Source organism: Tauraco erythrolophus, chromosome 3 (assembly GCF_009769465.1).
Source record: "Tauraco erythrolophus isolate bTauEry1 chromosome 3, bTauEry1.pri, whole genome shotgun sequence".
Taxonomy (NCBI): domain Eukaryota; kingdom Metazoa; phylum Chordata; class Aves; order Musophagiformes; family Musophagidae; genus Tauraco; species Tauraco erythrolophus.
The window spans coordinates 80,541,976-80,602,923 of record NC_141467.1 but is presented as its reverse complement, the minus strand read 5'-3'; the positions used below and the strand labels follow the sequence as shown (position 1 = coordinate 80,602,923).

At 42.5% G+C, this 60,948-nt stretch overlaps 1 protein-coding gene across 1 annotated transcript; it reads left to right on the top strand.

The window, feature by feature from the left end:
• Nucleotides 1-650: 650 nt before the first annotated feature.
• On the top strand, nucleotides 651-50,334 carry NIPAL2 (NIPA like domain containing 2). The gene is made up of 11 exons (XM_009978031.2): nucleotides 651-755; nucleotides 18,018-18,086; nucleotides 21,332-21,503; nucleotides 31,762-31,821; nucleotides 33,834-33,955; nucleotides 40,069-40,165; nucleotides 44,068-44,203; nucleotides 46,614-46,702; nucleotides 48,430-48,493; nucleotides 49,830-49,924; nucleotides 50,240-50,334. Exons 1-11 carry the CDS (start codon nucleotides 651-653, stop codon nucleotides 50,332-50,334), a joined length of 1,104 nt encoding a protein of 367 aa, XP_009976333.2.
• The last annotated feature ends 10,614 nt before the right edge of the window (nucleotides 50,335-60,948 follow it).

The following is a 60,948-nucleotide window of genomic DNA, read 5'->3' as shown; positions in this document are numbered from 1 at the left end:
TTTTAAGGAGTTCTTTTCGTTGTTGCTTTCCCCAGGAGAGCTTCAATGATTAAATCAAAACTAACAGAACGAATGGATAAAGCCACAGCCTGGGAACAAACCCATTGCCTGAAATCTCTGCAAAGAAACTATTCAGGAAATACTTACAAGTGAAGAATACATGGCAGGAGTAAGAATTTATGCAAGTGACTATATGCCTATGGGAACAACAACTCCCAACACCTGTAAGCTACCAGTAAGGAATTAATAATTGACCATTAGATTTAGGCAGTGATTTGAAGGAGTTAAATTCCCAGGCTGCCTTTTCAGAGCAGGGTGGGGCGTTGGGGAAGTCAGAGGGAAAGAAAAAAAAAAAAAAAAAAAAAAAAGGCACCTGAATGCCCTGGGAAGGAGCAGCAAAACCTTCTGTCAGGCTCCCCTTCCTCTCCTGTGCTACAAGTACTCCTCAGCTGCAGGTGTCCTGGTGCCCACCAGCAGCCGCAGCCGTTGGCGGCACACACCCGCACGTGGGGTGACCCATGCGAGCACCTTTCCCACACCAGGAAGCCAGTGCCACATCCCGGTCTCGCTCACCTCTCCTCACAGCCACCCGTCCCCACTGGTGTGACAGCGCATGGCATGGCCAGTGGCCCGGGCCTGAGGGAAGGGACATGGGCATCCTCCCTGTTTTGGAGTGGGGATCCTGGAATGTATCCTTTGGAGGGCCGGGTGCTGGGAATGGGCCCCTCTCTGGCCCCTGGTACAGCACACACAAGGTAAGTGCTCACCCTGCGGTGCCGTGTTGGGGACCCAGCAACGAGCGGGCTCAGGGAGAGCAGGTTAATGGTTTCGGCTTCTCCCCACTGTCCTCTGAACCTCCCCCTTCCAGCGCCCGTTTGCTGCTGACACCTGCTTCCTCTTTATTCTGCTGTTGAGCCTGTGCTGCTCTGGTTTCCTCCTCCAAGCAGTCCTTTCTGAGCAGGAACCGGGCAGAGTTGTGCCGTTCTGTGCTAGAGCATCACTGGTTTTTGTCATCGGTGTTTCTGTCACTGTCAGTGCTGACAATGTATTTGGGCAACTGCAAAAGAGAGACTGAAGCGGCCCCCGAGAACCAGCAAGTTGTAGCATCTGCTAACAATAAAAAATAATTGGAGGTTGATTAAACCCTTTACCTTTTCCCTGCTTTTTGCTTCACAAACTAGGAGGCATCGGACGACATTCTTGTTTTCCAGTGCGTAAGAAGCAAACCACTTTTTTACGATGCAAAGTATTGGTATAAATTGTGCATAAAATGGCTTGCAACTAACTGCTCTCCTTTCTCTACAAGCAGCTTGGTAGCAGGTCGTAACCCAGGGAAGGTCCCAAAAACTTTCCCCTCTGGAGTCTACATTTGCTACTGGGTGGATAACCAGATGGCAGGAGGCATTTCTCAGCCCATGTTCTCAGAGGGAAAGAAAACTGCAAATTCCTGTGCTTGGGTCCCCGGCACAGCAGGGCTGATGGCTGGTGGCAGTGCTTCCCAGCACCAGAGCTGGGGTTTCTTATGGGAGGCAAGAGCGTGGAACCAGGGCTTATTGTAGGTTTGGGAGGTAGGGCCCTGGGGTTTGGAGGGCTTGCAGAGCTGCCGGAGAAAGGCAGCGACAGGGAACTCCCTTGTCATGGGGACATCCACCCCACACGTCATGGTGAGGTTATTGGTTTGCTTGCTAAACATCCCAGCCCTGCTTCTGTACTCCTTTGGGTGGTTGTGCAAAGATTGCTGTGTTTTAAGCCTGGTAGTTTTCTGGGAAGACCTGAGGAATTTTTTAGTGTTGCTTGGGTATCAGCAAGCAAGACTGGGTTTCCGTGCTTCCATTTACTTGTAGAGTTGAGTGTTCGGAGCAGGTCATGGGTAACTATGGGCTGTGTGTTGCTGACAACCTTAATTTTCCCAAGATTTGAATTCTTCTGTGCACCTCCATTTTCACATTTTACATGTTTTTAAATATCAGAAACTCTTTCCTCACACCATTCCTGGCAAAGGGGCTGTCCTGGCTGTGATTCAGTGCATCAGCCCAGTTTCAGGACTTCATGTAGAGGCTCTTTCAATTCTCCTTTTCTTGTGGCCATTTCATCCTCTGTGTTAGGTTTGGAAGATGAGGTCTTTGTTTTCTACCTCTACAAGGGACTATAACTGCATCAGCTCTCATCTGCCTGGAAACATCCCAGGGAACTTGAGGTGAATTGCTTTTGGGGGAGCATTTTTCAGTCCCACGAACCATCAGGGGGTGAAAGAGTGAGATCCCCTTTCAAGAGCCCCTAAACATGAGGGGCTTGGCATGGCTGCTAGTCACAGCTGCCCAATGTCACGTGGCCATTGGAGAAATTCACATGAGACCAGCAGATCTGACACATGCATTAGGGAAACCCATGGCACTGGAGTAAGTCTTAAACGATGTCTGTAAACACACAGCTCCCTAGAAGTTAAAGTGCCTGTGTCCACGTGGCTGTGTAGTATGATGCCTCCTTGTGCTGGCATTATATTTCTTTGTTGTTTTTTTTTTTAAATTGGGGTTATTCTCCTGCCAGGTCCCTGATCAGGCTTATTGGTGCTAGCTATCAGCATGAGGGCAGCTGGGGGAATGAGTGGTTGTGGGAACAAAAGAGTGGAGGTAGGACTTCTCCTTGGCATCATCACGACTGTAGCATGGTTGATGCTGCTTAAGGAACTGCGCTTCTGAAATCAGCAACACAGGACCCGGTGCTCTGACAGCCTTGTCTGTCTCAGCCCTGGGTTGTGTATCATGGGACATGGGTGTAATTTATGATGCAGTAAAATCTTATGAAATTCACTTAGTTACCTGAAGTATCTCCTGACAAACTAATATTATTGTGGTATTTTTGACTGTTCTGGAGTAATGAACGTAAGAAGCCACCACATGTGAATTTGGTCTGCTTAATAGAAAGTGTGTGTAATTGCTTCAATTTAATCCTTTGTTATTTCCCTCAGCACTTCTCAAGGGTTGTTTATTTATTTCCAATATTGTTGTTTGCGGACAAAAACATTTTGCAAGATTAGTTGAGATTATTATCTACAGTATCGATCTTGGTTTGACTTTGTGTCAGAGAAGGAGAAAAGAGCTGGGTGGCAATACTCAGTGAAAGCTCAGATGTAATACTTCTTCCAGAACTTGGTAGTTCACAAGGCTGTTGTGTGTAGTCACTGTGTGCAGTTGTTCATGTGTAGAAGCTGAGCTGGAGATGGAAATTCATTTAACTTCTGCTTCTTTTTCTTCCTTTGCCTGTCTCTTAAAAACTCGGAGTTATTACTGGCTGCCCAAACACTCACCTCGAGAGATTGTTTTATTTCGTGGGTTGTGGTAATAAATCATCTCAGCTCTATATTTGAGGTTTAAAATGTTGACAGCTCCTTCAGACGGTTCTGCGGCCTCTTGTCCCGTGACAATATATCACAGCCTGTCACAGGCCATACATGCAGGTGGTGAGTATGTGCAGCCAGGAAACCTGATCCTTTGTCAGGTCTAATCAGTGGGCAGTGGTGGCTGCTATCAGGTGCAATGAAAAATCCCACGGATTAAACACATCGTTGTGAGGTCTTTCTACACTGCCTTCTATCATACACCTGAAATCTAGATTTCGTGGGAAGTGCCACAAACAAGGTTTTTAGCTCACTCTGTTCAAGGAGAAAGTCTTCAGTGCTTCAACTCACTGCAACTTGCTAAGGGCTCGATACAGCCACTTGATGACTAGTGCCATTGAACCTCAGCAAGGTGAGGGCGTGGTTTGGTCCTGGTTTCTTCTGGTTGCAGCACAGTCTCTGCTGGTACTCCTGCTGCCCCTGTGCTGCAAGGGACCCAGTGCAGGAAGGCAGGGAGGTGCCACCATGGAGAAGAAGATTATTTCTCCATTTCCCTTGGCTGATGAGGCATCCAAGAAACAGAGAGGGCCTCTTCAGCTAGCACTGCCACCAGAGAAAAGAGTTGTCACGGCACATCCTACAAACACTCACCAGGATATTTTAAGCATATTAAAAAATGAAATTTCCAACCATAGTTTTCAATCAGGGAAAGCTCTAGAGCAAGCCCAGGTGTCCATGGAAGTGCGAGTGGGAGCCAAAAGGGCAGCATGGCCACAGAACGCGGGGTTTCAGCCAGGGCAGCATTCCTCTCCAAAAGGCAACCACCAGATACTATCAGACTATTAAAGGTGAAGGCAAACCCTCTTGTTTTTTAACACTTCAAGTGTTTTGTAGTTTTTTTTAATGCCATTTTCTCAGTCTCTGTAGGGTACCTCACGCTGTGGTCTAATCCCTGATGGACTGCAGATGTTAACTGTGTCAGGTTAATCAGTAAACCTGTCCCCCAGCATGGGGAGAGTAGAGACAAAAATGTCCTTACTCAGCTCTCTGCTGCTGTATTCATCTTGAAGACTATGGTGACAAGTTTTTCCTCTTCCCTATCCAGGGCCTTATTCTGAAACTGTGCATTGCAAGCAAACAAGGATACCAAAACACTGACTCTATTTCATTGTGTTGTTCTTTACCTGTCAGATTTCAGAGTTCACACAGTTTCAGTTTCCTTTATCTTATGGGGGAATGTGTATGGGAGAAAATGCATGCTGTTCCCTTCGGTGGGAAATGTGTGTTATTTTCAGCTCTTCCAAATAAAAAGTTAGGAAGAGGACTTTGTTCATCCTTTCAAACATAACTTTTTTGAATCAGTCATGGGGAATCCAAAAGTAAAAGCTTATAATAAAGAAGCATTGCAAACAGTTGATGCCAGCATCCATGCACACTCTTCTGCTGTTGTTCTGCTGTCGGGAATTCAACAACATTTCCATGGCTTAGTCCCCGGTTAACTAAGCTCTGCTAGAAAAGAATGTGTGGCTTTGGATTATAAATGCAGGACTGTCAGCTGGGCCAGCTTTGCACGCAAGCTTTCAGGCTCTACCAGAGCTGTAGCTCTGATCTGCTGGGGGCTGTGCTCTGATTAGCGTTAGTGTGAGTGAGAAGCTGAAATGAGAAAGTGAAATAGAGCACTGGTTAGAAAGGATCACCCACATCTTTTTTACAACCTCATACATCCATTCTGCCTTGCCAAACATCAACTTTCCCTGCAGATGTAAAGATCGCAACATGTCTGGTGTGAAATGAGCACACAGCTTATCTAAGCTGCAGCCTCCAGATTAAAGAAGGATCAGCTGCTACATGGGAACTTATTCATTATTCAAAGATAAGAGATGTAAGTAAAGAAGAGCCTTTACCCCTTGCCTGTCCCCTTGCACGGTACCATAAGCATATTTGTATCGTCATGACTCTCAAATTCCTTAGGGAAACGCAGCTTTTTCCTTTGATCACTGCAAGCAGAGTGAGAGTAAGCCATGAAGCTGTTTATACCTCTGGATATAGAGAAGGCAGCGAATGGGGCAGCAGGTCTGGAACAGATGCCCTGGGTGGGAAAGTTGCCCAAAGACTGGAGGTACCATGTAGCTTTCTGAGCCAGCCTGAGGAGTGTCCTGCTTATCTGGTTTCCACCAGGCACTACTCTGGGTCCCAGAACAGCCAAATTTCCTAGTGCTGTGCTATTGATAGGCCTTTGTCACCCTGCTTGGGTGTCTCCTGCCAAGGCTGGAAGGAGTCAGGTGCCTGTGGCAGTTTCCCCTCAAAGCCCAGCATGATGCTAAGCAGCAGATACAGCAAACCAACTCAGCTCCATGTGTTGAGGTTGGGGCATACAGACCCGACGCAAATGCTATTGATGGAAGAGCTCATCCTCCATCTGTTCTGGACACTTCCGTCTCTTCAGCATTGATGGCAGAGCAGCTCAAATGAGTGTTTCCTAGCCTGACAGCCAACAGAAGCTGGTAAGCAAAGCCCTTTTATTTAGGCTGACAACCCACCATTCATTTTGACCAAAGCAGTCTCAGTGGCTCCTCCTGAACATCACAGCCAGGATGTTGGAAACAATTGCCCTCGCAGGGCTGGGGCCGTGCTGAACACCAGCTATAGCTCTGCTGATTGCCCATTCCCTGATCCTCACTGGTCTATTATTCCCAAAACTCAAACTGTTTTCAATGCCTCCTATCCCAGCATCTGCTATGGTAAAATGAGGTTTTTAGTCTTTCTGAGGACATTAAAGAACATGTGCATTTTTTTTTTTTAAATGATTAAGGTGACAGTGAGTTAAACAGGAGCTTTGTAATTATGCTGATCTGTTTTAAGAAGTTTGAGAATGTTCATTTGGAAATTTCTGAGCAATAAGGAACATTACAACGTTACATTCTTGTCTTTTGTCAGAAGACAAATGCAAGGAAACGTGAATCTCAAGTTGTAAATATCCTACCTAGTGCAGAAATTAATTTTTCTTTGGGCTTCTTCAAAACGGTATTTTACAAAAAGTTTAGGGGCATAGTGCAGACTCTCTCTGATATCCAGCGGAGCCACTGACTATAGGGCTTAAAACATAGGCACTGCTTTTCAGCACAGTGATGCAGAGCAGCAGAGTCAGATTTAGTCTGGAGCCAGGAGAGCAGAGTGAGTGCTCCTCTTCCCTTAGTCAGTCCTGAGTAGGAAATACTAGGCATGGGATGAGTCTGAATCCCTATCCTGCTTTGGAAGTGTCTAGCTCTTTGGCCTCCCTGTCCCCAACTTCTAGACTACTCTGCAAATAATGGTCTTTAAATTAAATTGACAATGGCTACTGTGTTGGTTTTGATGTCTCACAGCTTTGCCTGGGAGTTGCAAGGTGATGTGGGGTGAAGGTCTAGCTGCTCGGACCTGCCTGCTCCTGAGATTTCATGAGGTTGCTGTGTGGATCTAGGACATTGCTGTCATCCAAAGAGGTGATGTTGCTCCCATCCTGAATCTGTGCTTCTGCTGCTTCATTTGCCCTAGTGTTTATTTGACTCCTTGATGAGTCTGGCTAAGTCAACAGGAAAATACTTACTGATATATTTTTTAAGTACAAGTTGCTCTTATAAAATCTCATCTGTGACATTGTGGTCCCTTATTATTTTGTGACTCAAAGATGACTTTATTGCTCTTTGAAGCTGAAGCATGATCTTTTCCTATGCTCTTGAAGTCTGTTTTGAGCATCAAAAATAAAGATGTCTGAATCTTATCCTTGCTTGTCTTCAACAGTCTGCTGGATCTGATTAACTCCTGTTGAAGGAATCAAATGAATCCAAGTGACTCCAGTAGAAATTTGACCAAACTCAAACCCCAAGGCTTTAGAAAGATGAAGAAAAAGCAAACTGAGCACTTCAGTTATAAGGAAGGTGAGGATGTTTGGCTAACCTAGTCACTGGAGGCTGCAATTATTCCATTTGGAGTTTTGGTGACACGTATAAACTGTTGTGGTCATGTTTATAATGCCACCACTGATTGCCCTAGAAGAATGGCATTCGTTAATGTGAATAGTTAGGAGATAGGCTTTCCATTCTGTGACTAATCTGGACTTTGAAACGTACTACCAGCAGCTTCAAAAGACAGCCAGTTGGTGTGCGAATCAACGCCAGGCGTGGAGCAGAGATCTTAAGAAATGTGGCAGCGATATTTGCAGAGTGTGCTCAAAAGTAAATAGTCAATATCAAACTCAACAGATGTGTACTTTTAAAATTGAGGTTATACCAGTATAACTCCATTCTCCTCCATGATATCCATGGATGATTTACATCATCTAAGCTAGAAGCTTTGGCCTTGTTTGGTGATATGAACTGTTTTGTCCATAATGGGGAAATGAAGAGAGATTATGAAACTGTGATAGAGAGCAATCACGGGATCGTTGAAGTTTAACTCTTGGATGACGTACGCAGTGACTCTCTGGCTATATTCCCATTTGTATCCTGCTGTGTTCTGCAGAAACAACCCTGTGACGCAGAGGTCTATGGTGAATGCAAGGTCTGGAGGAAACCCCTCCAGGTGTGGAAGCAATGACTCACAGTAAAGCAAATGCTGGTTCCTTGTGCACAGTTTCTTCATGTTGGCTGAGGTGAAGTAGTCACATAGAAGCACATCTCCTCTTGTGAACAGGCCTAGTTCTTGCTGACATTTAATCCTCTAGAACCAAATCAGCTTCGTGGGATCTAAAGTCTCCATCAGAGTCTTAGCTAACATGTTCATTGACTTAACTGTCATCCTGCTCAAAACAAAGTCATTTTGCCAGCTGATGTGGATAGCACTTGAAGTCTTTTTCAACAGTCAAGGATATCTCAGAGGTTCCTGTGAAAAACAACCAAATAAGGGATTTGCGTACCTAACAGACTTGCACCCAGATAGTTAACTCCCAATTAAAACCTACTTGAATTTTTGGGGGCTCCAGTTTGGGAGTAAATGGATTGTGAGCTCATTTACTTGTTTTATGGCTCTAGCCTACTATTTCTTAATGTTTTGCTTCCAGTTTTGTGGAGGTTTTCGGTTTGTTTGTTGTTTGTTTGTTTGTTTGTTTTTCTACTTTGGAATTGTCACAAGGTTCTTGTATTTATCGACTTCAAATGACTTTAATCTCTTTGCTTTGTTTCTCTTTCTTTCAGTGACAATCTTTTGCTCCCTGCAGTGACTAAAGCACCACAAACATTATAATTCAGTGTCTGCGTTACCATGCAGCAATGACCCCGTCATCATGTCAAGATGACAGAGAGCAAAGCTTGTCACGTTTGCAGAAGCTTCAGTCAAACAATAGCGCCTTTCATCTGATCAAGACTCTAGCTCCATCTCTTGACTATTGCACTGGTTTTGACTGGAGTTAATTTTCTTCATTAATTTTCTTCATAGTGGCTTGTATGGTGCTGTGTTCTGGATTTGTGATGAAAACAGTGTTGATGACATGGGGATGTTTTAGTTATTTCTGAACAGTGCTTGCACAACATTGAGGCACTTCTTGTTTCTCTTGCTGCCCTGCCAGCGAGCAGGCTGGAGGTGCTCAAGAAGTTGAGAGGGGACACAGCTAGGACAGCTGACCCCAACTGACCAAAGAGATATTCCATACCATATGGCATTGTGCTCAGCACTAAAAGCTGGGGGAAGAAGGAGGAAGGGGGAGGACATTCAGAGTTATGGCATTTGTCTTCCCAAGTAACCATTATGTCTGATGGAGCCCTGCTTTCTCGGTAATGTCTGAACATGAACACCTGCCTGCCCATGGGAGGTAGTGAATGAATTCCTCATTTTACTCTGCTTGTGCATGCAGCTTTTGCTTTACCTATTAAACTGTCTTTATCTCAACTCACAAGTTTTCACGCTTTTACTCTTCTGAATCTCTCCCCCACTCCGCTGGAGGGGTGCAAGCAAGTGGCTGTGTGGGGCCGAGCTGCTGGCTGGAGTTAAACCACAATGACTACAGACCAGAGGCTACTAGGACAAACTAAAAAGCAATGAGTGGTTTACAAAAGCATAGAGATGATAGCATCTGACTCAAGTAAAAAGTGCTGAGCTCTCCTTCACTTTTTTAATTCTTGAAACAAAGTAGACAGAATTTAGCTTCATGCCCCCGTCTCTATAATAATCCCTATCAAGAAGAAACTTTCTAACTATTATATCCTGTACTAATGCTAAAATACTGGAAAAAAAGACACCAAGTTCTATCTGTGAGAATTCACATAAGGTACAGTTGCTGAAAGATTGGTAATACTCAAAACTGGGGAAGAAGACCCGCCACTTTGTCATCTTTTTAAGTGCAACAAAGAAGATAAAAAGGTGATGAAGGTACCTGGGAGGGATCATCCAGCTAAACTCATTTCTGTTTTCTGCAACAGAAGGCAACTATGTAGACGTTTTGGATTCTTGTGAAATAGACTCCTACTCCTTATGTCAACACCCATTATTGAACTAGAATGTGGTAACCAGTACTTCAAACCAGATTTATAGTAAAAGATCAAAATGTACAACTGCAACATGTCACAGGGAGACAGCTGGGAAAACATGAGCCCATTGCCTGTACCTCAGGCCTCAGCAAAAAACGTGCATATGAGAGAATTTCTTTAAAGAGTTTATTTTTTATCCCCAGATTTGCATCTTAAGTTTTGACCAGAAGCATTTGCAAATTAAACACATCCAGTTGTGTGTTTGTGTGTGTATATGTACCCATATAAATACATGTGAATATTTCTGAGAGTGCAAGACCTCCTGTTTTTAAGTCATCACTGATAATCTAGCAGTTGTTTATATTTAAATGAATAATGTTGCTAACAAGAAGGATCTGTCTTCTGGAATCCAGTCATTTTTCTTGCATTAGGAACTATCTGTAAATGATTAACACTCTCTGTGGAAATGAAATGAGGAGAGCCAAGTGCGTGAGGTGCAGGAAGGAAAGCAAGGAGCTAATGTACAGCACCCCCTCCTCTGCAGGAACAGCAGACTGGAAGGGCCTTTGGGCTGCCCATTCCCCTACCATAAAATCAAGTAATTCTTTTAACAGATGGATCAAACTTCATTCTAAATACAGTCAGATCTCCCCCCCCCCACCTTGTTACTGCTGTTAGAAGCTGTTCTGAAATGCCACTGGCTTGGAAGTGGCCTCATTTCCAGCCTACATTTACTCCTGGCTTGCACGTGTGATGCCAGGGTTCAAAAACTAAGCACGTTCACTCAGGTTGTGATGTGGAGAAGCATTTCGTGTGCACATCAAAGGAAGGATTAGTTATAGCTAACAGAGGATTAACTGAGACAGGATGGGAGATAAGCCTGCCTTTGTTGGAAAGTGATGCTGGAGAGGTGCATGCTGGAAGAGCCATGTAATTCCTCTCATGAGCTCCTCTCAGTTAGTGAAGGGAGATTTTTATATATAAAAGTTCTTTTTCAGATTTAGTAAATAATGTATTAAGCTGGCTACATTGCTGTCAGGGTTTTGTGTATCTGATTTAAGTGGAATTAGAAAAACGTCATTTGGACTCCAGCAAGACTTGTACTACAATAACAGAGAATGAGCTAGCTATGCTTTGTTTGGATGCACGTCTGCGTGTACACGCAGAGCGAGCCACCTCTCCAACAGTACTCCCTGTGCCTTGTCCCGCAACCTAATCTAACACGTAACAGCACTATTTACCCAGTTGTTCAGACACCTCCCTTCTGAGCTTGCCTGTCTTTCTGAGCACAGGCAGAGGTAGCTCCGTCTCATAGGGCATGAACTGGTACACTCTGGCTCCCCATGAGCCTGGAGTCCCCTCCTCGGCTCTCGATTTAGGTGTCCAGGGAGCCACTTGAAGCAGGGAGAGGAGCAGCACAACCTCTCAATGTGAGCCAGGCTGTAGCTTCTGGGAATTAATATACCTAGGCTTTGAGTGGTCTGGCTTGAACCTTACCTTGTGCACCAGGAATTAGACAGGTTCAAACAGGAATATACAGAAAGCCCACTCCTGGGCAGCAGTAGAACTGTATTCCTGAGCCAACCGACTGTTTTGTGGGAGAAGCTGGTCAGGCAATGCTGGCTTGCTTCCTGAGGGACCTGGAAACTGGCAAAAATTTATAATCTCATTCTTACTTTTCTAGGGTATGTCATTTCTATAGTTGCCATAGAGATGTTATGTGATGATCCTTGAGAAAATGTTTCTATTAAAGTGTTATCAGCTATGATTGAAATTTTTAGAGCCTCTGTTATACAGTCATCAGAGAGGTTTTTATTTGCAATCTAACAGGCAATATTAAAAATACGAAATGGTCTTTGATTATGCGTCAAAGTATCCCAGGCTATTCACCTGAGGAACAGTGTAAAAACTCATTCTGCCCTTTCCCCATTGTCCCATTTACTTCTAATTTGGAGAGTTGTTTCCTGAGAATAAGCAATTGAAATTTAGGAATTGGGAGATTTGTTTGTAACTCTTCAAAAAAAATACTGCTCATAATGCTTGTTAACATTACAGTGGATGGATATATGTCTATAGCCTTAGTGAGTATAGCGAAAGTTACTTTAGTATATTTCACAATTCATATTCTTTATTCTCAGTTTGTTATCCATTATGGACATTAATTAATCAGACTGATGAATATAAATAAGTTCTCATGAAAATGATTAAAGCATGGAGATGAATAGAAGGATCTCACTGCTGTAGTTGCTTTATTCTCTCAAGTTCCCACACCTTTTGATAACTTACCAGGCTCTCCTTTCAGCCTTCACAGTTTGTTTCTTTTCTGGAAAAAGATATATTTTAAATTTGTGAGGTAGTGAAAGGTAAAACATAGTAAAGGCAAGGCTACTGTAATATTAATGAGATAGGAACTTTATCATCTACTATGATCTGGAATCCAGCCTGGCAACCTGTGTAAAACCTATAAACTGTCTTGTCTCCACTCAGTGTTATCCTGGCTTAATTACCAAGTTCTCTTCTCTCCTTCTGTTCCTAAAAAAGATGGTGCCAAATGTTTTCATTCTCTTCTTCTTCTATATTGAACAACGTCCTTTTGGTTTTTTTATGTCACAACAAACGAATCAAATGTGTTTTCATTACATGTTCCAACCCTGGTCATTGCCCTTTTACTCTTATTTCTGGTCTCCTTCAGTACCTCATATGGGCCTGAACCCATATATGACTATATGAATTGCACTATGAAAACCATTGAAACAAGGACTTTCTTTTCTTTTTACATCTGTAAAGCACTGAGTACAGCCAGAGCTCTGTGAATAATAATAGCTAAATGATAAGGCTTCCCTAATACCACGTGGTGGCTCTTTGAAAAACGTGTTTTTTGTTAAGGACTCTGAATTCCCCTTGCTTCAGACTTAACTTGGAATTGGAAGTTTAGGAGGCATTTTTCCTCCTTTTTTTTTTTTTTTATAAAATCCATTGAGACCTGACAAAATCCTAGTTACTGAAAATGATGTATAGTTTTTGAAGTGATATACATCATTATATTTCTTGGGAATGTCTTTAGATCACAAATAAATGCAGAAATAAAGTAAAATAAGAGAAACAGTTTAACTAGCCCTGATGAGTGAGCCAACAACATACATTTGAAGTGGGTTTTTTCTGTTCATCAGTTTAATTTATAGGCATAGAAAGTTTCCATATATAGGGGCCATATACCTCTTAGTCAATGCAAATTAAGTTAATCTTTCTAAGTTTTCATTTCACAGACGTGGCAACTGCAGTTTAATGTGCATTAGGAAAACATACATGTAATATGGGTACGTTGCATCTCACTGTATAACAGTCTCCAATGCAAATTTTAGTCTGCAAGGGATAAATTCATTAAAATTAGTACCAAAGATTGATAATTCAGCCTGGCTTTCATTTGGTACAAACCCCTTACTTTACTTTCACAATAAAAAGAGACTTTGCATGTAAAATGCCCTTTTAAACCACTGCCAGAATGATGAGAAAAGTTGCTATGGTAAATAAGCATCAGGTCCTGCATGAGTGCTCGAAGCAGGACCGCATGCAGCAATACGTCCTCCTGCCGCTCATTTACTTTGAATAGCACTGTGTTGCCACTTTGTTTGGCAAATGGATGCCAACCGACCCATCGTCCAAACCTCCCTTCCCCACGCCTGGCCTTGTGCAAAAGCTTCATGCAACTGGGATGGAGGATGCCAGCTGAGTGCTGAGGGTGCTACGCTTGAGACAAATTTGCCACTTCTTGAACTCGTTCCCCCCAGCAGCCCCCTGTACAGGTCGCCGTCACCTCTGGCAAACCGTGAGGGGTCACCGTTTAAAAACCCTTACTGTGGCTTGTGAATTTTGAGCCACCTTTGGTGTTAAACGTTGGCAGGTGGCTTATAAAGAACACAATGCTAATGGGGTATATTTTGGGAGGGTTATTTCAAACTTGGAACAGTGCCTTGCCAGCCTCACAAATAGCTGTTTCAATGCAAATGAGGCAGAGAGGGAATGGGAGGCCAGAGGAAGGCGTTCCTCAAGCCGGCTTTGCCACCAAGGAAAACAGATACATGGCCTCAGTCCACGGTCTATGTGCTCAGAGACTGTCTAGAAAGGACTGCAAAGGTGGCAGGTGACTTTCATTACTTGTTCCAAACCATATTAAGGTGAAGGAAATCAAATTTCTGTGGTGTTTTTTTTTACTTTCTGGAAAACTTCAGGGCAGGATGTTTCTGTGACAAGCCTCATGCATTTGGAAGGACAGGAAGAATGCGTCAACAGTTTGAAATTTGGGGTCTGACAAAGTGGCCTGTATGTTCAGACAGATGTTTTGGTGATGAAGGGACTTGCATTTTATGCCAACAGTTTTGAATATTTAAGGCTTTTTCCGGTAGAAGTCCTTAGTTGACTGAAGTAGCACCATGGCTCTGAAGTTGTGTCTGCAACTGAATTCCCTCATGGAGTTTTGTCTCAAGACTTGTGTGTGGGAAGCCCTGCAGTGTTGTGGATGATATCACAACTGGATATCAGAACTGGAAAGTCTGTGTTCAGAGAATATCATGTTTATTACTTATAAAACTGGCTGTTCCACCAGTTCTCTAGCCTCTAAAGGATGTTGAATGGCAGACACAGCACAAATAATGAAGCCTTTTACATGATACGATGGGAGCAGAAGGGTTGTGGTGGCCTTCAGGGCAATACAGCAACCGTTTTGGTTTGATAGGGTGATTGATCTTCTGTCGCAGGTAATCTTTCATTCATGCATGGTTTTACTAGCCTGAGGTATGGTATCCGATATTTTTTCTCTCCTGCTTTAAGCAGTGCTGTCTGTTATAGCTCTTGTACATTGGAAATTGCCTGCTGATTTAATATGCACTCTGATTTGTGAAGTTTGCAATTCAATTTTCCTCTTTACTGCATTTTTGTTCCCTGTTGTTTTCTTTAATGTTGGCACCTCTGAGTATAAACCTGCACCAGACAGTTTTGCCATGCTATAGCTGCATGGCGTTACTGTACTTTCATCTCGTCTCCCTGAATGGATCCATGTGATATTTGACCTCCTTAGGGCATCGTACTCTGCTTTTAATCTTTGGGGGTCTGTCCAGTCCTGGGTTTGGAAGTATGGTGCTGTCACCGCATTAACCAGAGCTCATTAACACATGTCAGTCTGGAGCAGGCAGCGCCATATATATGCCAACAGCAACACTCAGGTGAAACGTGATCATTACCATAAAATAACCTGAGCAACGAGGGTGAGTTCTGAGCCCAAACTGCCACTGCGAGTTTGCCTTGATCATACACACGCGCTGTTCTTCCTTTCATGCAGACACAGGAGGTGGCCTGTGTCAGGCACACAGGAGTGTCACCTCGACAGCTTTGCTGAGGTAACTGTCACACGTCTCAGCACTTCCCAGAAAATGAGAAGACTGAGAAGACTCAAGATTTTGACCTGTTATCTGTTACTGGCAATTTCTGGAACCTGTAAGAAGAGGATGGACTTTTGGGAGGCGGTTACTGTTTGACAGAGGGTGGTTTTCATGTTAGAAATCTGATGTGTCCCACAAGGATATCTGAGCCAAGCTGGCAGGTACCTGATGAAGCAACTACTGTGGTACAAAAGCAGTCGCTGTTCTGGAGAGGACACTAGTGATGCAGGGCATGGTAAAACTTCCTGCTGGAGTCCCTGTCCGTGCAGTGTGTAAAGCCATCAAAGTGGCATTCGATGCGCAGTCTCCGGAGGCAGGTACTCAGGTCATCATCAGTATCCATATGTGGATCTGATTTTGCATGGTTTTTTAGATGACAGATGGGACACAGAGCCTCACCCTCTGCCCACCAGCTGCAGGAAAGTTTTACCTGCAGAGCTGGATGGAGACCCTCCTTGGCTGGCTTAAGACCAGCTGTGTTTCCTCCCTGGGGTACTGGTTGCTCCTGAGTCCTGCACGATGTCTTCGACCCCCAGCTGAAATCTGGGAGTAAGGAGCTGCAAGAGGTTATCCAGAGCTGCTGCCATAGGGGTAGGATCGGCTGCTGGAATGAAAAGTGCTGCAGAGAGACCGAGTTTTCTGCTGGGAGCAGTGTAGATATATCTCAGTTACTTAGGAGAAAGCAATAAAATAATGGGGTAAATGAGATGGCAGTTTCTGTTTTCTATTCCCTACTGTCTCCTTTTTCTTAAACTCTTCATGACGGGACTGACAAGGCCACTTCTCCACCCCCTCACAAGGGAGCGTGTTGTCATTTAAAAGAACAAGTCTTTGGGAGCAAGAAAACTTGATTTAACTGTGGTTTTATTGAAGCTGCTGCGTGTGCAGCATGATGAGGGGAATGCAATAATCTACATGTGAAGTTGTCAACCTTTGTGCAAGATGTAGCACCACCAGTGGCAATACCTCAGGAAGGAAAATCCATCCCCTCTGCTCCTGTGGAGCCCTGGGTTGAGGCCAGTTAACAACATTTCCCCAGGATTTCTCCCTGTCTGAGGAGGCTGTAAGGCTGCTCGTGTCCCTGTAACAGTTAGTGCCTCATCTCAGCAGAGGTGTCTGTGCCAAGGTGTGTCAAGACCTCTTGTCATACACTTCCCACTGCTCCCAGTGAGAGGTGTTCCAAGAGCATGGAAAATGCTCATGCTGTGCATGAGAGCCCAGCACACACTGCTGAAACATCCACTGGAGGATACTGGGGCATGGGGAGAGGATGCAAGATGGAAAGGACCTCCAGTGGCCAGGCACCAGAGGGTACGGGCAAAACTCCTGAGTAATGCTTCTCCTTGAATGCTTCTTGTACACAAGCTGTGGCACCGGTGCTGTAATACTTAGCGCAGAGGGTGTGTGAGCAAAGGGAGCCCTCTCACCTCCTGCATTCCCCTCTGCATGCCCTTGTACTCGTCAGTCCCGTCTTGATCACATGTGGCAGTTGGCCAAGCATCTCACCCAGAGCAATTCTTTTGTCTGCTTCTCTTTCTGAGTCTAAGCCACTACAGAAATGCGTGGGCTAGAGACGGATGGATTTAGCTATATCTCTTAAATAAGAATATTATCATCGATTTGTAATAAGGCTATTGTTTCTACACAGATTTGGGGTTGCTCTTTCCTATTCTGGGAATTATCTAGCCACAACAATAGTCCACCTCCGTTTGTCAGCTCCAAGGGCTTGCTGGACCACATATTGCTCTTTATAAATGTTGAGGGGCAACAGTCTCTGTGGCTGGTAAGCGCTGCCTATTCAGAGGTGCCCAGGAACCTCAGAATCATAGATTCATAGAATTATTTAGGTTGGAAAAGACCTTTAAGATCATCGAGTCCTTCTTGGAGAAGAGTCATGAAAGCCGAGGCTGTGAGCACTCAGTTGAACGCTGCTTTACAGCTTGCAAGCATTACTTGATGCTGGGTTATGTTACAATGACCCTGTTTATAAAAACTCACTGATAGTATGTTTGTCTTCTCTACAAGTTAATGGGGCTCCTCAGAGCACTACACCAGAGACCTTGAATGGGTCTTGAATACACTTATGACAACGTACAAAGTGTTACATCTTTTTAAAAGCAGAGAGGGAGCTCTACCATGTACCTGTTATTTGAGCTTGCTGAAATGGTGTCTCTAAATGGCTGCTTTCCAAAAGAATGAATCCTGCTTGAGTGTTTTTAATTTCTCAGCTTCACCGAAAGTTTGCAAGTCTTACTGAAAATTAGACAGGCTGATTAGAAAAAAGAATTTGATGAAATAATACAATACATTAAAGAAACTGTCAGGAGACCCATGTTCCTCTTCTGGCTGCCCTGTCAAATAGTGGGTATGTTAACGCACAAGATAATTGTGTTCCAATATGAACAGTTTGATTGCTGTCGATTTTTCTTCTGAATTATATAATAAAACAGATCTTTTTTTTAAAAAAAAATAAAAAAGAAAAATATATGTGTGTAGTGTTCACCTGAGACCTTTCTAGTTTTTTTCTTTCATGAGATTTAAGAAGGTGTTCTACTGAAGGGTGGCAAAACCACCTCCTGCACTGGGATGCCCTTTCTGTTCCCAGTTGTTTACTGCTTAAACCCTGGTCAACTGTGCAGAGATTTTTTTTTTTATCAGTTTACTCAGTGCAGCATGAACTCAATGACTGAAAAGTTCAATAAGTTGGTTTTGATTGGGTTACAATGTGCTATCAGTAAAACAATGTTATATTGTTGTTCTTAAACTAATAAAAAGGGTTTTTTTCTTTGTTTTATGACCTTGCAGACTCAACTCTTGGGAGTTTTACTTGCTGCTACGTCAAATTTTCTGATTAGCATCTCTTTGAATATACAGGTATGAAACTATTTTTCTTTATTTGGAGTTGTTTATATTTGCCAATTATGTTACAATTTTCTTTTATGATGAAGTTCAAAATAGGAATTTTGTTGCATTTAATAAACGTTCCCTCTCTTTAACTGTAGTTTAACAGTGTCCTGCTGTATTTGTTGATAGTATGATAGCTCTCAACCTGTTCTGTGCTGCAATTCTCATACGGGAACAGAATAAAAATTTGTAACAGCTCCTCCTCCTTGTAATGTGCCGTAAGGAAATACCAGCTGTGACCTGCCTGTGGTCCCTCTGGCTACCATGTGAGCCTGTCTCAGAGTGTCCAAATCTCAAACGAAATTGACCACAATGTCTTAGGGACTGTTTAATGGAGCGATTAATGTAATTAAATGCATTGAGGCATAAAGTTTTTTGCAATATTGGGCGTCAAAACAACTTTGACCCATTTAGTTTTCTTTCTGCAATTAGGATGAAATAATATGAGCAAATATTATTTTAAAACACAAAAGTATTGAGAGGTGCTGACCTTGTAACTACGGCAAAGGGTTGTAGGATGAGATTTATGAAATCTTTTCGGTATTAATAATTAAAAAACATACTCAGTAAAAAGTTAAATAATTCATTACAATCTATATCTTGCAGGCTTCATGGTATTTTTAGGTCTTCTAACAAAAATTCTTCAAGTGCACAGGATATGTTTGTGCAAGTTGTCCAGAAAAAGTTTTTTTTGCTGGTTTGTATTTTATGAGTTGTATATGTCTCATAGAAATCTACTTCCTGCCTTTTCCGTGAAATATGAAATAGAAAACTGTGGAATATAAAATCTTCTATTTGTAATAACCTCTTTTATTAATGCTAGAAGGTTCTTAATTATTCCCTTCTATTTCAAGTATCTCTAGTTGGAAAACCCCATGGAAAGAAATCCATTTAGCCAGAGATGGCAGGTTGAGGTGACTGCAGCCTCTACAATATTAGTTCCAACCTGTGGAAGGTGACAGTACTAGGAGAGGCTTCATTTCAATGGAAAAACTCTTGTTGGTGAAGTGGAAATTCAGTCTATCCCATAATAATGAGGTTGTTCAGAGTTCACATATTTTGTCTGCTGAGGGCACTGAGTGCCAAAATGGATGCTTTGCCAGGAGAGATACCAAGGCATGCAGATAGACTTCTATTGACTTGCAATCATTAACAGCATTTCCTGGATTTGAACTATCTTCCAGCTTTTTGAACGCTGTTTAGGAAAATCCAACAGCTCTGCATTGCCATTTAACAGACAGTTTCTAGTGAAATTTTTATTTATCCTCTAAAACAGATTTCTCTTTATTTAGTAATGGTACCTTATAAATAAGAATAATGACTTTCCTTAGATCTCAATGTTTATTTTCACACTCGTGTTAAATGTACATGCCAAATTTTGTTATTCTCTCTCCCTTTCCCACCATGCAGTCAGTCATCCTTCTTTTCTTCCCTCTAACTAGTTGTCAGCTAAAGAACAACTGTACCCTCAAGAGTTATTCCTACGAGAATGTAGGGAGAAACCAAAGCTCAGGATTCCTTTAAGAACTTGTCCTATTTGGTTTTCAGTAGAAACTTAGATTCTTGATTTCACAATATTATTTAATATCCATTTCTCTTTGGGGCTTTTTTCGTTTCTTTCTGTATGAAAATGAAACATGCAAAATCCTGGATGTAACTATGAACTGCTGGTCTGTGGCTCAGGAAAATTTGATTTTGTTATGCTCCCTTTCTCCTTGGAGGGCTAAACTTCTTCCTGGGATGTCTTCTCCTCAGCATGTTCCACAGCATGAAGCTGCAATAATGTGCTCAACCAGAGGAACGACTGAGACTAAGCTATATCACAGATGTTACTGTTCGGCCCATACTCTGTAGCGTAGCCTACAGAGTAGAATGGGAGTATGAGGAAAATTGTTTACAACTTCCCCGGGGCTCTGCAGGAGCACCTCCAAAATCAAATATCAAGTGCTGGAGGAAAAAACCTGTATTTTACCACCATTTATACCACAATAGTCATATCACTTGGTTTCCAACTTTTTAGACCCATTTCCCTGTGCAGAGAGGCTGGCGAGGAATCTGAGAAAGGAAGTGATATTCTGCAGAACTAATGTGGTAAACATTGCATCCTTCCCAATCATGACACCTTCATGATGGAGACTGCCTAGACTCTGTTTCAGAAGACCAATGTGATCAAAGTCAAATTATCTTGTTATATACACCGAGAAAACAATTACAACTTGTGTCAATGATAGCTTCTCCATGTAAGAAGAAGTGTTGATGAAGTGTTTCTTGAGTATATTGATATCATATATCTCGATATATATTTCTTGATATTTTACAAGGGATAGGACGAGGGGCAATGGCTTTAAATTGAAAGGGAGTAGATTTTGATTAGATATAAGGATGAAATTTTTTACAATGAGGGTAGTGAAACACTGGTGCAGGTTGCCTAGAGGAGTTATGGATGCCCCATCCCTGGAGGTGTTCAAGGCCAGGTTGGATGAGGCTTTGAGCAACCTGATCTAGTGGAAGATGTCCCTGCTCGTGGCAGTGCGGTTGGAACTAAATGATCTTTAAAGTCTCTTCCAACTCAAACCATACTATGATTCTATATATTACACCTGTTGACACAGGTATAGCTGGTTTTCCTTCTGAAAATAATGCTTTACCTGAGATCTTCTAAGGTCAAGCAGGAGATTGTTGCAAAATTCTAAATTTAGAGTCTTCCCTACACCAGATGTGGTTATGTGCTGCCTTTTTAATTTTTACATTGTATTTCTGGCTAGGATATGTATTAGAGAGCAGAAATACCATGTTGTCTGGTCCTCTGCTTCCAGTTTGTTACTGCAGTTCTGATTCTGCCCCGTCTCTTGCCTTTGGCTGCTGCCAGATTCACAGCACAACTGCGGAACTTTGCTTTAAGAGAAGAACAGGGGCGTGCAGTGGCAGCTAGGAAGCACTATCTAGTAGTTGCTTAATATTTTTCAGGTTTATTCAGAGGTCTAATTTTTCAGTCATTTCCACCACGGCTAAGAAAGAACACATCTAAAGCAGCACTGAGTTAACACAAAGCACTGTGTCTGCAACAACAAGCTGGAAGTCAAGTTTAAAAAGGAAACCTTGACGCACCTGGAATTTGAAGTTGACAGCCCCCTTAATTATTCTGCTTTTGTCAGACATAAGAACACAATGGAAGTCTTTCTTTTCATGCCTGTTCCTAACAATTAATTTTCTAGAAATGTGCTCATCTCCGACTGACTTGCCGAACGGACCCGAAGCCCTACTACATGAGCAAGCTATGGTGGTGTGGGATTACCCTCCTTGGGCTTGGAGAGGTGGGCAATTTCACAGCCTACGGATTTGTCCCCGTTGCCCTTGTTGCTCCACTGGGATGTGTGTCTGTCATAGGTGAGATGGTTTGCCATTTCTTGCTTGGGTACCTCCTTTAATCAGCTCTCGTTTGTGACTGGAGGAATAATAGTGCAGGAATTGCAGCAGGAACACAAGGGGAAAATGCTAATGTCGTGGTTTGAAAAGAAATTATTCATATAATTACATGAGCTGACAGTTTAACATAAACCCTTTACTTAACTCAGAGACTCTTCTAATATCTTTCCATAGTTTCGTCTTTTGTGTCACTCTGTGCTCTGCTAGTTCCTGCCAGTTTGTCACCCACTACTGTACCAGCATTGATGGTTCTGCAGGTCCCCAGAGTGGAGGTCTGGCATCCTGCTGACCCCACAGAGCCATGGTCTGATCCTGAGTACCTACAATGTGTTTTCTATGTTACCATCGCACCAAGCGGTTTCTGCTGCCTGTCCCCTGCCCATCACTGTGATTCATGTTGACATGGGCAAGCTTGCTTGACTCTGCAGTGTGTTACAAAAAAGGCCTAGAAATTTCCTGAAATCTTTAGTTTATTCATGGACATTATCGAAGTCATTCGTTTGTTCCTTCATGTGCAGATCAATTGGGCTTTAGCAAAAGTCCTATCCTTAGGACTCAGTTGATACAATCTTACTCTTTACTTCATGTGTTTTTTTGTAATTAAAGTATTGGCAGGTGTGAGATGTCTGTTTCTTTGATAAACGAACATACATTTTAAAATATGTTATTGTGTTGTGCTAATGCAAAGCAGAGTGGACAGGGCAATATTGTACAGAAGCTTTGAAAACAGAAATACAGGGTGCAGCTGTAATCGAGTCACTTCATGTCCTGAAACATCCAGGGCTGAGATATCAAACAGCTCTGCATACACTGGAGCCCACTCGCTTGCTATTGAGAAGCGATAACATTTCATGGTCTGTCTCTAGCTACCAGTTTCACGTTTGGAAGTGACATTGCAGTGAGTGATTCTGCATTCCCAGTATTCTGTGAAGGTAGAAAAGATGAATTATCTTCCTAGTGGACTGCCTGGCTGTAGTGAAGGAGGCAGCCAACCAGATGTGGGTGGAATTTTGGGAAGAGAGAATGAGGAAAGGAAACTGCAGGCAATTTACTGTAACCTTTAATGTTAAACTATTGCAGAATTTTGGAGAATGGGATATAAAGCCATGGTAGTTCACCATTGGAGGAAAGATTTCTCAAAGAAAGGGATGAGATATTACTTGAGATGAAAATGTAAATTAATATGACATGTCCCAGTGTGATTTTGGTGGCAGTAGTTATATCTTTAATAATTGTACACGTTTCCAGATGTCTTTGAACATAAAGGAACACCGACCAATCTAACTTGTTGCCTGAACTGAATAAAATGCAGATACAGAAAATGAGAAAGAAGTAAAACGCAGCAGGAAGGGAAACAATTCCATTGGTTATCAAGTTGTTACAAAGAAGAGGTCACATTTAAAGCTGATTTTTATCTGGGTAGATTACTTCTTCTTTACCTTTGCAATATGCAAATAAATGTTGCATCTTGTTACTCTGCTCTCTATTTTTGCTTACTTATAACAAATATCAAGAAACCGTTTTCCTAACTCTTATATATTATCAAAATTCTTATCCACTTTTTTTTTTTTTTTTAACTGACCCAAAATGTTTATCCTGGAAGAATCCAGAAAGCACTTTAATATCTTATATTCTATTCCCATGTATCAGCTGACGGTATCCGTTTCATAGCCCAAACAATAGAGATATCTGCAATTCTATTTAGTCTAGCAAACATTCCCTTAAGGAAGGGAAAGTAAAAATTATGTAGACAGCCAATTACAACAATAACTTCCCAGTAACACTTCCTACCACGAGATACTTTCCTGGCTTCTGAAATTAAAGCCAGAGAGAAAGAGCACATCCTTTTAATTTTAGAAGGATTCATCATTTAGGGCAATGGCAAACTGACCAAGACACACGCACATTATCTGCTAACAGCTGGGCAAAGGGTAGTTAAGATGGCAGGTCTTCTGATTTAAAAGATCAGGAAATGTTTTTCTCGTTAAGTTGTGACCTCTTTTAGGTGCTGGAGTGTGGACTTTGCACAGTTTAGTTGGCAGTTGTTTTGAGGTATTGTTGAATGTGTGTGTTTCATAAGTCAGTTTTTAAAATGAAGAAATTAAGCACTTGGTAACAAACTCCAAATGTTTAGCCGAACCCTAAGTCCACCCTTCTGATAGGCATTTTTTCCTAAATTTAGTATCAACACATCCCACAGGGTAAGAGCTGACTTTCACTGACATTGGGTATTCAATACCTGTGGTGTACTGAGGGAAAATGTGCTTTGTGGTATGCCCAGTCATCTACTGGACTCTGAAGATCCCCATCACTCTGGATCTGCATGGAAAGTTTCCTTTGCTTGAAAACCAGGGTTTTGGAGGAGGATAAGGCAGACTGGAGCCTCTGCCCAGGATGAGTTTGGAATGTACTCATCATATATCTCCAAACCTCTGAAAGAGGAAGCATCCTGGCTCTTAAAATAGATGGAGCCAACATCTATTATGCTCTGCTACCACATTTAACCACATTCAACTAAATTTTGCACTTAACCTGGTATCAATTAAATAGTGAAAAGTTTGTGCCTCATTCTATTGAGCTGGGTGCTTCTGAGGGCTGTTTTAGAAAGAATCCAACACCACAGACCATGAATTGGCATAACACCAGCAGATTTTTTTTCTTAGAATTAAGCTTCAGAGACTATATTTTTCTTCTTACACAGTGGAAGTATTTCTGTGTGTGGTTGCAATGATGCAAGCTCTACATCTGCTCAGGGTTTTAAATAGTTTGAGAAAACAGCAGTTGTTTTTTTCAAGAGGAGAAATTGGTAAATTTTTAATTTAATAATGGAGGAGTAATACATGTTTGATGTGATCAGTAAGAAGCTTTTTATACTCAAAAATCAGAAATCATATTTTACATGCTGCGGTTTTTAGCCCATTGTCTTGCTTTTGCCTTCATTAAGTGCAGAAATAACGTGGGGGGGTGTGTGTGAGGAGAGGCCAGTGGTATCAGAGATCGTTTCTTCTGCAGTTTTCATCATTCTGTAGAGCTGTTTACACTTAACTCACTTAGATTGACATTATTGAGACCTCTTTGCATTTTTATATGCTCCTTCTAAATCGCTGTGGGCCAAGAAATTGCTTTAGACTTTGAAAACTGATATCCATGATGGTGCTTTAGGAAAATGATTCTCATATTCTCATAGAAATGGATTTCTCCCACTCACTGTAATGTAACATCTTTGTGGCCCAAGAACTTGGGATTTTGAGAACTCTGTTACTAATGAGAACTGAACAACATTCACCAGGCTGTTCTTTAAAGCAGTTTAGAAAATGCAACAAAAGGATTTTCAGGGTTCTTCTTTCTCTCTACAGTGTGCATGTCCTATAAACTAGTTTCCAGAACTAAGCTCACCATAACGGTCTCTCTTTTGAGCAATTTCTCTGATATTTGGCTTGTTTGTTAATTAGGATATTGTCACTAAGGATGGGTAAAAATTTTCTTGTCTTGTCCACCGCTTTCCCAGTACTAATATTTAATCATGTTAGAAATGTAACATGTTCAGGGTGCAGAGTAACTATCAAGACGTCATGCACCAACTGATTAAATTCTGTAATATCTTCCTTTGCATTTAGTTCCCCATCAATATCTATTGCATGGACTAAGAATAGGTTTGGGTAGTTAACCAGCTGTGATGAATTTCTTCTCAGATGTCTTGGACAGAACTAGCTTTCTGTTTAACTCCGCTATGCATTCAGGTATTCTTTAATTTTCTCCAAATTTGTGTTAATCCTCCCTGACACAAAGCTCTGATCTTGAAGGAGACCCAGCTCCCACCAGATCTGAATGCATCCATCCTCCTCATACCTGAACTGTCTCCCCTGTCAGCTCCAAAATGACCCACAGTAGGTCAGCAGACTGGTTTTCCTTGAGCTCCTGCTCTCGTCATGAGCAAGACAGTACATTTGAGATGTAGGCAGGATAAGATGAAGGAGGTTTTAACCTAATAGTTTTGAGGCAGAGAGATTCTCAGTCATGAATGGTCTATATGCAGAATCCACCATGGAAATAGTGCTACAGGCACTGAAAGGCAGCTGTGATTTATCTGTCCCTGCCTGCAGAGTGCACATGGACTTGCTTTGCTTTGTGCATGGGCATTAGAGGCAGTCTGTGCTACCTGTCCTTCTGTCCAACCCCTCAGTGGCCCTTTGCATGGGAGAGAGATATTTTAGTCTGCTGCAAGGCTGTGAGCACAGCTTCTTTCTCAAAACCAACTCCTTTCCTTCTGAATGTGCTTAATAGAAATGTTTGGGCACTTTTTTTTGTATAATTTTTTCACACTATCCTTCAGCTAAACCACATTCCCCTCATGACCAGCAGCCTCACCAGTTCAACCTTTTTTCTTGTCTTACTCTTAGTGTGCAATTTCCAGATCCCCTGTGGAATTAGTGGCACTTTCTCAGGAAGAGCTGCTTCCCATTGTCTGCCCCCTTCAGCCTCCTGCTTATTTAAGGATTGGAACCAGATGATCTTTGAGGTCCCTTCCAACCCTAACCATTCTATGATTCGATGATTCTATGAAGCTGCAGTGATCAAATGTACTACCTGCCTCATCATCTCTCCAGATCTTTCTGACTACATGGCAGCTACAAGTGCTTGGGTTTGGGGATGGAATAAGTCATGTCCATCTGCTTCTCTACCTGGATGGTCCTGAATCACTTCAGCTTGAAAGGTAAACTGAGAGTCTGCCTGTATAAAGCATACTTTAAGGTCACATCTTAAAATGTGACCAACAACAGCTGCATCTTCACAGCACTGCTCAACTGTTTTAGTGCAAAATCAGCTGGGTGATCTTCAACTGCTTCATTAAGTGCAGGCAGACCCTTAAGTTGCGTAAAACAGCATAAATGCTTGGGCTCAAAGTGAAATGTTTTTCTTATTGCACAAGCTGGGAAAGAAGCAAATATTAAACAATAGTCTCCAAATCATGGCTAGTACTCCACCTTTGGTATTTCATCCAGACCATCAGTGAAATGGGTACAAAACTGTTCTGCAAAGTAGGTGTTTTTTTAATCTGACTGACATGGTCTTAGCTTTGCCACCAATCAGTTAAGCTTAATAGAACAAACATTCAAGACAAATACTCAATTTTGTGTCTTTATTGGAAAACTTTTGGACAAGAAAGAAGCAGAAAAAACAGTTTATGCATTTATGAGGAAGGTACTAATGTATTTAAAATAGTGCATAAAGCTAATCTAAGACTTGAAAAGAGGAAAAGGAAGGATATACTAATATGTAGTCATAAACAGTGCTGAAAAAATTATTTAGGGTAGGGCCCGAGAAGAAAAACAAAGGTAAAAAGATGAGCTTCATAAATAGCCTCAGTACTATGAAAACAACTTAATAATGAAAAATACTTATTTGTGAAATAGTTTTGGGTAGGAAAAATAAGTGATAGACACTTTTTCATTTGAGTCTTTAAAGGCTGGATTGGACAAAATGCAAAAATACACTCCTTGGATCAGTATGTATTTTCTACCTTCAACTTCTTTTGTATTCTATTCCTTTCCTAAAGAAACAATCTTAACTACAGCTTTCATGTCTAGGAGGCAGAGGAGTTGTTTTGTGAGCTGGGTTTTCACTATTCAGTGTCTGCTAGGGGCAGAACCCACATATCACCTACTCTATTTCTATTTGTGCTGGAGAAAACCTACATATGGAGATAATCGCACACTATCACTCTCCTGGGAGAATCAGTGTCTGACTAAGCTATGTGTAGCACCATTACAACCGTCCCTTAAGGCACTTAATTGCATATCATGCAGAAAATGGACATTTTCTACCATTTTTTTCAATTTGAATAGAAAATCACCCGCTTCAGTGAATACATATTCATTCAATATATACTGAATATCTATTCATTCAATAATGAATACTAACCAGCCTGTTTTATTCTGATGTATGAGAATTGAGCTCCTGAACAAACTCTTTTTTCCCCATTTTCTATCCTATGGTTTTTATTTATCATGATTTTGATGCACCACCAAGTCATAATATTTTTTCATTTGAAATACTAACTCCGTATTTCGAGATTGGAGAGTTTCATGAGCCTTCAGAAGGGCTCTGTCGTATAGATACAGATATTTTACAGCATCTATTTACTTCTCAATTTGTATATGTCAATATAAGCATGATGCAATCAAGGCACAAAAGGAACTCAAGTACTTCGTTAGGATGTTTTGGTTCTCTAATGTTCAATCCTTAACAGATCATCATCTAGATTTTCTGCCCTTCTCTTGATCTAGAAGGCTATCTGCCACCGCTCTCAGTGGGAGAAGGATCTGTGCCTAGTTTTGAAAATTTTACCTTAATAATCACTTAAAAAGCTAAAAATGTTCTGATACATCCCAAAGTATACAAGTCTTCTCAGATGACCAGGGGTGCGGTCTTTGCTGCAATGACTTACAGGCTGATAATTTGGGCTTAGAGTTGTGCATGTGTCATGTTGGGAAAACCAAAGGTTCAAAACCAATGAGGCTTTAGAACAATGATAAATTGCTTGGTTTGTTACCAAGCTGTTGCCAGCTTATACTTTGACACAATTTTTTGTCCGCGTTTCTGTATTGTTGTATTCTATTGCTGACCAATTAAAATAAAAAAGAGACTAGTCCTCACTCTGACACAGACCTCAATCTCTATAACTCTTTATAGCTTTAAAAAAAAAAACAACACAAACAGGCAAACAAATCAACAGTTGCAAAATACATTAATACTTTTCAGCACAGCAATCGCCTAAGTTCCTCGGTCTATTCATCCATAGAGTTGAACATAATGTTTAGTGATTTATTTCCCACATCAGTATAATGGTGGAGGAGGAGGAGGAGGCACACAGCTTCTGTGACAGAGGAGGAGCAAGAGGACCCTGACATGGGAAAGGGAAAATTGAGGCTGGATGGTAGGAAGTTAGACTCGTGCTGCAGTGAAGGGGTGAAATCATGATGAGGAGGAAGCTATCTGGGAGAAAAGAATGAGGGTGTTGAGGAGGAGAGGTGGGGAGACAGGCACATCTCACTTGCGGTGTGAGAGATGATACGGAAGGAGTGGAGCACAACGATTTCAGCAGGGCTGCATTTAGGAGCTGAATCTGGGACACAGTAAGGGCTTTAAAGCATGTATCTATCTGGTGGGCTTAGCTGTGGCCTCTATCTGCCTTCTTCTGCCAAGGATTCACAGGGTCCTAGGATAACTGAGGTTGGAAGGGACTCAGGAGCTCCCTAACCAAACCTCCTGCTCACAGCTATGTCAGCTTGGAGGCCGAGGCAGAGAGGAGATGGTGGGGAGAACGTGCTGGCCATCTAGCATATTGTCTTAAACCGCTTTTTCTGGAGGAGTTAATATCTTAAGTAGCTAAATGAATCTGAGACTGTGAGTTGGAGCCCAAAGGAATTAAGGAAGAAGGAACAGCTGTGAAGGCTGTGTCTTTCTCACCGGGCTCCTGGAGTGCACTTTGCTGCCTGCTGTATGTCTTGCCAGCCAGGGAAAGCTGCAAAGCCAGCAGAAGGTAAAGCAAGTAAGCGCCAGCCTGCACTCCTGAGGCTCACAGGCTCCCTTCATACCCCTCCTCCTCTGGCCCATCATTTCTAGTGAGCCACTGTCTGTGTCAAGACGATCTGCCCTTGGTTTCTTTGATTTAACCTGGCTCAAACCCATCCTGCAAATGGAAGAACATAAGAGATTATTTAAAAGTCAAGCTTATGGAGCTTAAACCCCAGAAAAATAACAAAATAAAAACAAAATTTAAATATTGTCTTGGGCAGTGTGTAATAACAAGGTGCTCCGTGCTCTCTTGGCTGTGCTACTGTAACTTGCTTAAAATTCTGACCTGAAAGTAATAGCTGGAGTTTGCCAGGCTGCTGCTGATCAGTCATGTATGTACTCTAGCATCTCATCAGTTTTGTGTGACTGTTCTCTGCTTCTTTGTTTAAATTTACCCCATTTGCTTTTATTTGCTCTTTCTTCAACTTTCTTTTGCAGATGAAGTTGTGGTGGTTATTCACAGAGACAGTTATCTTCTGTGTTTAGAGTCTCTCCTGGGTCTCACTCTTCTCACCTTCTTGGTGCACTTCCCCTCCTACTTCGTTTTTTGCCAATGCCTCCAATCCCAAATGGTCTAGTATACATTCTCAAAACCTCTTCTATTTTTAGATTCCTCTACACATTACACATCATAAAGAGCATTAATTATACATACATTCCGTTAAGCTCATGATCTCTTGCGCATTACCAGCTATCTCTGGAGAGTTTGCTGTATTTGGATGCATTATTAAAGCAGATGACAGGCTGAGTGACAAGTTTCATTATCTGGCTGCATTCCAGCGCTTCTGCCAGCCTTAGAGATTGTGATCCCCCAAGCTGCCATGTGTCATCTCCAGAGGAGTAGGCAGCACAATTTTGGGCATAATTCATCTCACCCCATATTGGATGCCAACATTGGAATTGAAGCCTACATTGCATTTACTAGATCTCTGCTGAATGCGGAGAGCCCAGACAATGGAGTACTCAAAAAAAAAAAAAAATCACTAAGGCATCAGTTTGTTAAGCAACAGGTCTTTGCTGTGACATGACTGCCTAGGTGGGTGGGCTAGGTGGGGTTTGGTAGAGCTATGACAGCAGGGAGACAGAGCAGTAATTAATTCTGGCACTATCTTGGGTTGACACTGCTTCTTTCGTGGTTTTTGTCCTCTCTCTTTTCTACACCTAGGTAGCTCTGCTATTACCAGTGTTGCCTGGATACCAGTGTCTTTTCTCTAGCAAAGTTGTCACTGAAACATTAAATAAAGAAAACTCTGTCAGGCAGCTTACTTTCAGTGAGGCATTTTCAGTTGAAGATTCTTTTATTGTGCTTATTCATTTGCATAAATCTCCATCACTCTTGGTACAGTTCAAATTTATGACTGCTGCTGTATCTGATTTTCTACTGTCTGGATAACTGAGACATGATTCTGAATTCCAGTTCTCTGTTTACCTCTTGGTAGAAACCTCTCTAGATTTATCCAGAGTACATCTACTAGCTAACCACAAATTAAATTTTCCATTAGAACGATAGAGATAATGAGGCAAAGACAGTTGCAAAAAGGTAGAACTGTTATTTGCAAGAATAAACCACAAATTCCACACTGTAGGCAGGATGCTCTTGTAACAGCATCCCATGATTTAGGTTCAACATGTCCCTTCACTGTCCCTCCTGGGAAGGGTCTTTCTTTGAGATTTCTAAATGAATCTAACACTACCAATGCACCTTTCCCAAATGCCTTTCCTCATCTCTTTCACACAGGAACTATTCAGCCTCTTTTCTTCTCATTAGAGGTAGATTCTCTAATGTTGTGTGCTGGAATAGAGCTATCTTTCCCAGGTGGCCAACAGTCTCATCCATCTTAAGTCCAACCCCTTCTGCCTCTCTAGCACATGGCCACACTGAGCTGCTTGCCGGAAATCCTGGCGTGACCACTACTGCTGCTCACTCCACCACTGCTGTGCATCGCAAAGAGGCAGGGCTAGGAGCTGGCAGGGTAGATGCAAGAGCTGAACAAGGGCAAGAGTTGCCCAGGGAACAGGAGGTCATTTCCAGTGCTCACTTCCATTTTTCTCCTTTCTCGTTACTAGTCACTCTAGAAGACTGTGGGCAGTGCTCCTGTATGGTACATATCTTGGTTCTTCCACCTGCATGTTTGCAGACTTCATGACCACTCTCTTAGTTCATACTAAATACTATGGCTTGCTTCCTCTCGATTGTACTGCTGCTACTCATAAGCTTCTAATAGACTGAAGTTTAATGCAGCCGGATTTTATTCCTCTGTGAGGCAGTTTGCCTCGAGCAAATCCATAGAGTGAGTTGATCGCAAAATTGGGAGTGCAACGGTAAGGCTGATCGGTGCCCAGCTTTCCTGATGCTTCCACATATGACTGAATCAGAGCAGTTTACGCAGTGTCTGCGTGGGAGCCGAGAAGGGTATTGCAACTCTTCAACCACGTAGGAGCCTCCTGGATACGTTTAAAACCTGATAAAAACTGATGGTTGGTTGGTTGTTTGCCGGAATGGACTCCTGGCTGGTTATATCATGGTATGGTGCAACAATAACAGCCATGAGATATATTTAAACTTGGCACAGGGCAGCTTTTTGCTATAGCACTTGATATTCTAGCAAATACAAAAAATGTCTTCTGATTTCTGTTCTAGGTGGTGCATTTATTTCTGTCTTATTCCTAAAGAAAACGGTGAGGGCTGCTGATATATTGGGTAAGTAAGCGTTTGCTAATACGGACATGTGTGTCGCCATATGCTTAAGCAAGCTGTAACTCTCACGCAGCCCCCACCTTCACACTCCCACTTTCCCGAGCAAGTGTTTTGAGGCAGATACTTTCAAAATTGGGAAGAAGTGACAGAAAGAGAGAGAATCTTCAATGCATGTGGAAAAGACTACATTCCTAAATCCTCTGCTCTTATAACCATAATTCATTCCTTGTGTATCTTTATTGCTCAAATTTATTTTCATTGTCTATTTTTGCCTCTGAGGTTGTATTTAGTATTATCTTTATGAGTACAACACAATTTTAATAAAAACAATGAAGTTATTGAGTTATCCATTCATATACAATTTTTTTTTTTCTTACTGCATAGGCATTGCACAAAAATTCAAGCTCAATTAAAAGTGACAAGTTCCCTTTCAGTATTAATTTTATCACCTCAAAGAACAAATAATCATGTTGTCAAGTGTTTTATTGGGAAACATGGTCTTCCCTGTAAAAGCATGTCAACTTTTTGTCTGTGTCCAAGATTTTTTTTGCATCTCAAAACTACCCAGCTTGAGCACAGTAATAGTGAGAGACAAGCATATTTCAGGGTTTGGGCTTTACACCAAGCCATCTTGGCTGGGACAGCACACCTGATGTTGCCACAGGGCATCTGATATTTCTTTGGGGTTCCTAGTGTCTAGGCTTGATTGTTCATACTATAACGAGAACATCCCAGCTGCTCCTGTGAATGTTCTGGAGAGATCTGTTCAGTATTGTTCCAGGAATACTATATAATATTTTTTAGGTTTGGGATCCAAGTTTGCCAGCTCAGCTGCTACATTCAAAATCTCCCCTCCCTTGACTGATCATGTTTCCCTTATGGCCTTATACATTGTGTGTTGTTTTAAGTAGTGTTCAGCACTGATTTATTTTATTTCTGTGAGTTTGACTTTGCAAGAAGGATTTAACAATGTTGCTACATTCCGTAGGAATGAGCTGTATGATGGGAAATATGGTGATGTTTTTGCAAGCACATAAATATAGAACAGTTCTGCTTTTCTAAAGGAATTGTGTGCGATAGCAGTGCCAGCAAAGCCCTCCGGATGTGCTTTGTTTTGTATTCCTGAGCCTTGTATTCCACACCGATTTATAGGTTTGCCAACAATTTTAAAGATTACTTGAAAAAAATAATTGATTAGCTAGTATCTTCCTTAATCCAATACAGTTCATAGGCTCATGATCAGCGCATTGAGGTATCAATGATACCTTGATGAACATCTGTGTTTGTCAGCTGGCTGTCCACAAGGCAGAACTCCCAGTTTTTCATTAAAAGCGCAATAATGCAAGTTCGACCTTGAAAAGGGGCCCTGGCAATCTAATGGCTGAACAGTCTTTTGCAAATCAACCTTTTATAAAACAGTTCATAGGTCTGCAAATACAACATGGAGCGGCTAAACTATTGGCTTCATGAGAACTTCACATAAGCATTGGATAGGAACACATGTGCTGTGCCTAATGATTCCAGGGCATGTCCATAGCTGGTGCAGATCTTTGTGGCCGCACTGACTTCGGGAGAGTTATGTTTATTTATGTTGGTTAATGATCTAGCTATCTGCCTCAGCCAGAGGCAGTTGCAAGTAAGCAACTCGTCTTTTCAGTTTAGGATAAATTTATGTGACCTGCTTTGCGCCTGTGAGAAATACGAAGGATTGATTCTCCTTTGTCATGCACGTGGTATTAGAATTGAGAATATTTGAAAATGCATTGCTGAGTTGGAACCCTAATTCATGAGGCTCTACTGACACCTTTTTTCATATTTCCAAAATCCTTTGAGTCTTTAGTAAAAATTACACTAGGTAAGACCACAAGTGCAAGGCAACCTAATTACCTAACCCCAGATCTGGTTAAACGGACTTAGAATTTTCTTCCAGAAACTTTCCAAACCAACTACAGAGCAAGGATTACAATGATTACTAAATATTGTATTACCAAAATAATGTGTCCTTTTCTTTACAGGAGGAACACTGACAGTAACAGGGACATACTTGTTGGTAGTATTCGCTCCAAATGAACCCCAAGAGCTCACAGCAAGACAAGTACAGAATTACTTAGTAAGCTGGCCTTTTTTGGTATATTCGGTGAGTATCTGATTTATACTTCTCCCTAAACCAGAAAAACTTGGGTTATTGGGATTTTTGCAGCATTATGAATTAGTGGCAGAAAAACTGCTCCTGAAGATAAATTATGTGATTTTCATAGGAGAGAGAGCAAGGCTCTGGGTCATCACCCCAGTCCCCAAGCTGAAAATATGCTGAACCAAAAGATATTTTGAACTACATGCTAGGCGAAAGTCACAGTTGTGCAGGATTAACAAGAATGGAAAGATTTTGAGTTTTGATGGGCTTGAGGGAAAACCTAAATATTGGCACTGTTTATATTTCCTGTATATGTGTTCATGCCACACTGTCTGCATGTACATCTAAGTTATGGTGCTTTTCTGAAGCGTGAGGGACTTGTGCTTTTAAAAATCAAGCTGTATATGCTCTTGGTCCTGCTTTTTTGCTTTCACATCACTCTGTTTTATCTCCATGCTGTCAAGCCTGACTGAAAGGAGCTTTGTATGGAGTTGAGATGTGGAGAAGCGGCCTGCTTCACTGCCACTCTGGTTAATCTGAACCTGAGTTTGAATTCAAGTACAAAAATACCATTGTGACTAAAGTATCTGTATACAAACTTCAAATAGCATACGTCGTCTTTGATGTATTTAATTAGCATCAGGAAGAAGACCAGAGTGAGTAGGAGGAATTTCTCTGTCTCTTTTCCTCTGGAATGCTGAAAATTTGTTCCTCTAGCTTAATGTAAAAGATGCAACATAGAAGCTTCAGAATCAGTTACTTTTTTCCCAGTACAGTGACTCACTGAGTTACACCATTAGTGCCCAGGCTTTTCTCAGTAGGAAGCTCAGTTAGGAAGCCACTGAGTAGACAGTTTTAGGACCTTAACTTTTTAGCCAACCTGCAGACTTTACATACCTCTAACTACCCACAAGACTACCGATTAAGCAGAAAGTATATGCTACCGCAAAAAAATGCTGATCCTCTTGCTCAAATTTTTTGTGCATTTTAAAAGCTCCTGAAAGATGGTGATACAGCTCAGTGGAAGAAATTAAAGATCATGCTACATAAATCACAACGTGCACTTTCAATCAGGCAGTAGAGAGGCTTTTGAAGGCAATGCCCAAGAGTTTTGGGATGCTCAGTAAAGGTAGCCTCAGCCTGACCAAAAGCTTCAGTAAATCTATGTAATCAACAGATGGAGAAGGACTTCTTTAGGAAGGGGTTCAGAAAAGGGGTCTTGGTGCTCACTGGAGGACCCTCTATCCTACTGAATGCGGTTCCACCTGTAGATACTAAAATAGCCTGGCATTTTAGGCAAGGATTTTAAATTGCTGACTCAGTCATTTTTGTAGACGTGGTGGATGGAGAAAACTCCCCATTCACGCCCCGTGACACCAGAAATTTCTGTGCCGTATGCTATTCACATTTTCTTAAAACAAATAGCATGCTGGAAAAGGGCTTTTCCCCTTCTGAGAACCTTTTTGACTTTGTTTCAGGAAAAGTTAGTAAGAACACAGTTGAATATCTAGGAAGATTGTGCAGTATTTTTCTTAGGAGACATTATGAGGAGGTGGTAGGTAACCCCTGGACTTTATTTCCCCTCTTTTCTCTTTTCCCTGCCTCAGCCAGCATCCAATTTGACATGTACACCATGGGTTGTACGGGAGGGTGGAGCAAGTACACATCAAATCTTGTTGATTCAACAACATATCAAGCTTTATTTGTTCCTTCTGCTCCTTCGATTCATCTGGTTTGAGCTTCTTCTGTCCAAAGAAGAGGGAGGATTGAAAGGCTCCACAAAAGACTCTGAGATACCAGCCTTATTATCCTGGTATACTGCTGGAAGTTCAAGCAAACCCTGCTGTAAACATTCTCTTTGGGCAGGGATCTAGCTCTTCATAATTGTTTGTAAAATGCCTAGCACAGGTTCGCTGCTGAGATATAAAAAAACACAGCAGAAGTTGCAGTTTCCAGTATAAATATATAGTAAGGAGACAGTACAGCAGCATAATGCAGTCCAACAATCTTTCTAAAAGTACCCCTGAAGTGATAAACCATCCCCACGTGGCGCTCCACTGGCATCAGAGGAGCTCTGCAGAAATACACTCTAGCTCCCCCATGAGACAACTTTGAGTCACCTTCCAAGACTTTGCAGTAGCATAATCATGTCTGAGCAAGAACAACTATCTTGGCTTGTTTTCTTTCTCTTTTGCTTATGTGCGCTTTGAGTCACTACAGAAGACATCAATTATAGATGAAGCTCTTAGGTTTCCCTAAACAGAAGCGTAGTGAGTATTGGGTTGTTAATATTTCATCTCTGTAAAATCACATTCAAAGCATTTCTGCTTTTCCTTCAAAGTGCCTAGAAGACCCTCCTGGTTCATTGTTTCCTATGTTGCTGTATATCCCAGAAAAGCAGTTGAGGCAGACAATGTGGTATTTTGTTCTGGTGCCTTCTGGTAATGCTTAGAAATATAGAAAACATCGTGATTATACAAAAAGTGTTGATGAGATGTGGGCTTGATGAGACTTCAGTAGAGATTAATTGTAATAGCAAAAATTATTGTAAGTATGTTGAGTTCTTTCAATTCCTCTAAACAGAATATGTGAAGCTGGTACAATATATGCACCTCCCATTCCTGGATTTTGGATTTAACAGTAGCACAGCTATCAACTATGAGAGTGAGCACTATTTTGGGCCATTTTCAGGAAACAGTTGGGGCACCCCAGTAGGATCCCTGTTTGTGTGAGGTCCTGGTAGGAGCCAAGCACTCTGCTTGCAGTGTGACTCAATGCCTCTCCCTTGTCTTGTGATTAAAGGTGACCTGTTGGTGGGTCACTGAGCAGCAGAGAACCATGGAAGGATAGTTTGGCTGCTGGGTGGCACAAGGTGAGAATTAATTGTTTGAATTTCATGCTTAGCGTGCGAGACTTGACAGAGCTGAGTACACTCAAATAACAGCCCTGAAAAGCAAACATCAGCTTTCTTCCCAGGTTTGGCCACAGGACTGCCATCTCTGGGCCTACACCTCTGCTGCTCTTGGGCCTTCCCCAGGAGGCAGAAGCAGCCAAGCACACAGACCTGTGCACCCCTTCCAGAGCTGCCATCAGGGATTCTTTTTTGTCCTTTTGATGGTTTTACTTGGCTGTTTCCTTTCAGAAGTGAGTCTTCTTGGTGGATTTGTTTGCCTTTAAACAGGAGAAGATGATGGTGGAGCTTTATGGCAGCTGTAGCAAGAGAAGAGCTGATGACAGAATAAGGGCTAACGAAGGACTGACGGACAGAGCCAGCAACAATGATTTGGCTCAGTCGAGGTCGGTGGTGCTTGGTACTAACTGCCACTCTGGGGGTCGGAGTGAGGGGGAAGAGGGAGAGGAGTGCCAGGGCTGGTGCGATGGAGCGGTTTGAGTCAGTGACTGTCCCTGGGCTCGTTTTTGGATGATTGTTCGTGTGTAGTTTGAAATCTAAGTGACACAGCAGATGATGGTGCTTCCCTCTGTTGGCATTATGGTTAAAGTTGTCTAGGGGATATAAAATGAATCAACACCTGAGATGTAGCTGGCTGCCTACAGTAGGTCTGTCTCATGGGCTTCTGCACACACTGTGGCAACCAGTCCAAGGGTGTGGGAGAGGTGATTGGCGCTGAGGTTTGCACTGGAGGATATAAGATCTCACTGTGCTGTGTCACCTGGTGCCATGGCCCCATCCCCATCACACCATCCCATGTGCCGGTCCTGAACTGGCGTGTTGTGGAAGATGATACCTGGGACATCTCTGGAACTTCTTTCTTAGCCTGGGTACCTTTCCATGTGCGGAATATTTATTTAGCACAGCTTTCTTCCATTCTTTTAGCAATTGTTCACTGTCAAAATAGTGACTGAAGCTATTTGGAGGCTCTTGTAGCTGCAGCCTGATCATGCAATATTCCCTTCAGGCCCTAAGATGTTTTTGCCAGTGGCAGGAAGAGCAAACCAACCTGTTACCTTCACTTCTCCTCTCGACTTCCCTCAAAACCATGTTGTAGTTTTCCACAGGGAGGCCAAGGTGAACTCACGTGTCTGCAGATCTTAACGTGACTTCTGCCATGGTTCCTGATTTAGACATACTCAGTGCTACATTGTCAAATAAAGCTGGGGAGGCTGGTCAAGTTACTCACTGTGAGACTGAAGCAAAGGCCTCTTTTCTACCATCTGATGGCCCAGCTTTCACCTCTGGGTGCAAGCCTGGGGGGAGGAATGTCACCCTAGAGGGAGGTGAGACCAGCACTCCACAAGAGACTGCAAAGATTATTAAACAAGGATTAGTGCAGGAATGCAGTTTTTTAACCAACAACAAAATGCTTTATTCTATTCAACACATTTTATAACAAGAAAAAGAAAAGCAGTTTGCTTTTTTTCTTTTAATCTTGTGATAAATATGTGACATTTTTTAAAAGAAAGGTGGTATAAAACCCAAATTTGTGTTTGTAATGTTCTGAGATGCAATTGTATCTTGGTTGTCTTTGGGAGCAAGGGATCAATGTGAAAGTAAATAAAAAATGAATTGAGGCATAATTATGTGCTGTTCATATTTTTAAACACTACTAAACTGGGGGAGATGTGAGTGTGGTAGAGAATTTTAGCATATCTGAATGTAGCTGATGACTGCCTTCCTGCTGCAGTCACTCTCCAAAATAAGAAATTGGCTCTGTTACATTATATAACCGCTGCTAGCAACCACTCAGTCACTTCTTTGGAAACTTCATCAGCGCAACCCCCAGGTCTTTTCGAGTCTAGTGCTGCCTTATGGTGACTGCTGTTTTAAGAGTGGAGTGGCATTATAAAATATAAAATAGTATGTTGGTGACGAAACCAAGGAGATAGACATGAGATTTTTCTACAGCTTGTTTTGTTGGTGAAAATGACAATAAACAGATTCAGTAGTGATGACAATCTCATTTTCTGTCCTATTTCCTCCATTTGATTACTTTCCTACATGCACAACTGAACTTCTTTCTCCATGCAGTCTCTAAGGCTCCCAGGCTTCTGAGCACCTCTCAGTGCTGAGGTCCATTATCCTGGCTTTCAGAAGTTTCCTGGGCTTCACAGCAGCTTTTTGGCTCTTGCACTTGCTGTTTTCTTTAGGCATGGAGGGGCGTTCAGGCAACTGCCTTATGCCATGGGTAGGAGGGAGAATACCCATGCTTTTGAGATGCTTCGGACATGGAAACTGTCACTCTCTGAAGCCATTTTCCCTGCCTGGCTATCCAGCACAGAGTAAAGCTTAGCGGTGACCTGGGTGGTAGGGAGGTTCTGCTGAGCCGATGATGCAGAAATGGCATTACACTGGCAAAAGGCAAGAGTTACTAAGGGAATCAGCAAAGAGACACAGTAACAGCAAGTCAGTAAATTCAACTATCTGTCATTAAGCTGTCAGATGTTATTGAAAGAGCAAGTCTGGACAGTTAACAGGGTAGGTAAAGCTGCTTCAGCAACTGCGGATGTCCTGCACTGCAGTGTGGTCTGCTAGTAGGTCATTGAGCTTTTCAAGGTAAGCTCCTGACAGGTACCTGTGATTTGAGAACCATCACATGAAATAAATGTTTTCCTCTTTATGACGTATAGCAGAAAATTTGAAGAAGACGGTGTTTGGGGGGATTTTTTTCAGTAGGACTGGGGAGAAGGGCAAAGAGAGTAGCAAAAATCAGCTTGCATGTCACACAGAGTGACACTAGGAGTACCATAGCTAGAATGAGAGACTGCTGTTCCTCCAGGTAAGTGCTTTACTCCATAAGAATTATAAAGAGTTTCTGTAAGAATTATTACCAATAAACATGAGTATCTTTGCTGTCACATTAAAATTCTTCACACTGCTATCAGAGACAAAATTTAGCTATAAGTGCAAAAAGAAAAACTAAAGAAACAAGAAATGCCCAAAGTTTAACTTTTACTATAATGGGAAAGATAAATTACAAGAATTGTTTGATAGCCTAGTCAGCTGGTAATAAGGTTAGTTTTTAGCAAAAGATGCTTAATAAAGTAATTCTCCTTTGAACTGTTAGAGCAGAGCAAACTAATGTGACATCTCAAAGACTTTGAATGAAGCATTTATTACATAGTTTCACAGCTCAAACTTTCTTCCCTTTCATTTTTAGATCTTAGAAATTATTACATTCTGCATTCTCCTTTATTTTTACAAAAGAAAGGCTGTGAAGCACATCATGGTTTTGCTAATGATGGTAGCACTACTGGGTAAGAATGTATTATTCACTTTAATGTTCCTGTCTATTACTTTTTAATTCCTTGTCACTCAGTCTCCCCAGCTAGTTTTGATTAGGGACATTTCAAAGCAGTATGCTGAGGGAGAATCATTGAAACATTTCACATGATTTTTACTGTACTCTCTTTTTGAAGAGAAAAGTCTGATAGGAAACACAGTTTCTATGGTCAATGCTAGGACTATTTCTTTTTACACATTCCCTGAAATTACTATGCTGTGTGCAAATGTATTCTGAAGGTTTTTTTAAACAACACTTTAGCTTTAGATCGTGGGAAAGAGGACAGTTTGAAACCTTCTTTTGGAGAGCAGACTAGCTGTGAAAATCAGTTCTTTAAAACAGAGCAGCTTAAGACCTTGTGAGCACTCTGTAAGCAAATGCAGTGATATGCTGTGACTATACAGAAATTTTTAATTGAATTAGCTATGCCTAATTGCATATGTCACATTTTGTACCTTACCACATTTCCAGAAGCATAACAAGAACGCAGTGGGCCACTGAAGTTTGCCTTCAATCAATACTCACGAAAAAAAGGGAGATTATTTTATCAAGCAGCTTTCAATAAAGTTAAACTTGAATCAGTTTTGAAAAATGTCAGGAGGCCATCTCTAGAGCTCCACCACCTGCAGGCATATGTTAAGAATTTATCACCACCTCATATCTTCTCCCTTCCTTGTCTTGTTGCTTCACCACGAAATCCTGATAGGACACCACATTTCTGTGGTTGAAGCGAAAGGTGCTTGCACTGTGCCATTGAAGTCAATGATTATATTTTCACTGAGTTTAACGAGTGCATGCATCAATCTGCAGAGACTTATAAAGTACATTTCTAATAGAGCTGGTCATGAGCATTTTGATAAAACAGAATTTCACCGAAGTTTTCTAGTTACACAATTTATATTTAACTGAATGTGAAAAACCCTCACAGATTTATTAACTGCTTTCCTTCAGATCCCTGCCTGGTTTCTTAACCAGCTGAAAAACTCAGACTTTTGGATCAACTGTTTCGGGACTGTCTTCCCATTTAAATTTCCCAGTGCTAGGCACATTAGGATCTGTAGCTCTTCAGAAGCCTTGAAGGATTTCCATGCTCCCTACATAAGGCAGAGATGGAAGGACCCCAAAAGCCTTAGTTCTAACTGACTGCTCTTGGTTTGGAGGAGTGAAGTGTGAGTCCAGCCATTCCTCAGCTCCTAGCATCGAGCCTGGGAACTTTGGCAGAGTTCGCTTGAGCTGCTCTGCAGCCTCCAACCCTGCCATGAGGAGCATGAAGCACTGTGTGGTCATAAGCAATGAGGAGGTCCAGCCTCCTTGTATAACTGGAAGCCTAAGATCCCCAGATGGGCTTCAATACTTGAATGCTGCAGTTCTGGGCAGACCCATCATGACGGCTGCCCCAAGCGAAGTCAACACATGACTCCAGGAGGTCTGGGCCATTGGGCTGCGTAGCCCCATGTGCTTATTTTGGCATGGAACCTGCCAGCTCTGATGCCACTGGTGCCAAAGGGGCGCATGGAGCTGCTGAACAGCAGCAGGGTTGCAAACCCATGCCACAGCAGGCACCAACTGCAGTTTGGTGGTCAGGCTGCACTCAACCAAAAATAACAATTTCAGCTGGTGGCTGCTGAGGTTTTGGTGAGCATATGCAGCTTCAGGAAAAATGTGTCATTATGTCTGTCCTATTAAACAAGACACAAACAAACAAATCCTGCTTCATGGGAACTTTTGAAATACTGACATTTCTCTTGAGCAGGAAACCCAGAACTATGGCTGGCTCCCGTTCCTGCAGCCATCCTGGTGCCTGGCAGTCACCACAAAGCTACACTTGGAGCCCTCTGCTTGCTCTCTGGTCTTTCTGCTGAGCAAAGTGATGAGGAGCCGAGAGAAGGCTCAGCAGCTTTGCTCCCAGCCGTCTGACACACACACTACTCTCGGAAGGCTCTGGCTGCAAGAGGGGTGGATAGGGCTTGGGGTGTCTGTGGCAGCTTGTGGAAGGGAGTTCTACTTTTTCTCATGTCTGCACAGATTCATTCCTGGTGGAGAGTTTGTACAGATGCAAATGAAATGTAGAAAGGTTTCTTTAAAGAGAGGGCGGCCTTTGTTTCACTGGATATGAGCGCTGCTGTCATTACGAATTTCAGATTACAGTGGGATTTCTGAGTTTCCTGCCCTAACAGCTGGAAGGTGACAACATTTGTCACACTAGCCTTGGGGTGGGGGTCATTCTATCAGAGATAGGAAAACCTTTTCCTTGATTTTGAAACTTATTTCAGGGCTACTTTAGTTATAAGATTATTCCACTCTTCAATAAAACCAAAGCAAAACAAAAAAAAACCTTTATGCTTTCTTTTCTGATTTGTTAAAATCATAAGGGATGGAAACTGCCCTTTTATCCGAAACAGCTTTTCAGCCTCTTTACCTTTAGTTGGACTGTTCAAACTACTAATTTTTACCTGTAAGTGTTCTTTTAAAATAACAGCTCCCCCATGTTAGAGTGCAAATCTCAGTTTTTCTGTAGGCTTCTTGATGGGGCTTGAGTGTATTTTTTCGCTTTTTATCATACCATTAGTGCCAGTGCAGGCCAGCATTTGACCCCCTCTGCTCACTTTTACTGCTGTGTTTGTTAAACCGCTCCACCATTTTCAATTACAGAGCAAGAAGTAAAGTACTTGGTGGAAAGGTTGTCATGAAAACAGTGAATTTCGTGACAGTTAACAGGATCATCACAAGATATATGCAACTTCTGAACTCCTCCTGAACTTTTGGACTTGCTATAAGAAAAATGCTTGCAATGAAAACCACAGACCTGAATCTATTCTTCCTCCACTTTTTCTCCCAGCCCTTGGCTTGAACCTTTTCCACAGTGCAACTCTCCTTGGCAATCTGAATTTTGCAGTTCTGAGAGGATGAATCAGACCACCAAAATCCTACACTCCTCAGCCCTGGAAGAGGCTGGAACAGGATCCCAGCTGGGGGACAGTGTTCCTGACAATTAATTACTTTTCTTCAAAGGTCATCTCCGCACCCTGACTCTTCTTATCATTTTTAGTTTCTTTAAAATTTGTTACATTTTACTTGCAGTAATCACAGCTTACTTGGGTTAGCTTCAACAAACCAAGAGCCCGCTTCAAAAGCGAATCTAAAATAACTCTTAGCTGAACTGTCAGCCCCTTTTCTAAAAGATGTGTATTGCAAGACTTCTCTGAACTGGAGACATGTATTAAAACCATTGCCTGCTGTCTGAGATTTGTTTGTGGTGATGCAATGACAATGACTAAATGGATTGAAAACACACTACTGAAGTAGTCTATTTTGTGGGCTAAATCCAGTAAATGGTCTTAAAAGCCTGGCCTCTGAAATAAAACGCAGACCCCTATGTTGGTTGTCTGCTCTCTGTAGGTAACCCATGGGGTGAGTTAGATGCTTCGTGATGTGATACCAAAAGTCAGCTTTGCCCGGCGTTGACCAGCTCCATTCTCAGCAGAGAAATCCTAAGGGTGACGAGTTATTTGAGGCTGCCGGTGTCACATGCAGGCTGCTACACACAGGAGTCCTACCTGGCAAGATTTTATCAGACTCTAACCTCACCTACTCCAGGGAAATTTTGGGTAGATGCAGGGTTGCAGACCTCAATGCTACAAGAATTTGAAAGTAAAACTCAAAGCACACATGGAGTTAAGGCCACTCTAAGTTTAAGCGACAGCTTAGTGAGCGTGTATAAAATCACACACTTGGTTTTAGGTGTCCAAATCCTACCTCAGTGTCTTTTTAGGTGATCAGACCTGTGGCTCTGGCCTGGCACCTTTTCCTCCCTCACTGATCCTTGGACATCCTGCTGTGAATCCTGCCCTACTAATCTCTCCTTTTCCCTTTCAGCATCTCTGACTGTCATTGCTGTAAAGGCTGTGGCCAGCATGATAATGCTGTCTGCAAAGGGGAAAATGCAGCTGACATATCCTGTGTTCTATATCATGATTATTTTAATGGCAACTTCTTGTGCTTTCCAAGTCAAGTAAGTGAATTTCTACTTATCTCCTAACCTTTGTACTCACTTATCTGTCAGTTTTGTTCAACACTGATATTGACTCTGGATTGAAGTCGCACTCAAAGGCAACAAAATTCCTGGCAGAGCCTTGTCAGATGCATGAATTGCCTACACTGATTATATTGTTTATTTAGGCTTTATTTCTCAGTTCATAATTGATTATCAATTACACAGATGCTACCTCATTTCATTACCACTTTATACAAGGTCTTCCCAAATTTAGTTCTAGTTTTGGCACGTTTTGCACTCATAAAATGAAATTTATATTTATGTAATTTTGTTGTTATTGTTACTTCTAGCAACCTTCATTGCTGAATAATCAAGCGACCCCTTTTACCCTCATTATCCACCTCTTTTCCCTAGCTTGTGTCACTCGTCAGATCAAAGAAGAAGGTTTACCCTGACTTTCTCACTGCGTCTTGTTAAATCTTGTTAAAGCATGTTGTGCTTTGCTACCCTGTATGTCTGTACCTTTTTAGGAAATAGTTAACTTCTAGTGTGCAGGGGACATCAGAGTTTTCCCTGTTGGCCTCTGGCCTGTAACGTGATTGTTTTATGCTGCCTTCGCAGATTGCTGGGGGTGGCAGCATGGTAAAATATGGCTTGCAGCTGAACAGAGAGTCCGTTCCCTTTATGCTGGTCCCTCTGCTTCAGATGCTGATAGCATCATTCAGTAATGTCCTCTAGACTGCTCCAGTGCTAGTCTGAGTGTTTACTTGCATGATTATTTTCCGGTAGAAGAGCCAACCCAGCTTTCTCGTGGCAGAACATACCATTCCCATGTGGAATCTGCAAGTCCATGCGTTATTATGCAGTGACTCTCCATGGCTGACTCAGGAACTCCCCTGTAACAGATTATAGAGTGATTTACCTCCAACTTGTCTTCGCTGGGAGAACAGCTCAGAAATAAAAGCTTGGTAAATAGGAAGCTGCTGAATTAACCTCTCCTTCTTGTCAGTTTTTGGTTCTTTGATTTGCTGGGTCAAAATTAAAACAGAAGTGAAATGTGCCCGTTCCATTCCCTGGGCTCAGCATCTCTTTCTCTCTTCTCTGTTGGACACATTCTCTAACAGACAGTGCTGTCACTCTAAATTTTTCATTTTATTTGTTTCCTCTCTTATTTTATTTGACTATCGTGTGGTAGCTCAGAACAGCCTGTGCTGCAACATCCTGAATTCAATCCTGGGCCTTGATATCACTGTTTTAGTCCCTGTGACCAAATTTGTTGCAAATGGGAGAAAGTAATGAGGTGTTTTCAATGACTTCAAAATCCTGACTATCCTGTGGATATGTAGGATTTCTTTATTTTTAAAGCGCCATGGAGACTGTTCAACAGTTGCTAAAATAACCATGCAATTACTTTAATGGCTAAAACAGATCCAAGTTTGGATTTTTACTGTGCACATATATTGTACTAGTGAAACATTTAAGTGTGGTTCTTTTTATAGGTTTTGAATACACTCTGCAGCCTCCTGATTTTTCTCTTTCAGTCTGAAATGCACCATTCACGTAACAGAGTATCTGCTGGTGCATCCGAGACTTCACACTCATGATTCATCACCCTATGGGTAAACGTTGATAGCTGTGGTCTCCGTACAAGTGGGTTAATTGTTTTGCCTTTTTCATCTGCTGATGCAGACTGCGCAGGCTGCTCCATGGCCCAGTGCCTCAGTCCTGCAGGTTTGTGTGCAGTGTACGCTCCTGGGGTCCTGCACGCTCTTGGTCATGATTCTGGTGAGAATTTGTGTTACCTTTCTGAGGAGCACAGCGGAGAGTTTCCGACCCAAGGAGCACAGCCTTGGAGCCTCCTTCCTGGACTTTCCCGGCAGGACAGAGTGTGTCTGCGGTATGATTGCATGGGCAAACATACAAATACGTGTTTTTGCCGAGTTGGATTGAGCAGTAGCAGCAATGTGGACTTCAGCAAAGTGAAACAGTTCCTACAAGAACTCGCATGTTCATGCTCGTGCTGGAAACACACCCTTATACAACCTGTTTAAATTAGAGCAACTTGTCCCTGGCTGATCGCAGGCAGCACTGCTTCCAAGAATCGATGCAGACCATAAGCAGTAATACCCTAGCATTCCTCCCTTATCTGTGGCAGACAAATTTTTTCCAACAGTGCTTCAAAGGAATCTCCAATGACAGCCTATGGCCAGAAGAATCCGTGCCAATCTTCCTGCTTTTGCCTATTTGTACTCTGCAGAGTCAAAACCAGAAGGTAAACTAAGTACACATACACGTCTGTCCAGGGCTACTTGCTGTTGTGGTAAGAAATGGTCACACTTACTGTTAAACTGACATAAAGTGGCTTAACCTGACTTAAAATGCAATGAGCCTCTTGTAGACATGAGGTGCAATAACACTTGTCTTCCAGATTCTTGAATCAAGCAACACATCTGTACGAAGCGACAGAAGTTGTGCCTATTAATTTTGTGTTGTTCACCACCAGTGCCATCATTTCAGGTTTGTTTCTGGCCTTCTTCCTCTACAGAATGATTTTCTAAACATTAGGTTTTCAAGAATTACTGTCTGTGAACAGGAATGAAAACCAGTCATGTTGTCTTCATAAAAAAGTTGTTTTTCCTCAGTGACAGGTGTTTAAGTTCTGAAAAATGAGTAAGTTCACAACATTTGAAGCAAAATAAAGCTAATCAAATTCTAGCATTTCCAGAATTGACATGTACGGTTTGCTGTGCCTTACTGCTTATTAGAAGTACCTGCATTTATTCGAGCCTCATCTTGACATCCAGTAAATGCGTTTCCCATGTGCACACCAGCCTCTCTATGTCCGAACTGGTAGAGTAATTTTAACAGCCTGGCAAACTACTCAAATGACAACCAGCTGTGTTTCGTAGTAGTTAGTGTATGTTCCATTTCAGAAGGTGGAATTCTAGGTTAAGTGAAGGAAATAAAATGACTCCAAAGACCTTTTAAGCATTTAACATTTTATTCTGGGTGAGAACTTTGAACTCAGCATTGTTAAAGAGAGACTGCAAATCTTGGAAATGGTGCGCAGCGTAAAAACACAAGCAGGGAGGACAACTGTGATGCTGTATCAGCAATGAGCCAAAATGATCATGTTGTTAGAACATTTATGACTCATTTTAGCACACACTGGAGGCTTTCCTGTCATTGCTGTGCAGGAGTTTCTCATGCAGAGCTGCCATTAATGAGAAGGAGAGTTAGCTTCACACACAGATTGCCTCAGCACCTGTGTTAGAAGAGACCTACACTCTGTGACTGAGAGGAGACTGGTGCCAAAAGGGGCTTGCGTTCTTGTGACCATATGGAGAATTTGGCCTTGTGCCTCCTTAAAAGATCAAGTACCTATTCAGGACTGGCTTAATAGCTTTGAGACTGGATACACATGCATTTGCACCAGGTTAGTCAAACCAGCGTAGAGCTTAGAAGAACAACCTCTGCTGAATCTTGCTGGGGTGCAAGAAGATACCTCATCTCTTGATTCCCCCATCCCAAGTTACAGCCTTTGAAGATACAGTCACACTTCAGCTGCTCTGGTTCACACTCCGGCATTTCTAAGCGAAACTATGCTCATCAGTGGTTTAAAGCTAATATACTTGGCTGTGAATTGGGGCAGCTGAGATCCAGACACACATCTGGTTCTGTCACCTCCACTGCAGAGGTGCTAATTCCTAGAAGAGGGGTGACCAGAAAGAGCTAGTGATCCCTTTAGCCAGAAAGATTTTGAAAACTTGGCTGCTGGAGCCCTTAACTTGGTGTAAATATCAGGGATACAGCTAGTTACCGAAAACCTGTTCCCAATTGGAGTTAAGATGTCCACGTGGTCTGTTGGAGTGGCTTAACAAAATCCATGAAGAACCTGTGAGCTATGTTGCTATGACTCTGGTTGTGAATAAGACCTTGAGTTTGACCTGCTTAAAAACTGTTGCTGACAATGCAAAAGATACCTGAATCTGTGCACTTACTGACACAGCACATGTTCCAGCCTGATAGACTGTATCTTCTCCAGTCCCATGCTGTGTCTTGAGAAAGCCTAGATAATGGAATATGGGCACATCAAGTGAACCCATCACAATGTGCATTAATACCTTATTTGGGATTTTTTTTGCTCCATTTGAGCATGACACTGCTCCTGACCCTCCCAGCTGTGATTCATATCACTTGGAAGCCAGTCAAGATCTGCAATTCTTGTTTCTGTCACATTCCAGGGGTCATATTTTATCGGGAATTCCAAAGTGCAGCTTTGCTGAGCGTGTTCATGTTTCTGTTCGGGTAAGTGTATCGGCCTAAAATCTGTATAACGTTTGTACTGAAACAGCATCAGCTTGCAGAATCCCTTTTTTTCTCAGTAAGAAGAAACCCGTCTTGTTATTAAAGTATTATGGAATAGCCATTATAGTAGGATAAAAAAACATTAAAGGAAAGATTAATGTCTGTGTTTTGGGAGTTTGAAGGCCTGGTTTTCAATCCAAATATGTAAAAATGTGAGACACTTATGAACTACTAATCTCATGATGGAATGAAAAACCAGCAGCATGTGTTCCTCCAGCAGGAAGGAGAAATCACTGCTCTCCGCCAAAGATCACATTATAGAGGGTGCTTTTACAACTGTGAGAAATCTCCTCCCATGTTACCTTCCACTTGCATGTCCGGCTGGTCTTCGCTGCCATTAGGCGTGGGCAATTACATGAGTTGCTTGCCTACGAGGCAGTGCTATAATATCTCTCCATCATCTTCCTGTGCCTAGAAAGACACAGCAAGGACACTGTGGAAAATTCAGAGCACGCTAAGAAGCTGTTAACAATAAATGTTTGAAGAAGGGTCTAGATGTTGTGAGAACAGCTTCTGTGGGCTACCGGCACTGTAACAACTCAAGGGACAGGTGACAGTTACTTGATAACAGGTGTGAGATGGTTAAAAGCGTCTCCTAGAACTGCTGGAGGTGTCTTGCCACAGTGCTGTCAAATAAAGGGGCTTGATAGCTACAGACGTCTTCATGCTCTGCAGTCGGACCGGAGTAGGTGCACACAACAGCTATCTTGTTTGACTGCAGGAAAAGTGACAGAAAATGGAGATGAGCAAATTCAGCCCATGTCTTTGGCAGGCCGGAATTAGTGGTTGTGTGTCCAACACAGAGCGGATAGAAGATTTATCCAAGCATAGCAGTTTCTCACTGCCCCTGGCTTGCAGCTTGCCCCTGAGACACACAGTCAAAAGAGAAAAACAACAGAGATGTTGATTGTCTGCAGCTAGACCAAGTTGTTAATGAAATTGCAAATGCTAGAATGCTAGCTTAGGCGCTCTGTGAAGATTTGCTCAGGGATTCAAACGCTGTAGTCTCACACTCACAGGCATTTGATTTAGTATATATTGTGGAAAGTGTAATTTTGCCTGCGGAGCCTTTGGAACTGATAATAAAGCTTCAGAAGGCAAAAACTGGATCAAAAGGGAGCTCAAGCTGAATTTATAGAGCTGCCAGGAAGAAAAGTTTTTTTATAAACTGAGCAGCTTGGCTTTGGAAGTCCTTGAAAAAGAAACTTGGAAAGAAATTCTCATCTCAGATGCAGTGAACTGTTTCTAATGATACTATGCCACTGTTATTTTGCAGGTGTCTCCTATCTTTCCTTGGTGTATTTGTAATTGCAAGAAATAAAAAAGAGGAGCATTTACAAATTCCTTTTATTGACTGTGGACATATTCCTGGTAAGTAGGGCTTTTTTTCTGTCTCTCTGTTTAAAAATGAGATATCAGATAATGGGATGGCCTAGGAGAGTTGAGTCATAAATGTGCTCTGGTCATATTTAATAAATATACTGTTCTCTTATTTTCTATTCCTGTTCCCAACAGATTTTTCAAAGAATTTTTCAGAGTTTTTCCAAGCTATTGTTACAACCAGTCAAATGAAAACAATGATTACTGGAGCAAAGAATGTTTAAAAGATGGATTGGTGGGGGATTTGTTTTATTAAAATTCTTCACAGAGTTGTTGTTTTTCCCTTCTCTCACCCCGTTTCCTTAGGACAAAAATTGACAGGCAAAATACAACCAGATTCTCACAGTTCACTCTATGGCACTTTGAATAATGAACGTGACTCGGTGAAAAGTCAAAGCTGAAAGAAGAAAGCACCTTACTTGCCAATTAACGGGAAGAACACCACTGGAACAAGGATCAGCAGGACCTTTTCGTGGAACATATTCAAGTATACATTGAACTCCTGTATGTTGATGAGTCACAGTATTATTTAATCCTACGTAATTTATCCCATGGCTGTTGCAAATGTGTTCTGAAGATAAAGGAAACCTTAAGAAAAACTAAATAACCCTTAATGAAACTGAACATTCTCCTAGCATCAGTGCTCCTTGGGGATATTTTTAGAGTTTTAATTGCCTTGAAATGCTAATAGGCACAGAACAGGATTATAAAAATTCCTCTTTGAAACCCCCCATGTCTATGTAGATGCTTAGAGACAAAGGTGCAAATGAGAAGAATTTTCATAAGTTACTCCAAAGTACCCTACTATTTGTATAATACCTTTAAAAATCTGATCCTTCCTGTCCAGGAGTCAAAACTGTGGGCATCTATACAGTATACACAAATATGTACACACAGAGTATTTTATGTTATGTGTAGAGGGAAAATCCTGATTATCTTCTGCCATTAGACGAATTTTCTTGTCTTCCGAGGAAATAAACACTTGTTCGAGGAGGGGGAAGGAAGAGACCATTTGCCATAAACATAGGCACTTGCACACATGCACACATTCATGGTGCCCAGCCAGGGCAGAGCTAGGGAACTACACTTGACATTTTACATCTTCACAGGTGAGTCTGGTGCACTGGGCTGGACTGGGCTGGGCTGTACTATCTGTGAGTATAGTCTAGCCTGACGTTTAGCCTCTGTTTTCAGGAAAACAAGGTCTTAGTGAAGAAAGTGCAAAGTTCTCCAGAGGGAATGGGGTAGCCACACTCCCTCTCTTGATGTATCTTGGAAAAATATTCCTAAAAAAGAAAAATAGGGCAACTTCAGCTTCCTCCCTAAACCACTGGTAATCCTGGATGAGGAAAGGCTGTAAAAAAAAGGATCGCAAAGAGTCATGGTAACAGTACAATTTTTACTTCATTAAATGGTAGCGTCTCCATGCTGATTTGAAGAGCCAGCAGTGATGGGAACCATGTCTACACAGGCTCTGTGTTCAGGTCTGGGAGGTCTCAGTGTCCTTCAGTCCCAACCTCCTGGCAAGAAAGCTGCTTCTGAGCAGTCATCGTGGGTCCACTTAACCCTGCCTGGTAGAAACAATCTAAATCAGCTGGCACAGTGGCGGTCAGACACCTCCTCTGTAGAACAAGTGAAAGTGCTCTTGAAAAGTGTTCACATGTTGGACAAGATACTTCTGTTAGGTTTGAATTCATCATAGAATCATAGAATGGTTTGAGTTGGAAAGGACCTTAAAGATCATCTAGTTTCAACCTCCTTGCCACAGGCAGGGACACCTTCCAATATGTCAGGTTGCTCAAAGCCTCATCCGACCTGGCCTTGAACACTTCCAGGGATGGGGCATCCATGACTTCTCTGGGCAACCTGTTCCAGTGTCTCACCACCCTCAAAACGAATAATTTCTTCCTTAGATCTAACCTAAGTCTATCCTCTTTCAGTTTAAAGCCATTGCCCCTTGTCCTATCACTACATGCCCTTGTAAAAAAGTCCCTCTCCAGCTTTCTTGTAGGCCCCTTCAGGTACTGGAAGGCTGCTAGAAGGTCTCCGTGGAGCCTTCTCTTCTCCAGGCTGAACAACCTCAACTCTCTCAGCCTGTCGTCATAGGAGAGGAGCTCCAGGTCTCGGATCGTCTTCATGGCCCTCCTCTGAACCCCCTCCATCAGCTCCATGTCCTTCTTGTGTTGGGGCCCCAGAGCTATATTCCAGGTGCGGTCTCACAAGAGCAGAGTAGAGGAGGAGGATCACTTCCCTCGACCTGCTGGCCATGCTTCTTTTGATGCAGCCCAGAATACGGTTGGCTTTCTGGGCTGCAAGAGCACATCTGCACAATCTGCAGTAATGGATAGGGGGTGTAGGCTGTGTGTATTTTGTTTCAGTGGGATGTAGGGAAATGAGGTCTCTTTTTTTTCCCAAATAATTGTTTATTTCATTTTAAAATAGATACAGCTGAAGATCCATAAGACACTTTCATTTCAAACCCTACAAAATGCACAGAGCGCCACAGTTTTTTCTATGCAGCAAGGTCTGGGGAGCCAGGGCACAGGGCAGGGGGTTGTGAAGTTGTCTTCCAATGTGGATCTTTTCCAGCTGGCACAGGACAAGAGTCTGTGTCTGCACGTTACTTGTACCAGCTCCCTGGCCATGGCCTTCCTTTCCCCTCTTACAGCTTGAGTTCAAGTTTCTAAAGCTTAAAATAAATTTTAAAAAAAGCAGTCTTTTTGTATGCTTTCTCCAGGGAATAAGAGCATGCCTCTACTTTTCTTTTGCAAGTCAAATTTAAGCCACTTTCTAAGTCTCAAGTGAGAATGTGTGCTAAAGATGGAAATAGGAGGTGTACAGTTTTTCATTCTGTGACCTGGGAAACAAATGGGTGAAAGGATTTGGATTTGGTTCTTTTTTAAATGATTAGCCTTGGACATCTTTCCAAAATCTGTTTCCATGATTCCGGAGGGCTGAAGGAGATAATAAAGGTTACCAGGTACAGGATTTTCTCTTTAAAACAGGAAGTAAAACATAAAAATCTGTGACAAAGTTTATTATTTACTTTAAACTACTGTCTTCCTTCTTAATTTCTTCCTATGGGTTTATAAAAATTAATAGTTTTAAAAGTTAATAAGGGTTTAAATGTTTTCTGTAAACTTGAATGTAATTGAAATTAATTTATGGAGCAAAACACTGGCGAGAATTACGTGCAATTAAAACTTGTGATTTGACGTGATTTTTGAGATGTGAGCGTGTTCCAAGTAATTAATGTATGACAAGATTGGAAAAACTCAGTGGTGAGAATGCATTACAGCTCTGCCAAGAAAGGGACATGATGTGTTTCAAAAATCAGTTTCTAATCAATGTCATTTTCAGATTCTGCTTGAGATATTTAGGTTACAAAGACCACAGGCAAATGCCTGCTAGAAGAAAAGCCTTTTCACTGGAGTACAAAAGAGTCTCTGGAGCCCTTCTCTTTAATAATGAGTTATTTTCTTGTGTGGTTTTTTCCCGACATCAAAAATATGGGCCAGATATAAGCTGCAAAACTTGCACCTGCAGACTGAACTTTTTTGAACAGATTCTCCACGGGATCTGAGGAAATCAAACCACGGGAAGTCATGGTGGGCAGGCAGCCGCTCGCGTGGTCCTCCAGACTCTGGCTTGGGATTTTTGACAGACCAGAACCAGCAAGACTTGTTTAGCACTTGTTCCACTGCTGGTCATGCTGCGTAAGAGATGAAGTATTAACTGGCCATGGGCCTGGAAATGGGAGCTCTGGAGTAGAGTGAGGCCATTTCATTTTTGCCATAAAATATCAAGATGCATTTACCAAACCGTTTCAGCCAGCAAAAAATAAATTTTGGACTGGATTTGTATTTCTGCCCATGGTAGAGGCCTGGCAGGTTCCTCACTACTGCCCAGCTTTTGGTGGACTCATGTTTTGCGTGTAAGGGCGCTGGTCACCTAAAACCAGAGTAGAGAGGTTGGACATCATAAAGGCTTGAGCTGCTGTGCCTTGAAGCTGTGTTTTCATCCACCTTGTGAGCTGAATGAACAATCCAGTGCTGCTAAAATACTCACTCTCTTTTTCTGGGCTGTGAGGTCCTGCATGACCTGTGGCTCTCTGAGAACCAGTTCAGCCCACTCACCCACAGAAACCATCTGCTTTCTTCTCCTTGCTGGGCTGATTTTCCAAGCTGAGCCAACCAGGCTGACTGGAGCATTTGGCGAGAAGGAGAGAAAAATGAGGAGAGGGAGTGAGACCTGTTTTCTTTCGGGGGCAGTATTACATTACTTGCCTCCTTCTGAGGAACTTCACTGTACAGCAAACATAGTGCTGCTAGGCTTACTCCTCATGTGTCACCCTGTCCCAAATGCAGCAGTTATGAGCTTCTTGAAGCACTTTTAAGTATCTGACTCCTGAATCAAAACCCTGAGCCAGACTCACTGGACTGTGCACAGTGAGCGTTGAGTGGCTCCACATGGGGCTAAGATTGGCATCTTGTGGCATGAGGAGCCTCCTAAGGTCGGCTAGAAGCCCGGACACGTGTCTGACTATACAACTTGTTCTAAGGACTGATTTTTTTTCTTTCCATCAACTGTTTGCTGTAAGGTGAGTGAACAGTGCTGGAAGGATGGACTGGGACCAAAAGTGTTCTGAACTCAAAATGGTGTCCCCTTGTCTCTTCTTCCAACCCACTTTATGCAGGATCACTTGCAGAGAAAAGTGTTGACTCTGATTACATCGGGGTGCAGATGATTAGACAAAGCTGTCTTTCAGTTTGCCCTTTTGTTACTGTCCTCTGAGGCTTGGCCTTTTTCTTGTTTAAATTCGTTTGTTTATTCCTTTTGGAGAAATCAGCTGGACTATGTTAGCAACTAGCCCACAGGAGAGAGAGGCTAATTACCATAATTATTATTGGAGGGCCAAGCTGGAAGATTTACAACCTGAGGCCACTTCAGGAGAAAAAGAGAGAAATGTTTAGTGCTCTGGATTCTGAGGAGTTTAAGAAATCCTGTGTTTAAAATGTGTCTGGGTTAGGGGACAGAATTAAGGGCATCAGTGAATAAATAGTGATTCCATGTATTTGTGTATGTGGTTTTAGTTTGGCTTTTTTTTCTTTATTTTTCACTGATTTAGGAGTGAAGGATGACTATTCTCTGCCTAGAGAAGCAGAGGAAATAAGACATCTCCTTGGCAGATGGGAGATGTTTCAGCCTTTTGAAGCTGAAGAAGTGTAGAAGCACCTTCCAAGCACCCTAGCTGAAGTAACCATTGAGTTATACAAGGAGGCAGCACTGACTAATACATTGCTACATATTAAGCAGTCATGACCATTTGGAAAGGATCTTTGTTGTCTTCTCATGTGTTAAATCTGTTCAGAGCACATATAGCTCATCTGGCCCCTTAGGTTGCACGTAAAAGTATTTTTGAAACACGCTGGACCAGCCTCTGGGGTCTGGGGCCCTTGAGCATCCTATTGATGCCTCTCTGGCACGTACCGTCTCGCATGCAGAGCTCTTGCCAGGTCCACCCTGAGGCTTGTTCTGATAAGAAGATACAGTATTGCCAGGGCGTTTCCCTTGACCTGGGAAGTGTTTATAGGATACTGCCCTACGAGGAAGTTGCACAAACTTACAGGCTTTGAATATGTTTCCTTTTATTTGAGATTCCCACTGGCGTCAGCAAGGGCAATTTTGGATATCCACAGAAGCAGAATTATTGGCACCTCAGGAACTTCCAGGCACAACAGACGTATCTTAAATAAGCAGTTAGGTGACTGCTGAGTAGGTTTCTCATTTGATCTAAATTCCAGTTTTTCAGTTAGGCCCCTAAAGTGTGTCCAAGCTACTGAGGGAGAAAGTGCATTTAATAGTGTAAATGCACAGGAGTGTTTTGACTGCTGATGGACTCAGGCATTGCATTGGTGCTACAGGAATTCGTCAGTTCACCAGGTAAGGATGAGGCGGACAGTGTTTGGCAGCAGAACCAGAAATGTGTCCTGTTGGCAGGAGGGTTTTGCATGAACACAGAGGAATGACTCCAGGGGATCATTAATATACAGTGGTCTCCTGGACTCCCTGTTGACAGTGTCAACAAGGCATTTGTTGACAGTTTTCAAAGTGGAGCTACTGTAAAGGAATGATTAAACAGGTGGTTCTAACACTGATGGTTTTACATGAAGTCCATGTATCACTGTCGCCCATGACACTAATACCTTAAACATGAAAAGTGGCCTGTGGCCATTGATGAAGGAGCCAATTTCTGTACTTTGCTAGATCACATTGGGAAAAATAGAAACGATTGATTTAAGCTTCCAGCACAAACATGCGCTTGCCAGCTCTCCAGTTGGAGATTTCGACTCTTGGAATAGGCATTGCCTTGCCTAGATGAAATCTTTGGAGTCTGCTGCCAGGTCTTTTGCCAGAATCATTAAACCGGTTGAAAGAACAGCACTGTCATCTGTCTTCTGTTTGATAGCTGGTGGGCATAAATCCAGAGCAGCATGAACACAAGATCAGGGCTTTTCTCTCCATTTGAAAAAAAAAATTCAAATGTTTTTCTTGAGCTTCAATAGCATATGTACCAGGCCCAGAGCTTTATGCTGTCTAATGCTCTGTAATGCCCTCAGCCAAGAGTAAGAGAGAAAGCTTGCACGGCACAGAGGCTGCTAACTGGGCAGTTCTTACCTGTCACTGAAGGTTACTGCTGGTAACACATCCTACGGCAACAGAGTACAACAACAAAGTACTGGAGCTTCTATTCAGTTTTCCAAGAACAGCCGTTCCGTGTTTTACAAGGGAAAGGAGCTGAGGAAAAATATTTACTATTGCTAAGCATAGCGGTTACCTATGTATTTATTTCTTCCAGACAATGCTTAACAGTTAACTAACAGGCACGTCCTGACAATAGTGACCGGATGCTGGGTGCATGGATGAGCTGCAGGGTCGATGCAGCGGTGTGGGCGACGGCAGGTGGCTGATATGAGAAGGCAGCTCGATGTCATCTGGCCTGGCCTCCTGCAGCCCCAGTCAGGCAACCTCCTCCAAGCACTTCTGTGTGAACCCTTTGGCCCATCTACAGAAGAAGGCACCCCGTCCTCTCCTACTCGTCAAAGTAGAGGATCCACCAATGCCATTAGTAATTTGTACTAGCAGTGAGTCATCGTTCACTTTTGAAATGTGCCTTATGTCTACTTTAACTTGTCTGGATTTAGCTTGCAGCTATTTGTCTTTTGCCAGTGATTTAAAGCACTCAGTAAGTCCCTCTAGTAAAATACAGTAAGATGATTTGGGCTTTTTGCTAAAAGCCAAACAGACGGACCTTTTAAGTCTCTCACCATCAGACATTTCTGTCAGCCCTCAAACTGTTTTCTGTGATTGTTCTCTGCTCTCGCTCCATTTTTCCAGTGTCTGCAATTGGCCAAATACAGAGTAAAAATCAGATCCTAGCAGCACTGAAGCAGCAGCACAGAGCTGGACCAGACCCAGCACGCCGTGATCGGGTGCCCGGCTTCCCTGCCTCCCGCAGCTGCAGCCCTGCCATTTCTCCCAGGAGGTGCCTACGCTTTCTGTTTCGACACTGTAATTTAACAGCGGCTGTTTTGCACACCCAGAGATGCAGCAGCCTCGATTATTTTCAGTGATTTGACTTCTAATTCATTGCTGAGTTCAGTGACCATCCAAAAAGTAGGTGTCCCTGCTCAAGAGTTTCCGTGGGAGGCCCAGCACAGCAGGAGACCCCAAAGCCCTCTTGCCCAGGGGCTGGTACAGATGTGGTGGCACCCAGCAGTGGTCATAAGGAACGTCAAAGAGATGCCCATTCTTCTGTCCCTGAGAGATTTGAGAGCTCGGCCCGGATTTGAGAGGAGGGTGACTCACTCAGTGGTTGTTTAAGGTGCAGTAAGTAAATAGGCTCTGAGAGGGGTGCCTGGATGTGGGGACACCCTGCCCAGGTCACTTGGTCTCTCCTCAAGGATGGCAGTGGTGCACCAGAGAATAAAAGACGCTGGTATTTTTCATATAAGACAGAAAGGCTTCTGCTCCCTCTGCCCCTTGCTGCTTGCAGCCTCATAGCAAGGATGTGTTTGAAAGCAGTAGTTTGGGCATCTCCCCTCCGAGAGGGCACAAGCACCTGCGAATGCCGAATGGGGCATCTGATCCCCAAAGAGCAGCGGGATTTGCGTGCCGGCTCTGGCCTCTGCCTCCTTGGGGTGATTAGCCATTTCTTGGGCTGTGGATGTGCCCACCCTGGGGTGCCCAAGGCTCCCCACAGGGTCCTGCTTCTGGGGGGGACCCTGTGCTTCTGGTCCTGCTTCTTCTCCCTGCACAAGGGACGAGCCTCCCCCAGCCCTTTGGGGATCTAGGTTTTGAAATGCATTTGTGTTGGAGAGAACATCGTGGTGTATTTACAGCCCAAGGTCCCGTGTTACACCACAGAGCAGGGACAGCTATTCTGCCGGTACCCTTGCATTGTGAATAGTTTGAATTCAATGCCTTGAGGTGTTCGGGGTGGTTTTTCTTAGTAATTTCGAATGAACAGATCAGTAATGTTACCTCAATTAGCCTGAAGTAATCTGTGGTGGAATTCTTCATTTAAAAAAAAAAAAAAAAGCTGCTTTTAATAGTGAAGTCTTTGCAAATAAAAGGCCATGTTGGAGCACTTTGAATGTGATTACAGTGACTCACATTTTTAATGGCTTTTTTTTTTATCTCGAAAATGGCTTCTTTCCAAACAAAGTCCTACAAGGCCTCGTACAACAAACAAGGGTTACTGCTCTTTTCCACACATAACATGAAAAATATCCTTGAGCGGAGCGAACCGCAGTCCATCTGCTGTAGCTTGGCCCGGCGTGCGGCGCAGCTCCCTGACCATTACGCATGGCTCTTGGTAAAGCAAACCACCTGCTTCCTGCATGAGGTCCCACCTCGAGCCTCCCCAGTGCTTCTCCAAGGAGGAAACCCATCCAAACCACTGATGGGGGATGACAACCTTGGCATTCCCTTTTGCTGCATTTGTTCTTGTGCCATTTGTTGTTCGCTCAAGTGCTCCGTGGACTTTCGTCTTCTTTTCCATCCAGACTAGGAAAAGACAGGCTGCGCCAGAGATAAATAGACTCTTACTTTCCTGTTTATTGTGCTCCCTTGCTCTCCAGCTGCAGTCAGCAAAGTCCTCATTTGGGAATCCCAAAGGGCACCCTTGAAAGGAAAGGAAAAGGAGAGAGAGAAGTCTTGGGGCAACTTTGCCAAGGAGTCATCTGAACATCAGCCCCCTCCTCTCAGGGTCTGATGCTGCAGATGCTTAACTGAGCTGAGCCTTTCATGCATCCCACTTATGTCAAACAAGCACTCACATGAATTCCAGGCATATCCCGGACATGTACTTCTCAGACACTTTACCTAGACACTTACAGTGCAGACAAACCACAATTTTGCAAAGGCTGTGCTAAGTAGAAAGTGGCATGTCCCCCAGCTGCTTGCCATCATGCTCCATGGCTCTGCCAGCTGAACGGACCGAAGCCAATGCCATTACACAGCGTGTGCTGAGCATCCTCACGTTGCTTTCACCATTGATGAAGGGAGACCTCCGCTGATCTCGCCATCACTGGTCGAAGCAGATTAGGGACCCTTTGCATAACCCCATCCACCAGCTACACTGGGAGGGTGCCCTGCAGCCCTGGGCCGAGGCGGTGGGCATGGCTTCAAAGGACACAGGACTTTACAAAACGAATGGCTTTCTATGGCCTAAGCAAGTTCAGGGTAAGCACTGCTCCAGGGTACCTCTTAGTGATAAAAACATTGATGTGAAGTTTAAAAATCCGAGTTGAAATCCTTTCCCAGTCTGAACTGGAGACCACTATGTATTCAGGAACTGAAAGAACTGGGCTACTGGGCGATGAGGACTTCTGCTGAGCCATGACCCTGCTGCTGCAGTCCAGAGGGTGCTGTGGTGGCACTTCATACAGCCATGAGGACATAATGCTTCTTTCCTCCCACACTAAAATGAAAAAAATCAGTGCTGTTGTTTTGTTAAAAAATAAACAGTTTTCACTACCTTTTTCTCTGAAGAAGTTAAAACATATTGTTAAATCAACTGATTATAAATAACCATCAGTGGCACTCTGAGATATACACCTCATACGAAAAATTTCAGCTCAGATGGTAGAAATTTGGCACAGTTTTATGATTAGCTCAAAACGGGATCTTACAGCAGAGAACGAAACAGTGCTGCCAGCTGTACTTGAGATCGGGACGTTTGGCTTCTTGAAATAGTGTTATTTGGAGGAAAAAGTGTTTGTGGATATATCTGGTTAACTGGGTACTTGTGTGGCATAGATTAATATCTCACCGGTTCGTTAGCGTGCAACATGCTGCGCCTCTCAGAGTGCACCTTTTTTTATTTCTTACTTAGAGACTGAAGTTGTGCAACATGCAGTAAATATGATTAGAACTGGAAAAAACACTTGCTGTGCATAAATAAGTCTTCTAATGCAAAATAAAATCACAGCTTTTGACAGTCATTAACTGTTGGCCACGACAAAATCATAAATGTTGTTGATAGTGTTATATGTTATAAATGTTAATGATAACATTAAAAATATTATCATGTCTGACTGGCCAAAACTCAAGTCTGTGTTAATTTGTTTTGTTATGCTAAATGGTGGCTGTAAAAGTACCAAGCCCTGAGCAGAGCTACGCTGCACCTGGGGCTGTACAAAACAGGGTAAAACGTGCAACACGCTGCAGTAAAACATTGGTTAAGGTGATCTCAACATCAACCTACAAGAATACTGTTGTACTAAAAAATAAGAACATTTTCTGCTCTGCAAGATGCTCCTAACTCTGTTTCAGCAAATGTAGATTGTAGAAGCCACAACAGATACCAGAGTCTCTGTGCTTTCCTTCAGCTGCCTAATAACTAATAACCAAACTGCTGGGGTGAGCTGGGGGGTTTCTGAGGGACATTCGGCCCCTTGCCTTGAGCCTGCGCTTACAACAGACCGTGCCCTAGCACAGGTAAGAGACAA

Excerpts from the sequence above, each read along its gene's own strand:
- NIPAL2 (XM_009978031.2), top strand. The coding sequence starts at position 651 with ATGGGCATCCTCCCTGTTTTGGAGTGGGGATCCTGGAATGTATCCTTT. Across the intron at positions 46,703-48,429 it reads CACCAGTGCCATCATTTCAG|GGGTCATATTTTATCGGGAA; the intron begins GTTTGTTTCTGG and ends GTCACATTCCAG. Across the intron at positions 48,494-49,829 it reads GTGTTCATGTTTCTGTTCGG|GTGTCTCCTATCTTTCCTTG; the intron begins GTAAGTGTATCG and ends GTTATTTTGCAG.